Source organism: Hippopotamus amphibius, unplaced genomic scaffold (assembly GCF_030028045.1).
Source record: "Hippopotamus amphibius kiboko isolate mHipAmp2 unplaced genomic scaffold, mHipAmp2.hap2 H_1, whole genome shotgun sequence".
Taxonomy (NCBI): Eukaryota; Metazoa; Chordata; class Mammalia; order Artiodactyla; family Hippopotamidae; genus Hippopotamus; species Hippopotamus amphibius.
Window position 1 is genome coordinate 817,170 of NW_026648280.1, and position 54,800 is coordinate 871,969.

General features: G+C 50.1%; 2 protein-coding genes and 1 non-coding gene across 3 annotated transcripts; 1 reads left to right on the top strand and 2 right to left on the bottom strand.

Moving 5' to 3' along the window:
• Positions 1-535: 535 nt before the first annotated feature.
• LOC130842992 (uncharacterized) lies at positions 536-9,467 on the bottom strand. The gene is made up of 6 exons (XM_057719657.1): positions 9,398-9,467; positions 8,788-8,879; positions 6,302-6,411; positions 3,995-4,080; positions 1,954-2,045; positions 536-829 (listed from the first exon to the last, which is right to left on the bottom strand). The coding sequence occupies exons 1-6, from the start codon at positions 9,465-9,467 to the stop codon at positions 647-649; spliced, it is 633 nt and encodes a 210-aa protein (XP_057575640.1). The 3' UTR covers positions 536-646.
• Positions 9,468-17,029: 7,562 nt separating this feature from the next.
• Positions 17,030-27,635, bottom strand: LOC130842993 (uncharacterized). The gene is made up of 6 exons (XM_057719658.1): positions 27,566-27,635; positions 26,965-27,056; positions 23,896-24,001; positions 21,438-21,527; positions 19,379-19,470; positions 17,030-17,310 (listed from the first exon to the last, which is right to left on the bottom strand). Exons 1-6 carry the CDS (start codon positions 27,633-27,635, stop codon positions 17,128-17,130), a joined length of 633 nt encoding a protein of 210 aa, XP_057575641.1. The 3' UTR covers positions 17,030-17,127.
• Positions 27,636-52,467: 24,832 nt separating this feature from the next.
• On the top strand, positions 52,468-52,599 carry LOC130843073 (small nucleolar RNA SNORA11). Its single transcript, XR_009050700.1, has one exon. It is a non-coding gene; the product is annotated as a small nucleolar RNA SNORA11 (small nucleolar RNA).
• Positions 52,600-54,800: the final 2,201 nt, after the last annotated feature.

Here is a 54,800-nt window from a genome sequence, read left to right on the forward strand (position 1 = left end):
CGTTAGCTCCGTGCCTACCACATGGTCCATGCTCAAGAAATGTTCATCATTCTAAATATTGGTGTAAAAGTGCAGGGGATCCGAGTCAATGGGAGAGAGACAGGATTGAAGAGTAAATGCATTCACTCGTGTGTTCGTCACAGCCTGGTGCTGGGCATAAGTTAACAGAACAGACCAGGGCAGTGGGGGACACCAGAGGCATTTTCCTTTGCTATAATATTAGGAGCTCTTAGGTGACACAGGATTGCCCAGCCAAGGACCACACTTCCCAGCATCTCTTGCAGCTACATGTGGTCATGTGACTATGTTCTGGCCAACAAGGTTGGAGGAAAAGTGGTGTGGGCATCTTGTAGGATTCACCTTTTGTAGGACTAAAGTGTGTCTTCCCCTTCTCTCATCCCCCCTTCCCAGAATGTGGACGGGATGTGGGGGTGAGCCCTCTCCAGCCACGTGGCACAGGGCACCAAGGTCAAAGGACCCTGGCTGCCCAACTCCACAGGGTTGTACACACAGACCATAACCATGAGAGGGACATCAAGTTTGGTTTATTTCAGCAGCTGTATGTTGGGATTTTGCATCACAGTAGCCCAGCATGCATGATTCCGGGGTGCTGAGTCAAGAGCAGGACGCAGAGGGACCTCAGGTATTAGGAAGCAGTGACAAAGCTGAGACAGCACAGGGGACATTCGCACACCTTGATTTCACGAAACTCTAACACAGGCAGAGGAACAAAGGTGCAATTTGGGTCAGGTTTTGAAGGTTCAGGAGGAAACTGGGAATCCGCGTCAGAGTCATCCGGTTCCAAGTAATAGGTGAAGCAAACACTTGGCTGGAAGGGAAGAGAAGAGAGAAGAAAGAGGAGAAGGTTAGTGTCACACTGGTGACCTTCTGGGGTCGGGTCACTCTTTGCCGTTCGGGGAGCAGCATCCTAGACACTGCAGCATGTTGAGCACCATCAGCACCATATATTGTATACACTCACCTTAGAGAAAACAAGCAAAGAGAAAATGTTACCAATCGATGCATTTGGATGATCATTGTAATGTTTTTATAAAATCTTTGATTCTCACATTATTTCCTAATAAGAAAACTTCTTCAGAAGTCCTCCCAAGGACGGTTGCAGGCACTAATAGGAAAGGCGTTCTTACAAGCATCCTGACCCTGAGTCTCCCCTGACATCTCCCCACGGCGCCCCTGGTTCCCAGCAGGGCCACTCAGGGGCTCCCCTCCTGCCTGTTAAGAATCCCAGAGACAGAGCAGATGCCTCATTGGCCAAGGTTGAGTCACATGACCAGCCCAGAACCAATCACAGGGAACCTTGGCCTTGCCGGTTCTGATTGGTCAGGGGCTTACCTGGAGCTGGTCAGAGGATGGGATCAGATCCATCCAAAGTGCATGGAGACAGGTGGTCCCCCAAGAAAAATCAAGTGTTTTAGCAAAGGAAGGAGGAATGGTATTCAGGTGGACAAAGCCACAGCTGCCTGCCTCAAGCAGGGACTGGTCCCTAATTCATTCCTTCATTTAATCATCCTGTGTGTATACAGTGGCTACTGATCTTTACACCTCCTCTAGGCAGAGGGCATCTGTCACTGAACAATACAGGAGGTTCCTCCCCCACAGAATGAACAAACAAATACAAGGTATGCTCTCAGGAAGCAATAATTGTCTGACAAATATTCAGCAAGGGAAGGGGTTAGAGAGAAGCGGGGTGAAAGCAAGTAAGGGAGACTTCCTGAAGGAGGTGACATTGGAGCAGAGGTTGGAATGAGGAAAAAGAAGGAGGCAGGAAAGAGGGCAGCATCTTCAAGGAGAGCCATCCCCCACAGAATAGGACCACATCTTCCGGGTACAAGGGGCACCCAGCCACCCAAGGGTCTCTGCTGGGCATAGAGGGTGGTGGATGTACCTGACCTCTCAGAACTCTGGTCAAAGAGAGGAAACGAGCAGACATACCATGGGACAGAACGGCAGGACCTTGAATGACAGCCTTCCCTTCATTCCAGTGGGCTTCTTTCGCGGCTCATCAGGGTTCTCAGAAAGCAGGGCTGAGGGAGGAGGAAAGACTCATGAGGCCATCATGGCCTCTGAGGCCTGAAAAACTCAGTAATGATAAGATCTCCATCATGAAAGCATTGACAAGAACTAACATGTGTTAAGTACTTGCTTTGTGCCAGGCATGCATTTAGGTATTTTACACATCATAGCTTAATTCATTGTTCATAATATCTCTCTGAAATGGCTACTATCATCATCCCACTTTAGAGATGAGGAAACCAAGACACAGAGAGGTTAGGACACTTGCTGGAGGTTGCACAGCAGTGCCTGAAGACGTGTATTAAATTGCATTCCGAAGGCCCACAGGAAACAGACAGGGAAAGTCAGTGAGGGAAGGGGCTGGAGTAAGACAACACGGAGCCCTGGAGAAGGTGGCTCACTGGGGAGCCTGTGCCCAGGAGGAAGGGACAGCTGATATGCAGCTGCCTGTGGGGACGCCTCTCCAGAAAATTGTCTAGTTTCTCCACAGAAGACAGAAATGTCGATTCAGAGCTCCTGATATTTCAAAGCTGCCAAAGAATCCAGATATTTCCTTAGAAACGCCTACACTCCTGCTGGGAATGGAAACTGGCCTCTCAGGGAGGGCCATTCAGGCAAACTCTCCAAATTACAAGTGCACCCCCTCCTTTGATTCAGCCATTCCCCCTTAAACATGTTGTCCTGGATATCCTCCCCTGTGTGCTGTACGGCCCAACTATAATCCTATTTCTAGTTGCATTTATTGTCTCCCTCAAAGACTGGGAATAACCCAAACAGCCACCTGCAGGAACTGGTTAAATGAACTAGAACACAGGACAGACAGGCCACGGGATGCCAGGCGGCTGGCACACAAACTGGGCCTCTCGTGGGGAAGGGTCCCCAAGCTGGACAGGGGACTCGGTGCTTAAGGTCAAAGACCCCGAGGCCAGATGGTTCGAATCCCATTGTGAGCTAGGTATTCATTCCTGTCACCCCTCAGATCTCCCATCTGCAGCACGGGGTAATCACTGTCCCCACCTCACAGGGCTGTGCATCATGAGTGACTGGATGCTTGGGAAGCACTGGGACCACGACTGGAAGATACTACGTACAGATCAGGATTAAATGAAACAGGACAAAATAGGAACTGACAGTGGCACATGTGGCACACACAGCACATCAGAATTAATACATGGTAACAGACTCATATACATCTGTGAGTGAGCTTAGCACATTCTAAAAGACTGGACAAGAAGCTGGGAAGGAGTTACCTTTGGTAAGGGAGTAAGTAGCTAGAGAGGTGCCCTGTATCTTGTCTTGTCTGACAGTTACACACAGCTACAGATGTGATGAAATGTACGTAAAAACACACAAGGATTTAGCCAATATTCACGGGCTCGTTTTGATGCTACACTATCATCATATAAAATAAAAATACTGGGGGAAATGGGGAAAAGTATCCATGGAACTTCTATGTATTATTATGGCAACTTCTCGTGAATATAAAATTATTGCAAAGTAAGATGTTTCAAACAGGAAGCATCACAGCAAAACTAACAGCCCTCCCTCATGAGGCCAGGCCACCAACGAGCTTCACAGGAACCACCAACTCCTGCCCATCCTCTCTGCCAAGGAGGTCAGGCCTCCTTCATCTTCGACCTGAATGACCCTTAGCAACTGGATGCCGGGCCAGTCCAGGCAGGTACCTGGGCCACAAAAAGGAGTCCAGATTGATTCCAGCTCCCAGGAGACACCCCTGCAGTCTCTGAGCAGGGGAGAGACAGGACCCACTGACATGAGGTGCTGTCAGGGAGGTTCCATCCTGGGTGCCCCTCAGGGCCCTCCCTTCTCAAGAAGAGCCAGCGGGAGACACCTGGGGTTGTGGCCAGTCTTCAGGGTCAACCCTTCCACATCAGCCTTACCCTGGAGGCCCTCCCCACTCCCTCCTGCCCTCAGTTTTCCACCCCCATGTGTGCCTCACCTCCTCTCTCCGGCGGCTTGGTCTGCACATCCTCGGTTTCCTGCCCCTCGATGGTGCTGAGAGGCAGCATCATGACACGACAGGCCCTCCCTACGGGCAGGAGAGGAGAGCAGTTAGTGCCTGGGCTGAGGATACAGATGGCCCAGGTGAGAATCCCAGCACCTCTCTCAGATGTCGGGTGGACGCGGACAGCTCCATCCCCTCCCCAAGTCTCCAGGTCACCAACATCCATGGGGGCGTGTTGGCAGTGCCTCCCTGCTAGAGTTCTTCCAAGGTCCAGTGTGTGATTTGGGGCAAGCACATGGCATGGCACCTGGCAAGGCCAAGGGCAGGGGTTGTGGGTCCTTTGTTTATGCCCCTTTAAGAAAAAAAAAATGATGACACAAAAAGCTGGGCCCCTGTACGTGAATAACAGTTAACTGGGTATCAAAGGGGTCTGTGGTGTGTGGCATACAGCAGGCACTCAGTAAGTGCACTCATGGCCAGCATTCCTAGCGCTGTATTTCAGTCGGGTCCTGAAGCTACAGTGTAGAGTGAGCAAGTGTTGTGGTCCAGGACCTCGCTTCCCGGGCCTCAGGGGCCCCATTCTGGTACCAGAGGCTCCAGGGACAGCCTCTCAGGACTGCTGTGAAGGTGAGGGGACTGGTCCACAGACCCCGCACCACAGCCCCTGGGCAGGGGCAGGCTGCAGCAGGGGTGCTTGGCAGCAGGCTCCGCTGTGGGGTCCTGGGACCCTGCCTCCACCCCAGCTTCACACTGGGCAGGACGTGGGCCAGCGAGTCTGCAGGGTGCACCGGGCGGATTCCAGGCTGCCAGTCACCAGCTGAGAGATCTCAAGGACCAGGTTTGCCAGATTTAACGACAACATTGCAACAAATACACAGCAAGATGAGATTTGCATTTGAGATGGGCAAATCATATTTTAGCATAATAGGTCCCAAACACTGAATGGTAAATGTCTACATAAAAAATCATTTATTTAATATACTAAGCTATGTTTAAGTATGGGCAAGTCCCATGAAATATTTGGGACATACTTATACCCAAAAGTAATTCGTCATTTGACTGAAACTCAAATTGAAGTATGCATCCTGTATTTTACCTGCCAAGCCCCAATTCAGAGCTTATTTAACCTCTTGTGCAGTCAGCTTCCCCTCCAGAAAAATGAGTAAAATTAATTATTAAGCATGAGGATTAAATATGATTAAACACACACACATACACACTGAGAACACACTATCTGAAAACTTAGAGTCAACACCTCTTCATCTAAACCTTTTTGAAAGCAAAACCTTTTTAAGATTGAGTTTGCAATCACAGACTCACAAATAATCATGCAAATACAAGGTGCATCGATTTGTGGGAACATGTGGCCAGGTACACACACACACACACACACACAGACACACACGCGCGCGCGCGCGCACACACACGCACACCCTCCGGACACCCACAAAGGCAGACCCACAGACTGAAATTACACATCACCCTGTCCGACACGATTTCTCCCTGCCGACACCCAGGGCCCATTCGCCAGAGGCAGCCCCTCTAAGGTAAGCGGCCCCCCCCCGCCCCCCCCCCCCCCGCAGGCACGCAGGAGCACGGACTCACTGGGGGCTCAAGACTTGTTTTTCAAGCACCCTTTTCATCTGCAAACCTTCTTATGCGTCCTTAGTGAACCCCCAAACCCATCCGGAGGGACTCCCTGCCACTCCCACCCCCCAAACCACCCTCTGGACTTTCCTTCAAATGAGTTTCCTATGTTCCTTTAAGCGAATTCGCTACCTGACGGCCTGATACCCGACTGGCCTCCCAGCTGTGCAGAGCCACGCCCATACCTCCCACCTCCTCCATCACACTACAAAGTCCCCAGGTCCCTCCCTCCACCCCACAACACCTGGGGACCAGGACCCAGGCTCCTCCTCCCCTGCCCTGGAGGGAGTCCCCGCCATCCCCTACTCCGGACACCCCAGCCTCCTCCGTCCTCTCCAGTTTTCCCTCCTCCCAGTGGCGAGAGACCTTCTGGGACCTGGAGTCGCCCCGCGGCTCACATGGGTCTGAGGACGCCGACTGCCCTCAGGGGAGACGCGGGGGCCTCAAGGGGCCCCACCGAGCTCACCATCGGGTCTCACGGGCTCCCAGGCAGCGGCTCCTGCGCCCCTGTGCCCCCGGCGCATCCGCGCATCCTCCCTGGGGCCGCCTCCCTCCCCGCGGAGACCCCGCAGCGCGCTCCCCTCTCCTGGCCCCCGCCCCGCGCCTCGCCCCCGCCCGGATGGCGCAGACCCCTCGGGGCCGCAGCCGCGGCACTGACCTCCGGACCCGGGTTCTGCCTGGGCCGCTGGGCGCGAGCGGGCGGGCGTGCTCAGCGCTTGTCCTTGGCGCCCGGGCAAGGCCGGCTCCGCAGATGTCCAGGGAATCTGCGGACAGACTCGCAGGAGTGAACTGGGCTGAGGCTCTCAGCGACCCGCACAAACCCCCGCCCCCCGCCCCCAAACACAGGTCAGGCGCTGAGGACCGTCTCCGACACCAGCACGGGGTGCAGAGTGTCCCCTTCAGTTCCACCATCGGGGGAGGGGAGGGGGCCTCCTCCTCCTCTTTGGTTAGAGAAACCGATTAAAAGGTCGCCAAAGGCACGTTTCAGGTGGCAGAGAACCACTTGTGCAGGGAATAAGGGTAAGTAGTGTTTCTTAAACTTGTTACTGGGAGAGGAAGAAACGCACACAGGTAGAAACACGTGTATGTAGCATGTGTGCTGGACACAAACACGAAGTATCTTTTACAGTGTGCATCACAGTCACAACAGTTTAAGCGTTTCCCTCCTTTTTCCGATCATTCTCACACATTCACCCACACTGATTTCAGTTTGCATCTGTTCAGAGAAAGACCAGTCACCTTTGCTGTCACTGGCGGCCCTGCCAAGAGCTCACCCTTTCTGGACCATCCAGTCTGTGTCACAGCTCCTGGACTTGGCATGAAAGCAGCCCAGACTCTACCTAAGGATGGGTGTGGCTGTGCCCACAAGCCCATATTTGCACAACAGGCTGTGGGCTGGATGGCCGCAGTCTGCCCACCCCTGCCCTAGAGACTGTTCTGTGCAGGCTCCAGCAGTAGATAAAGCCAAGCTGCTCTGGCAAAGGGCAGTTGGGGCAGAAATGTGAACATATACACTTTGTTGTTTTTCTTTAACAATTAAATATTTTATAAAGATATGCATCAATGAGAATTGAAAGAGTGTAACATAAAAATAGCCATTGAGTCTTGATTGTGTACAAAATTTCAAATAACAACCTTAAAAAAAAAGCTCTCACCAAGTCCACATCCTCACTTTCTGGTGGCTACACTGTGTGATAATTCTGATAATATAAGAGATCTAAACCAGTCCTGAGACAGACCCTTCTGTGACCATGGAAATGTTCTGTTTTTGCAGTGTCCAGCACAGTAGCCACTGGCCACATTCGGCCACTGAAACCTGCCCTGAGCAGCTGAGAAACTGTTGTATTTAAGATTGATTCATTTACATTTAAGTAGCCACAGGCAGTTAGTGGTTACAGTGCTGGAGGCAAGAATATTATACTGGAATTCCTTCCCAGGTACAAGACATGGCATCAATTAGATGGTATTCCAGAGATCATAGCTACCATGAATCTCATTGGGGGAAAAGGTAAAAAACAACAAACAACAACAAAACATTAGTATGGGCCATGGTGTGACTCTGGTCTCCAAAACCACACTTACATAACAGAATATTCTATTTCTAAGGTGATGTATATATACACACACACATTTAAGGGAAAACATCCAAACAGAAAAACACTAAAATTGGTGAATTTGGATGATCTTTGCACTGTTTTTATAAAATCTTTGATTGTCACATTATTTTTTAACAGGAAGAGTTTTTTAAAGAGTCCTCCCTGGGACTCTTGCAGGCACTAAATAGGAAAGGTGTCCTTGCAGCATCCTGACCCTGTGTCTCACCTGACCTCGCCCCATGGCCGCCCAGTTCCCAGCAGGGCCACTCCAGGCTCCCCTCCTGCCTGTTAAGAACCCCAGAGACAGAGCAGACGCCTCCTTGGCCAGGGTTGAGTCACGTGTCCAGCCTGGAACCAATCACGGGGAACCTTGGCACTGCCGCCTCTGATTGGTCAGGGGCTTACCTGGAGCTGGTCTGAGGATGGGATCAGATCCATCCAAAGTGCATGGAGACAGGTGGTCCCCCAAGAAAAATCAAGGGTGTTAGTAGGAGAAGGGGGAATGGGATCCAGGTGGACAAAGCCACAGCTGCCTGCCTCAGCAGAGACCCGTCCCTAATTCATTCCGTCAATAATTAGCCGACGTGTGTATGGTGCCTGACTCTCCTTACATCTGTTCTGGGCACGAGGATATGTCACTGGACACCAGAGGAGACTCCTGGCCCCACAGACCTAGACTGGTAGGGAAGACAGGCGATGAACACACGGATAAAGGTATGCTCTCAGGTAGCAATAATGACTCTGAAGAAAATTCAGGAAGGCAAGGGGTTAGAGAGAAATGGGGCAAAAGGGAGCAAGGGAGGCTTCATGGAGGAGGTGACATTGGGGCTCAGGTTGGAATTAGGGAAGAGAAGGAGGCAGGAAAGCAGCAGCATCTTCGAGGAAAACCATCCCCCACGGGATGCGGTCCCATCTGGGATGAGGGATGGACAAAGCGGTGCCCAGCCACTCAAGGGTCTCTGCTGGGCAGAGCGGGTGGTGGGTGTGCCTGAGCTGTGAGAACTCAGGGGCCTCCGGTCAGAGGGAGGAAAGAAGCAGGCTTACCACGGGGCAGAGCGGCAGGGCTCTGAATAACATGGTTCCCTTCATTCTGATGGGCTTCTTTGGTGGATCATCAGGGTTCTCAGAAAGCAAGACTGAGGGAGGAGGAAAGACTCATGAGGCCATCTGGCCCTCTGAGGCTTGAGAAACTCCATAATAATAAAATCTTCACCATGAAACCACTGACAAGGGCTAATATGTGTGGAGCACTTGTTGTGTGCCAGGCACGCATTTAAGTATGTTACACAGCATAGCTCATTTGGTTGTTCGTAATCTCTCTCTGAAATGGCCACAATCACCATCCCACTTTAGAGATGAGGAAACCAAGGCACAGAGAGGTTAGGACACGAGCTGGAGGTTGCACAGCAGTGCCTGCAGACATGCATTAAATTGCAGGCTCTGAGCAGGGGAGAGACAGGACCCACTGACATGAGGTGATGTCCAGGGGTTCCATCCTAGGTGCCCCTCAGGGCCCTCCATCCCCAGGAGGAGCCAGTGGGAGAAATCTGGGGTTGGGGCCAGTCTTCAGGGACAATGCTTCCTGTTCAGCTGTGCCCTGGAGACCCTCCCCACTCCCACCTGCCCTCAGTTTTCCACCCCATGTGTGCCTCACCTCCTCTCTCCGGCGGCTTGGTCTGCACATCCTCAGTTTCCTTGCCCTCGATGGTGCTGAGAGGAAGCATCGTGACACCACAGGTTCTCCCTACGGGCAGGAGAGGAGAGCAGTGAGTGCCTGGGCTGGGGACCCAGATGGCCAGGTGTGAACCCCAGTACCTCCTTCAGATGTCAGGTAGACGCGGACGGCTCCATCCCCTCCCGAAGTCTCCAGGTCCCAAACTTCCACGGGGAAGTGTTGGCAACACCTCTCCCCTAGTGTTCTTCCAAGGCCCAGTGTGTGACTTGAAGAGAGCACTTGGCATGGCACCTGGCAAGGGCAAGGGCAGGGGTCTGGGGTTTATGACCATTTAAAACTGAAGAAGTATTATGACACAAAAAGCTGGGCCCCTGAAGGTGAATGTCAGTTAACTGGGTATCAAAGGGGTCTGTGGTGTGTGGCATACAGCAGGCACTCAGTAAGTGCACTCATGGTTCACATTCTTAGTGCTGTATTTCAGGGCTGTCCTAAGGCTACAGGCAGCTTGACCAAATGGTTCAGACCAGGACCTCGCTTCCCGGGCCTCAGGGGCCCCATTCTGGTACCGGAGGCTTCAGGGACAGCCTCTCAGGACTGCTGTGAAGGTGAGGGGACTGGTCCGCAGACCCCACACCACAGCCCCTGGGCAGGGACAGGCTGCAGCAGGGGTGCTTGGCAGCAGGCTCCGCTGTGGGGTCCTGGGACCCCGCCTCCACCCCAGCTTCACCCTGGGCAGGACCTGGGCCAGCGTGTCTGCAGGTGCACCGGAGGATTCCAGGCTGCCAGTCACCAGCTGAGAGATCTCAAGGACCAGGTTTGCCAGATTTAACAACGACAACATTACAACAAATACACGGCAAACTGAGATTTGAATTTCAGGTGCACAAATCATTTTTTAGTATAAGTAGATCCTAAACACTGCCTGGGTCATGTCTACTTGAAAATCATTTTTTGTTCATTTTGCTAAATTATGTTTAAGTGCAGGTAAGTCCCATGAAATATATGGGACGTACGTATACCCAAAGGTAATTCATTACTTGTCTGAAGTTCAAATTTAAGAAAGCATCCTGTATTTTACCTGGCAAGCCCTGATTCAGGGGTTATTTAACCTCTTGTGCTGTCAGTTTTCCCGTCCATGAAAATGAGGAAAATAAATGATTAAACATGAGGATTAAATATGATTAAATACACACACACACACACACACACACACTCAGAACACTGTCTGGTAACATAGAGCCAGCACCACTTCCACTAAGCCTTTGTAAGAAGCATAAGACCCATCCCAGAGCCTCACACGTAATTGTGCAAATACAAGCTGCGTCAAAGAGCGGAAACACCCCACCAGATTACACACACACACGCACAGTTGTTGGAAACATGTTTTCAGATGAACACTGTGGAAACCAGGCCATAAGGACACAAGCACACCTGCAGACACACTCCAGGGAAACTCAGAGACCCCTACCACTCAGGCGGGCAGGCCTGCTTGCTAGTACTGACCGCCCTCCTCACACCCGGTCCTGGACACACACACACACACACACACACACACACACACACACTCTCGGGACACACACAAACTGCAGACACAAGCTGAAAATACAAGTCGCCCCCTTCAACGCAGGTTCGCTCTCGCTGACGTCCACGGCCCACCCTCATTCTCACCCAGGGCCCATCCCCCAGGGGCTGCCCCTCAAAGATGCGCCCCCAAACATGCTCCCTGCCCCCACCCGCAGCCACGCAGGCGCACAGAATCTTCCCAGGCTCAAAAGCTGTTTGCAAGGGCCCTTCTCATCTGCGAACGTCTTCTGCGTCTCAGCGAACCCCCAAACACATCCAGAGTGGCCCCCTGCCCGTCCCCACCGCCTCAGACTGCCCTCTGGTCTCTCCCAAAATTATTTTCCTGTTTTCTATTTGGCCAGTTCGCTCTCTGACCGCCTGATACCCGACTGGCCTCCCAGCTGTGCAGACCAACCCCCATGCCTCCCGCCTCCTCCATCGCACTACAAAGTCCCCAGGTACCTCCCTCCACCCCCCAACACCTGGGGACCAGGACCCAGGCTCCTCCTCCCCTGCCCTGGAGGGAGTCCCCGCCATCCCCTACTCCGGACACCCCAGCCTCCTGTGTCCTCTCCAGTTTTCCCTCCTCCCCAGAGACATCCTGGGGCCGGAGTCCCCTCGCGGCTCACAGGGGTCTGAGGATGCCCACTGCCCTCAGGGGAGATGCGGGCGCCTCGAGGGGCCCCACCGAGCGCACCATCGGGTCTCAGGGGCTCCCAGGCAGCGGCTCCTGCGCCCCTGTGCCCCCGGCGCCCCCTCGCATCCTCCCCGGGCGCCCCCGCCCTCCCCGCGGAGACCCCGCAGCGCGCTCCCCTCTCCCGCCCCCCGCCCCGCGCCGCGCCGCGCCCCCGCCCGGATGGCGCAGACCCCTCGGGGCCGCAGCCGCGGCACTGACCTCCGGACCCGGGTTCTGCCTGGGCCGCCGGGCGCGAGCGGGCGGGCGTGCTCAGCGCTTGTCCTTGGCGCCCGCGCCGAGCTGGCTCCGCAGATGCCCGGGGACGCGCTGGACAAACTCGCGCGAATGCACAGGGCTGAGTCGCTCAGCGACACGCACAGCACCCGCCCCCCAGCCCCCGCCCCCAAACACAAGTCAGGTGGTTAAAACAGTCTCTGACACCAGCACAGGCGTCAGAGGGCTCGCTGCAATTTTAGGATGGGGGGAGGGTCGGGGGCCTCTTCGTCCTCATTCGTTAGAGAAACCAGTTTAGGAGGTCGCCAGGGGCAGGTTTTAAGTGGTCCAGGGTCACTTGTGCAGGTAAGAAGAGTCAGTAGTATTTCTAAACTTGCTTTTCGAATGTCAAGAAACCCACTGCCACGCACGTAGAAACACATGTACGTAGCAGGTGCGCCGGACTCACACACGAAACATCCTTTACACCGTGCATCACAGTCGCGATAGTTCAAGGTTTTCCCTCCTTTTTCTAGCCGTTCTCACACTTTCACCCCTATTGATTGCAGTTTGCATCTACTGAAGCAAGGTCAGTCACTTTTTGGTCAAGTCTGTCATGGCAAATACTTGCGAATTCTGGGCCATGGGGTTTGTGTAGCAGCTACTCCACTTTGCATGAAAGCAGCCCAAACTAAACCTAACGACCGGGTGTCGTTGTGTCAAGAAGCCCTTAGTAACACAAACAGGCTGTGGGCTGGATGGCCATAGTCTGCCTGCCCATCCCCGAGTTAGAGAATTTTCTGTGCCAGCTCCTGCAATAGATAAAGCCAAGAAGTTCCTGCAAAAAGTGCAGTTTGGGCAGAAATGTGAACATACATACTTAAAAAAAAAAAGAAATATTTTATGAAAATTTGAATCCTGTGAATTGAGAGTGTAAAATAAAAATAAGAATAGATTCTTGATATATGTGCAAAATTTAAATAACAACCTTTTAAAAAGCTCTCATGGCCCTCAGGTTTCTCTCCGGGGGATCACATTAGTTCCTATGTCACAGGACTCTGGGGAAGGTTACCCGAGATCTTCTATGGAAAGTGCTCAGCACCATACCTGACAGGTGGAAAGTGCCCACAAAATGGTGGCATTTATCTAACATTATCTGTAACCGGCTGGTTAATCTGCCCCAGGCAGAGGGGGTGTCCTGCGGGCAGGGCACTGGCCACCCTGAGACTCAAAGTGTCCAGAGGACCGTGCGTGGAGCCAAGAGAGTCTCCCAGCGCCATTGATAAGATGCTCCACTGGGCTGTGCTCCTTTGGTCTCTCCCAGCACGGAGCCCGCATCCTCACTTTCTGCGGGCTACGCTGTGTCATAACTCTGATAACCTAAGAGATCTAAACCAGTCCTGAGACAGACCCTTCTGTGACCTTGGAAATGTTCTGTATCTGCACTGTCCAGTGTGGTAGCCACTGGCCACACTTGGCCACTGAAACTTGCCCTGGGAGGCTGATAAACAGTGTTTTGAATCTTATTTAAGATTGATTCGTTTACACAGAAGTAGCCTATGCAGTTAGCAATGACTGTTTTGGAGAGCAAGAAAATTACCCCTGAGTTCCTTCCCACGTGCAATTCCACGTAATGATACTATTGACATTTGGGGCCGGCGTGTTCTTTGCCCAGGGGGTCTTCCTGGTGCATCGCACCATGTTTAGAGCATCCTTGGCCTCTATCCATTAGGGGCTAGTCTCAACACCAATTTTGGACAACCAGAAATATCCCCAACATTGCGGGAGAAACTCCAGGAGGGGGCACTGGAGCACAGCCCCCAATGACAACTTCTGGTCTACCAGAAAACTTTTGGGGAGAAAGGAAGGAAATCTCCACCCACATAGGTTGCCTCATTTTGCCTGCTCTGAGGATTCTGGTGTGCGTTCCAGCTAAAGGCCCTTTCACACCAGAGCGTTTGCTGTCTTTTCCAGCACGAATTTTCTGGCGGAGCGTCACGGAGGATACCTGCCTGAAGTCCACCCCACCTTTGTGCTTGGACACAGCTTCCCTGAGGTGTGGATTTTGCTGTGATGATTCAGGGATGAGCCTCCGGTGAAAGCTTTCCCACACTCAGGACGCCTGCAGGCGTCCTCTCTGGGAAGCATGCTCTGTGTCTCTGAGCACGTGCCCTACACAGGAAGTCCTTTCCTCGTCCCTCACACTTATATCCTCCCAGAGACTCTTCTGATGCTTGAGAAGGGCCACCTGGCAGGTGAAGGCTCTCCCACATTCGTGGCTTCCCTCCCAGGTGCCTGGCTGGTGAATCCTCTTGTGTTCTGACAGGTGGAAGCAGACGCACGTGGGGGAAATGATCCAGATTCCTCATTGTGGTAGGTTGCAAACATGGCCCCAGTTTTCCACCCTCCTCCATGTCCAACCCCTTTGGCCTCTAAGTATGCAGTGTCCTCCTATTCTGAATTTGCACTTGGCCATGGAATTGCTTTGGCCAAAGGGCTGCTGGCAAAATGTAATTCAAGCAGAAGCTTGAAAAGTGCTTGTGAAACTGGCATTTGTTTCTCTCGTGTGCCTTTACCAGTGCCATGAGGATGAACACACCAAGTGAAGACTGCTGGAGGATGAAAGATACTTGGAGCAGGGCCAGGTCTCCCCAGTCCTCCAAGAGAAGCCAGCCTAGGTGAGCTGAGGACCACCAGGCATCTGGAGGAGCCCAGCAACATCAGCAGAGCCACCTCCCTGACCCCTTGTGGCCATTGCTCCTGAAGTTTGCCAATTAAAGGATGTTGCCCACCATCCTGTACCACCTGAATTCCTTTCAGGGTGAAGATCTGGGTGAGGCATTGTATGATCTGGGAAAAGTGGCAGAAAGGTCCCTCTGAAAGCAGCACTTTTGCCCCTTTCCTGGTTACCCATTTCTTTTCCCCTTGAACCTTAAAAGAACCTAATTATAGGAATGAGGAAACGAACTCCTGACTTATGCTCTCCTGAACACACATCATGCCTGGCCTAACTCGTCCATTCCTTTCCTAGATAAAAAGAAGTATGACAACACCATAATTCAAAAAGACACATGCACTCCAATGTTCATTGCAGCACTATTTACAATAGCCAGACATGGAAGCAACCTAAATGTCCATCAACAGATGAATGGATAAAGAAGATGTGGCACATATGTACAATGGAATATTACTCAGCTGTAAAAAGAAACGAAATTGGGACATTTGTAGAGACATGGATGGACCTAGAGACTGTCATACAGAGTGAAGTGAGTCGGAAAAAGAAAAACAAATATCGTACATTAATACATATATGCGGAATATAGAAAAATGGTACACATCAACCGGTTTGCAAGGCAGAAATTGAGACACAGATGTAGAGAACAAACATATGGACACCAAGGGGGGAAAGCCGGGGGGGGGGCGGGGAATGAATTGGGAAATTGGGACTGTCATATATACGTTACTAATAAGAAAAAAATATCGAATTGTATACTTTAAATACATGCAGTTTATTGTGTGTCCATTGTATCTCAATAAAAGTTCTCTAAAAAAAAAAAAGAAGTATGACTGGCTTTCTACCCCCAATAGTGCCCCTAAACAATCCTGCAGGCAGATCATGTGGGCAAGATAACATCTGAAGAGAGACTCAGCCAGTTCTGCATGCAACGGAGAATGATACAAAACCCAACCTCCCGTCTCGATGACTCACTGAGATTCCTCCGTTTTTCCCTTTAAAACCTGTCAAGCCTGAGCAGAACCTTTGGAGCTGGTCCCCGGACATTAGTCCACCATCTCCCCAGATTGCCGGCTTTTCTGAGTAAAGCAGCTTTCTTTTCTACTGACACTTGTGTCTTGAATTGTTAGCTTGTGAACGCTGAGTGGCCAAACCTGGGTTCAGTTACACCTCAGACACTAGGTATGTTCAGGAGAAAATAATATAACACAGGACTCCTCAATCCTCCCACACTTAGAAACGCCCTAAACACATAAACTGACACGTCCTGTCGTCACCACTGATAGTAGACTTGTAATGAGGAGTGTACTTGGCTGCATGGACCCCTTTCCCAAAATCATATAGAAACTCACCCCCTACCTACCTGTTTGGAGCAGCTCCTCAGAGCTCTGTGAGAGGCTGTCTCCTGGGCTACGGTCCTCAGTAAGTTCCCAAATAAACTGAGACTCACGGCTCTCATGTTGTGCATTTTTACTTCAGTCAACAACTTCTGTGGAGTTTGTTGCTGTTGTAGTTAAGCGGCATTATTGTGTCTAGGATAAGTGCTACGTGCACATTACAGGTATTTGTGCAATATCTGAGGAGGTAAGTGAATGGATGCTGTGAGTGTTGGAAGAGGCTCTTCCACGCACAGTGGTGTGCCCACCTGGGAATCTCCCAGTGTCCACACCTGCGAGGTTATAACCATGGTGGTGAAGGGCACACACTCTGGAGCCAGACTGCCTGGGTTTGCATCTTGGCTTGGCTCCTTTATCGCCTGTGTGACCTCAAGCAAGTGACATGAACTCTTTGTGCCTCTGCGCTCTTATCTCGGAAAAAGGGATAATAACAGAACCAGCCATGTGGTTGTGAGAATTCAGTGGATCAAAATGTGTAAGGACGTTAGCTCCGTGCCTACCACATGGTCCATGCTCAAGAAATGTTCATCATTCTAAACATTGGTGTAAAAGTGCAGGGGATCCGAGTCAATGGGAGAGAGACAGGATTGAAGAGGAAATGCATTCACTCGTGTGTTCATCACAGCCTGGTGCTGGGCATAAGTTAACAGAACAGACCAGGGCAGTGGGGGACACCAGAGGCATTTTCCTTTGCTATAATATTAGGAGCTCTTAGGTGACACAGGATTGCCCAGCCAAGGACCACACGTCCCAGCATCTCTTGCAGCTACATGTGGTCATGTGACTATGTTCTGGCCAACAAGGTTGGAGGAAAAGTGGTGTGGGCATCTTGTAGGATTCACCTTTTGTAGGACTAAAGTGTGTCTTCCCCTTCTCTCATCCCCCCTTCCCAGAATGTGGACGGGAGGTGGGGGTGAGCCCTCTCCAGCCACGTGGCACAGGGCACCAAGGTCAAAGGTTGCCACACCCTGGCCCTGCGAGTTGGACACACAGACCATACCCATGAGAGGGACATCACGTTCGGTTTATTTCAGCAGCTGTATTTTGGGATTTTGCATCACAGTAGCCCAGCATGCATGATTCCGGGGTGCTGAGTCAAGAGCGGGACGCAGAGGGACCTCAGGTATTAGGAAGCAGTGACAAAGCTGAGACAGCACAGGGGACATTCGCACACCTTGATTTCACGAAACTCTAACACAGGCAGAGGAACAAAGGTGCAATTTGGGTCAGGTTTTGAAGGTTCAGGAGGAAACTGGGAATCCGCGTCAGAGTCATCCGGTTCCAAGTAATAGGTGAAGCAAACACTTGGCTGGAAGGAAAGCGAAGAGAGAAGAAAGAGGAGAAGGTTAGTGTCGCACTGGTGACCTTCTGGGGTCGGGTCACGCTTTGCCGTTCGGGGAGCAGCATCCTAGACACTGCAGGATGTCTGCAGCCTCTGCGGCCTCCACCCCCCAGGTGCCAGCAGCACCGTCCCGTTAGTTGTGGCAAAGAAAAGTTTCCCAGACACGGAAGGTGTCCCCTGGGGGAGAAACTGCCTGCAGTTGAGGATCGCTGCCTCATCCCATACGTCTGTTCTCGTGGTTGAGGAAAGGTCGGCAACGTCCACCCCACACACTCCCACGGCCATGCGGCCCAGGTTGAGAGATTTAGGCTTCTCCTCTCCTAAGCTGATGACTCGTCCAGTGGTCGGCAAAGGACCCGAAATGAACCAATCAGAAGGCTCTGTGTTTCTACATTACTTGGTTTATCGACAGTGTCTCCCCACTGATTTCTTATTAGTTAATTGCATGGAGAAAACAAAAATCAGAAAGTATTCAGTGGAGCGATGGGACACGCGTTTCTTCCAAGTGCATCACCCGTGATGGCAGACAGACCTCGTGTGCGTCTAGAGGTGATGTCTGGAAAAGGACAGGGCATCACTTAGGTGGTATTCCAGAGATCATAGCTTATCCTAAATGTCATTAGGGAGATAGCATAAAAAACAAAGAAGCAAAGAAACGAAACAAAGCAAAATAAAACAAAACAAAGCAATCAATATGGTGCAAGCTGTGACTCTGATCTTCAAAATTGTTAGTGTCATAAGAGGCAGAGAAAGACTGAGGAGATTTTCCAGCTTAAAGAGAACAAAAGATACAATACTAAGTACAATACCTGGCCCCACACAGGACCTTGTGTAAGAGGAAAAAGAACACCAAATAGACAGTATGCAGTAAATTGACAGACCTGGAATACGGACAGCAGATGAGAGGAAAGGCAAATCAGGGTTAAAATTCCAAACGTTACCACAGGCCAACAGTTAGAGAAGAGAATATTCTATTTCTAAGGCGATACACAGGGAGGAACAGGAATACACACACAATACATATCTGAGAAAATATGCATATACAAGAAATAATAATGACCAGTGAATTTGGATGATCTTTGCACTGTTTTGGTAAAATCTTTGATTGTCACATTATTTTTTAACAAGAAGATTTTTTAAAGAGTCCTCCCTGGGACTCTTGCAGGCACTAAATAGGAAAGGTGTCCTTGCAGCATCCTGACCCTCTGTCTCACCTGACCTCTCCCCATGGCCCCCTGGTTCCCAGCAGGGCGGCTCCAGCCTCCCCTCCTGTCTGTTAAGAATCCCAGAGACAGAGCAGACGCCTCCTTGGCCAAGGATGAGTCACGTGTCCAGCCCGGAACCAATCACGGGGAACCTTGGCACTGCCGCCTCTGGTTGCTCAGGGGGCTTACCTGGAGCTGGTCTGAGGATGGGATCAGATCCATCCAAAGTGCATGGAGACAGGTGGTCCCCCAAGAAAAATCAAGGGTGTTAGTAGGAGAAGGGGGAATGGGATCCAGGTGGACAAAGCCACAGCTGCCTGCCTCAGCAGGGACCCGTCCCTAATTCATTCCGTCAATAATTAGCCCATGTGTGTACGGTGCCTGACTCTCCTTACATCTGTTCTGGGCATGAGGATATGTCACTGAACACCAGAGGAGGTGCCTGCCCCCACAGACCTAGACTGGTTGGGAAGACAGGCGATGAACACACGGATAAAGGTATGCTCTCAGGTAGCAATAATGACTCTGAAGAAAATTCAGGAAGGCAAGGGGTTAGAGAGAAATGGGGCAAAAGGGAGCAAGGGAGGCTTCATGGAGGAGGTGACATTGGGGCTCAGGTTGGAATTAGGGAAGAGAAGGAGGCAGGAAAGCAGGCAGCATCTTCGAGGAAAACCATCCCCCACAGGATGGGGCCACATCCTCGGGGGACAAGGGGCACCCAGCCACCCAAGGGTCTCTGCTTTCTCTGCTGGGCAGAGAGGGTGGTGGATGTGCCTGACCTCTCAGAGCCCAGGAGCCTCTAGTCAAAGAGAGGAAACAAGCAGACGTACCATGGGACAGATCGGCAGGACTCTGAATGACAGCCTTCCCTTCATTCCAGTGGGCTTCTTTCGCGGCTCATCAGGGTTCTCAGAAAGCAGGGCTGAGGGAGGAGGAAAGACGCATGAGTCCATCTTGCCCTCTGAGGATTGAGAAACTCAATAATGATAAGATCTCCACCATGAAAGCATTGACAAGAACTAACATGTGTTAAGTGTTTGCTTTGTGCCAGGCATGCATTTAGGTATTTTACACACCATAGCTTAACTGACAATTCATAATAACTCTCTGAGAAGGCTGCTATCATCATCCCACTTTAGAGAAGAGGAAACCAAGACACAGAGAGGTTAGGACACTTGCTGGAGGTTGCACAGCAGTGCCTGCAGACGTGTATTAAATTGCATTCCGAAGGCCCACAGGGAACAGACAGGGAAAGTCAGTGAGGGAAGGGGCTGGAGTAAGACAACACGGAGCCCTGGAGAAGGTGGCTCACTGCGGAGCCTGTGCCCAGGAGGAAGGGACAGCTGATATGCAGCTGCCTGTGGGGATGCCTCTCCAGAAAATTGTCTAGTTTCTCCACAGAAGACAGAAATGTCGATTCAGAGCTCCTGATATTTCAAAGCTGCCAAAGAATCCAGATATTTTCTTAGAAACCCCTACACTCCTGCTGGGAATGGAAACTGGCCTCTCAGGGAGGACCATTCAGGCAAACTCTCCAAATTACAAGTGCACCCCCTCCTTTGATTCAGCCATTCCCCCTTAAACATGTTGTCCTGGATATCCTCCCCTGTGTGCTGTACGGCCCAACTATAATCCTATTTCTAGTTGCATTTATTGTCTCCCTCAAAGACTGGGAATAACCCAAACAGCCACCTGCAGGAACTGGTTAAATGAACTAGAACACAGGACAGACAGGCCACGGGATGCCAGGCGGCTGGCACACAAACTGGACCTCTCGTGGGGAAGGGTCCCCAAGCTGGACAGGGGACTCGGTGCTTAAGGTCAAAGACCCCGAGGCCAGACGGTTCGAATCCCATTGTGAGCTAGGTATTCATCCCTGTCACCCCTCAGATCTCCCATCTGCAGCACGGGGTAATCACCGTCCCCACCTCACAGGGCTGTACATCATGAGTGACTGGATGCTTGGGAAGCACTGGGACCACGACTGGAAGATACTACGTACAGATCAGGATTAAATGAAACAGGACAAAATAGGAACTGACAGTGGCACATGTGGCACACACAGCACATCAGAATTAATACATGGTAACAGACTCATACACATCTATGAGTGAGCTTAGAACATTCTGGAAGACTGGACAAGAAGCTGGGAAGGAGTTACCTCTGGTAAGAGATTAAGTAGCTAGAGAGGTGCCCTGTATCTTGTTTTGTCTGACAGTTACACACAGCTACAGACGTGATGAAATGTATGTAAAAACACACAAAGATTTTGCCAATATTCACGGGCTCGTTTTGATGCTACACTATCATCATATAAAATAAAAATACTGGGGGAAATGGGGAAAAGTATCCATGGAACGTCTATGTACTATTATGGCACCTTTTCTTGGATATAAAATTACTGCAAAGTAAGATGTTTCAAAAACGAAGCATCACAACAAAACCAAAAACCCTCCCTCATGAGGCCAGGCCACCAACAAGCTTCACAGGAATCACCCACTCCTGTCTATCTCCTTGGAGAAATCCTCAGGTGAGGCCTCCGTCCTGTCCCAAACAAAGGACCACGCAGCCCCTTGGCCTGGCAGCGTGATGCCGGGCCAGCCCCGACCGGTGACCAGACCACAAAGAGGAGTCCACATGGATTCCAGCTCCTAGGAGACACCCCGGCAGCCGCTGAGCAGGGGACAGACAGGACCCCCTCACGTGACGTGCTGTCAAGCAGGTTCCATCCTGGGTGCCCCTCAGGGTGGTCCCGCCATAGGAAGACCCACGGGGAGACACCTGGGGTTGGGGCCCGTCTCCAGGGTCGACCCTTCCACATCAGCCTTACCCTGGAGACCCTCCCCACTCCCTCCTGCCCTCAGTTTTCCACCCCCACGTGTGCCTCACCTCCTCTCTCCGGCGGCTTGGTCTGCACATCCTCGGATTCCTGGCCCTCGATGGTGCTGAGAGGTAGCATGGTGACACCACAGGAGCTCCCTACGGGCAGGAGAGGAGAGCACTCAGTGCCTGGGCTGGGGATACAGATGGCCCAGGTGAGAATCCCAGCACCTCTCTCAGATGTCGGGTGGACGCGGACAGCTCCATCCCCTCCCCAAGTCTCCAGGTCCCCTACATCCACGGGGGCGTGTTGGCAGTGCCTCCCTGCGAGAGTTCTTCCAAGGCCCAGTGTGTGATTTGGGGCGAGCACGTGGCATGGCACCTGGCAAGGCCAAGGGCAGGGGTCGTGGGTCTTTTGTTTATGCCCCTTTAAGAAAAAAAAAATGATGACACAAAGAGCTGGGCCCTTGAAGGTGAATAACAGTTAACTGGGTATCAGAGGGGTCTGTGGTGTCTGGCATACAGCAGGCACTCAATAAGTGCACTCATGGTTCACATTCTCAGGGCTGTCCTAAGGCTACAGGCAGCTTGACCAAATGGTTCAGACCAGGACCTCGCTTCCCGGGCCTCGGGGGCCCCATTCTGGTACCGGAGGCTCCAGGGACGGCCTCTCAGGACTGCTGTGAAGGTGAGGGGACTGGTCCGCAGACCCCGCACCACAGCCCCTGGGCAGGGACAGGCTGCAGCAGGGGTGCTTGGCAGCAGGCTCTGCTGTGGGGTCCTGGGACCCCGCCTCCACCCCAGCTTCACCCTGGGCAGGACGTGGGCCAGCGTGTCTGCAGGGTGCACCGGGGGATTCCAGCCTGCCAGTCACCAGCTGAGAGATCTCAAGGACCAGGTTTGCCAGATTTAACAACGACGGCATTACAACAAATACACGGCAAACTGAGATTTGAATTTCAGATACACAAATCATTTTTTAGTATAAGCATATCTGAACTCTGCCTGGGGCATGTCTACATAAAAAGTCATTTTTAAAATTTCATTTTCTAAATTATGTTTAAGTATAGGCAAGTCCCATGAAATATTTGGAACATACGTATACGAAAAGGTAATTCATTATTTGTCTTAAATTCAAATTGAAGTAAGCATCCTGTATTTTACCTGGCAAGCCCCGATTCAGGGGTTTTTTAACCTCTTGTGCTGTCAGCTTTCCCGTCCATGAAAATGAGGAAAATAAATGATTAAACATGAGGATTAAATATGATTAAATACACACACAGACGCACACACTCACACACTCTCAGAACACACTACCTGGTAACTTAGCGTCAAACCTCTTCTTCGAAGCCTTTTTAAGATGCTTGAGACCCATCACAGACTCTCCACATAATTGTACAAATGTAAGGTGCATCCTATCGTGGGACCAGCCGGCCAGGTACACACGCACACACACACACACACACGCACAATTGTTAGAAACACACCATTTCTGATGAACACTGAGGAGACCAGGGCCTCACAACACAAGCACACCTGCAGACACACTCCAGGAAAACTCTGAGACCCCCACGACTCAGGCGGGCAGGACCGCTTGTCCGTACTGCGCCCCCTTCACGGAGCCCTGCACGCGCGCCCCCGCCTCCCCCACACACGCAGGACACACACAGCTGCCGATGCACCAGCCGAAATCACACATCACCCTCCCCACACACTGTCCCTCTTGCTGACACCCAGGGCCCACCCCCCAGGGGCTGCCCCTCAAAGATGCGCCCCCAACATGCTCCCTGCCCCCACCCGCAGCCACGCCGGCGCAAAGAATCTTCCCAGGCTCCAAGGCTGTTTTCCAAGCGCCCTTCTCATCTGAAAACCTTCGTATTCGTTCTTAGTGAGCCCCAAACCCATCCGGGGGGAATCCCTGCTCCTCCTCACCCCTAAAACTGCCCTATGGACGCCCCCAAAGTCATGTTCCTATGTTCTTATTCGGCCACTTAGCTAACGGAACCCCTGACACACGACTGGCCTCTCAGGTGTGCCGAGCAACCAGCGCCCATACCTCCCGCCTCCTGCATCAAACTCCAAAGTCCCCAGAACTGCCCCTCCACCCCCAACACCTGGGGACCAGGACCCAGGCTCCTCCTCCACCTGTCCCGCGAGGGAGTCCTCGCCATCCCCTTCTGGTCACCCCAGCCTCCTCTGTCCCCTCCAGTATCCGCTCCTCCCCATGGCCAGAGAAATCTCAGGACCTGGCCCTCCCCCGGGGCTCACAAGTGTGTGAGGACTCGGGTTTCCAGCAGGGGAGACGCGGGTGCCTCAAGCGGCCCCACCGAGCGCACCATCCGGTCTCACGGGCTCCTAGGCAGCCGCGAGGAGCCCCAGTGCCCCGAACGCACCCGCGCATCCTCCCTGGGGCCGCCTCCCTCCCCGCGGAGACCCCGCAGCGCGCTCCGCTCTCCCGCCCCCCGCCCCGCGCCGCGCCCCCGCCGGGATGGCGCAGACCCCTCGGGGCCGCAGCCGCGGCACTGACCTCCGGACCCGGGTTCTGCCTGGGCCGCTGGGCGCGAGCGGGCGGGCGTGCTCAGCGCTTGTCCTTGGCGCCCGGGCAAGGCCGGCTCCGCAGATGTCCAGGGAATCTGCGGACAGACTCGCAGGAGTGAACAGGGCTGAGGCTCTCAGCGACCCGCACAAACCCCCGCCCCCCGCCCCCAAACACAGGTCACGTGCTGAAGACCTTCTCAGACAGCGCAGGTATGGAAGTGTTGGCTGCGATTTTATTATTGGGAGGAGAGTTGGGGGCCTCATTTCTTAGAGGAACCACTTTAGGAGGTCGCCAGGGCAGGGTCTATGTGGATGTGAATCCACTGTGCAGGTAATAAGGGTGAGGAGTGTTTCTAAACTTCTTTTTCAGATATGAGAAGATAAACGGCACACACGCCTAGAAAGACACGTATGTAGCATGTGCTCTGGACCCAAACACAAAATATCTTTTGCACACTGCATGACACTCACAGAAGTTCAAGAGTTTCCCTACTTTTCCTAAACATTCTCTCACCTTCACCCATATTGATTTCAGTTTGGCCTCCATTTAAATTAGGGTCAGTCACTTTTTGGTCAAGTCTGTCATGGCAAATACTTGCGAATTCTGGGCCATGGGGTTTGTGTAGCAGCTACTCCACTTTGCGTGAAAGCAGCCCAAACTAAACCTAAGGAATGGGTGTCGTTGTGTAAAGAAACCCTTAGTAACACAAACAGGCTGTGGGCTGGATGGCCAGTCTGCCTGCCCATCCCTGAGCTAGAGAATTTTCTGTGCCAGCTCCTGCAATAGATAAAGCCAAGAAGTTCCTGCAAAAAGTGCAGTTTGGGCAGAAATGTGAACATACATACTTAAAAAAAAAAAAGAAAGAAATATTTTATGAAAATTTGAATCCTGTGACTTGAAAGACTGTAATATAAAAATAGCCATTGAGTCTTGATTATGTACAAAATTTGAGATAACAACCTTAAAAAAAGCTCTCATGGCCCTCAGGTTTCTCTCCGGGGGATCACATTAGTTCCTATCTCACAGGACTCTGGGGAAGGTTACCCGAGATCTTCTATGGAAAGTGCTCAGCACCATACCTGACAGGTGGAAAGTGCCCACAGAATGGTAGCATTTATCTAACATTATCTGTAACCGGCTGGTTAATCTGCCCCAGGCAGAGGGGGTGTCCTGAGGGCAGGGCACTGGCCACCCTGAGACTCAAAGTGTCCAGAGGACCGTGCGTGGAGCCAAGAGAGTTTCCCAGCGCCATTGATAAGATGCTCCACTGGGCTGTGCTCCTTTGGTCTCTCCCAGCACGGAGCCCGCATCCTCACTTTCTGCGGGCTACGCTGTGTCATAACTCTGATAACCTAAGAGATCTAAACCAGTCCTGAGACAGACCCTTCTGTGACCTTGAATGTTCTGCATCTGCACTGTCCAGTGCGGTAGCCATTGGCCATACCTGGCCACTGAAACTTGCCCTGGGAGGCTGATAAACAGTGTTTTGAATCTTATTTAAGATTGATTCGTTTACACAGAAGTAGCCTATGCAGTTAGCAATGACTGTTTTGGAGAGCAAGAAAATTATACCTGGGTTCCTTCCCACATGCAAGACCTCATGTGCATCTAGATGTGATGTCCTGAGGAGAGGGCATCACTTAGACGGTACTGAAGAGATCATAGCTTACACTGAATCTGATTCAGGGGGAAATGGACAAAAATAAGCACAATACACCACGAACAGGGGGCAGGGTGTGTCTCTGGTCTTCAAAACTGTCAGTGTCATAAGAGGCAAAGAAAGGCTGAGGACATTTTCCAGATTAAAGAGAATAATCTAGATGGGACCTTGTGTAAGAGGGAAAAGAATGCAAAGAAGACAGTAGGCATTAAACTAACAAACCAGGAATTTGGAAATTAGATGAGATGAAAGTGCCTGTAAGGGTTCAAAGCCCAAAGGTTACAACGGTCCCACACTCATCTAAGAGAATATTCTACTTCTAAGGTGATACACAAGGAGGAATACCTATGTATACTATATGCATAATATATAATATGTGTATATTATGCCTATGAGAAAACATGCAAATCGAAAAAATGTTAACAATTGGTGAATTTGGATCATCTTTGCAGTTTCAGTAAAATCTTTGATTGTCACATTATTTTTTAACAGGAAGAGTTTTTTAAAGAGTCTCCCTGGGACTCTTGCAGGCACTAAATAGGAAAGGTGTCCTTGCAGCATCCTGACCCACTGTCTCACCTGACCTCTCCCCATGGCCCCCTGGTTCCCAGCAGGGCGGCTCCAGCCTCCCCTCCTGTCTGTTAAGAACCCCAGAGACAGAGCAGACGCCTCCTTGGCCAGGGTTGAGTCACGTGTCCAGCCTGGAACCAATCACGGGGAACCTTGGCACTGCCGCCTCTGATTGGTCAGGGGCTTACCTGGAGCTGGTCTGAGGATGGGATCAGATCCATCCAAAGTGCATGGAGACAGGTGGTCCCCCAAGAAAAATCAAGGGTGTTAGTAGGAGAAGGGGGAATGGGATCCAGGTGGACAAAGCCACAGCTGCCTGCCTCAGCAGGGACCCGTCCCTAATTCATTCCGTCAATAATTAGCCCATGTGTGTACGGTGCCTGACTCTCCTTACACCTGTTCTGGGCACGAGGATATGTCACTGGACACCAGAGGAGACTCCTGGCCCCACAGACCTAGACTGGTTGGGAAGACAGGCGATGAACACACGGATAAAGGTATGCTCTCAGGTAGCAATAATGACTCTGAAGAAAATTCAGGAAGGCAAGGGGTTAGAGAGAAATGGGGCAAAAGGGAGCAAGGGAGGCTTCATGGAGGAGGTGACATTGGGGCTCAGGTTGGAATTAGGGAAGAGAAGGAGGCAGGAAAGCAGCAGCATCTTCGAGGACAACCATCCCCCACGGGATGCGGTCCCATCTGGGATGAGGGATGGACAAAGTGGTGCCCAGCCACTCAAGGGTCTCTGCTGGGCAGAGCGGGTGGTGGGTGTGCCTGAGCTGTGAGAACTCAGGGGCCTCTGGTCAGAGGGAGGAAAGAAGCAGGCTTACCACGGGGCAGAGCGGCAGGGCTCTGAATAACATGGTTCCCTTCATTCTGATGGGCTTCTTTGGTGGATCATCAGGGTTCTCAGAAAGCAAGACTGAGGGAGGAGGAAAGACTCATGAGGCCATCTGGCCCTCTGAGGCTTGAGAAACTCCATAATAATAAAATCTTCACCATGAAACCACTGACAAGGGCTAATATGTGTGGAGCACTTGCTGTGTGCCAGGCACGCATTTAAGTATGTTACACAGCATAGCTCATTTGGTTGTTCGTAATCTCTCTCTGAAATGGCCACAATCACCATCCCACTTTAGAGATGAGGAAACCAAGGCACAGAGAGGTTAGGACACGAGCTGGAGGTTGCACAGCAGTGCCTGCAGACATGCATTAAATTGCAGGCTCTGAGCAGGGGAGAGACAGGACCCACTGACATGAGGTGATGTCCAGGGGTTCCATCCTAGGTGCCCCTCAGGGCCCTCCATCCCCAGGAGGGAGAAATCTGGGGTTGGGGCCAGTCTTCAGGGACAATCCTTCCCGTTCAGCTGTGCCCTGGAGACCCTCCCCACTCCCACCTGCCCTCAGTTTTCCACCCCACGTGTGCCTCACCTCCTCTCTCCGGCGGCTTGGTCTGCACATCCTCAGTTTCCTTGCCCTCGATGGTGCTGAGAGGAAGCATCGTGACACCACAGGTTCTCCCTACGGGCAGGAGAGGAGAGCAGTGAGTGCCTGGGCTGGGGACCCAGATGGCCAGGTGTGAACCCCAGTACCTCCTTCAGATGTCAGGTAGACGCCGACAGCTCCATCCCCTCCCGAAGTCTCCAGGTCCCAAACTTCCACGGGGAAGTGTTGGCAACACCTCCCCCCTAGTGTTCTTCCCAGGCCCAGTGTGTGACTTGAGGAGAGCACTTGGCATGGCACCTGGCAAGGGCAAGGGCAGAGGTCATGGTCTGGGGGTTATGACCACTTGAAAACTGAAGAAGTATTATGACATAAAAAGCTGGGCCCCTGAAGGTGAATGTCAGTTAACTGGGTATCAAAGGGGTCTGTGGTGTGTGGCATACAGCAGGCACTCAGTAAGTGCACTCATGGCTGGCATTCCTAGCGCTGTATTTCAGTCGGGTCCTGAAGCTACAGTGTAGAGTGAGCAAGTGTTGTGGTCCAGGACCTCGCTTCCCAGGCCTGGGGGGCCCCATTCTGGTACCGGAGGCTTCAGGGACAGCCTCTCAGGACTGCTGTGAAGGTGAGGGGACCGGTCCACAGACCCCGCACCACAGCCCCTGGGCAGGGACAGGCTGCAGCAGGGGTGCTTGGCAGCAGGCTCCGCTGTGGGGTCCTGGGACCCCGCCTCCACCCCAGCTTCACCCTGGGCAGGACCTGGGCCAGTGTGTCTGCAGGGTGCACCGGGGGATTCCAGCCTGCCAGTCACCAGCTGAGAGATCTCAAGATCCAGGTTTGCCAGATTTAACAACGACAACATTACAACAAATACACGGCAAACTGAGATTTGAATTTCAGGTGCACAAATCATTTTTTAGTATAAGTAGATCCTAAACACTGCCTGGGTCATGTCTACTTGAAAATCATTTTTTGTTCATTTTGCTAAATTATGTTTAAGTGGAGGTAAGTCCCATGAAATATATGGGACGTACGTATACCCAAAGGTAATTCATTACTTGTCTGAAGTTCAAATTTAAGAAAGCATCCTGTATTTTACCTGGCAAGCCCCGATTCAGGGGTTGTTTAACCTCCTGTGCTGTCAGTTTTCCCGTCCATGAAAATGAGGAAAATAAATGATTAAACATGAGGATTAAATATGATTAAATACACACACACACACACACACACAGTTGTTGGAAACATGTTTTCAGATGAACACTGTGGAAACCAGGCCATAAGGACACAAGCACACCTGCAGACACACTCCAGGGAAACTCAGAGACCCCTACCACTCAGGCGGGCAGGCCTGCTTGCTAGTACTGACCGCCCTCCTCACACCCGGTCCTGGACACACACACACACACACACACACACACACACACACACACACACACACTCTCGGGACACACACAAACTGCAGACACAAGCTGAAAATACAAGTCGCCCCCTTCAACGCAGGTTCGCTCTAGCTGACGTCCACGGCTCACCCTCATTCTCACCCAGCGCCCATCCCCCAGGGGCTGCCCCTCAAAGATGCGCCCCCAAACATGCTCCCTGCCCCCACCCGCAGCCACGCAGGCGCACAGAATCTTCCCAGGCTCAAAAGCTGTTTGCAAGGGCCCTTCTTCTGCGTCTCAGCGAACCCCCAAACACATCCAGAGTGGCCCCCTGCCCGTCCCCACCGCCTCAGACTGCCCTCTGGTCTCTCCCAAAATTATTTTCCTGTTTTCTATTTGGCCAGTTCGCTCTCTGACCGCCTGATACCCGACTGGCCTCCCAGCTGTGCAGACCAACCCCCATGCCTCCCGCCTCCTCCATCGCACTACAAAGTCCCCAGGTCCCTCCCTCCACCCCCCAACACCTGGGGACCAGGACCCAGGCTCCTCCTCCCCTGCCCTGGAGGGAGTCCTCGCCATCCCCTACTCCGGACACCCCAGCCTCCTCCGTCCTCTCCAGTTTTCCCTCCTCCCCAGAGACATCCTGGGGCCGGAGTCCCCTCGCGGTTCACAGGGGTCTGAGGATGCCCACTGCCCTCAGGGGAGATGCGGGCGCCTCGAGGGGCCCCACCGAGCGCACCATCGGGTCTCAGGGGCTCCCAGGCAGCGGCTCCTGCGCCCCTGTGCCCCCGGCGCCCCCTCGCATCCTCCCCGGGCGCCCCCGCCCTCCCCGCGGAGACCCCGCAGCGCGCTCCCCTCTCCCGCCCCCCGCCCCGCGCCGCGCCGCGCCCCCGCCCGGATGGCGCAGACCCCTCGGGGCCGCAGCCGCGGCACTGACCTCCGGACCCGGGTTCTGCCTGGGCCGCCGGGCGCGAGCGGGCGGGCGTGCTCAGCGCTTGTCCTTGGCGCCCGCGCCGAGCTGGCTCCGCAGATGCCCGGGGACGCGCTGGACAAACTCGTGCGAATGCACAGGGCTGAGTCGCTCAGCGACACGCACAGCACCCGCCCCCCAGCCCCCGCCCCCAAACACAAGTCAGGTGGTTAAAACAGTCTCTGACACCAGCACAGGCGTCAGAGGGCTCGCTGCAATTTTAGGATGGGGGGAGGGTCGGGGGCCTCTTCGTCCTCATTCGTTAGAGAAACCAGTTTAGGAGGTCGCCAGGGGCAGGTTTTAAGTGGTCCAGGGTCACTTGTGCAGGTAAGAAGAGTCAGTAGTATTTCTAAACTTGCTCTTCGAATGTCAAGAAACCCACTGCCACGCACGTAGAAAACACATGTACGTAGCAGGTGCGCCGGACTCACACACGAAACATCCTTTACACCGTGCATCACAGTCGCGATAGTTCAAGGTTTTCCCTCCTTTTTCTAGCCGTTCTCACACCTTCACCCCTATTGATTGCAGTTTGCATCTACTGAAGCAAGGTCAGTCACTTTTTGGTCAAGTCTGTCATGGCAAATACTTGCGAATTCTGGGCCATGGGGTTTGTGTAGCAGCTACTCCACTTTGCGTGAAAGCAGCCCAAACTAAACCTAACGACCGGGTGTCGTTGTGTCAAGAAGCCCTTAGTAACACAAACAGGCTGTGGGCTGGATGGCCACAGTCTGCCTGCCCATTCCTGAGTTAGAGAATTTTCTGTGCCAGCTCCTGCAGTAGATAAAGCCAAGCTGCTCTCTGGCAAAAGGGCAATTTTAGCAGAAAACTGAACGGATATACCTTAAAAAAAAAAAAAAGAAACATTTAATGACACTAATATTGAAAAAACGAATCCTATGAATTGAAAGAGTGTAGTATACAAATAAGCACATAATCTTGAATTTGGTAGAAAGTTTTAAATGATAGTTTTTTAAAAAGAGCTCTCATCAGCCTCGGGTTTCTCTCCTATAAAATGGGCATCATATTAGTTCCTATTTCACAGGACTCCGGTGAAGGTTACATGAGATCTTCTACGTAAAGTGATACCTGACAGGTGGAAAGTGCCCACGAAATGGTGGCATTTATCTAACACTATCTGTAACTGACGGGTTAATCTACCCCAAGCAGAGGGGGTGTCCTGCGGGCAGGGCACTGGCCACCCTGAGACTCAAAGTGCCCAGAGGACCGTGTGTGGGGCCAAGAGAGTCTCCCAGCGCCATTGATAAGATGCTCCACTGGGCTGTTCTCCTTTGGTCTCTCACAGCATGGAGCCCACATCCTCACTTTCTGGGGCTATGTTGTGTCATAACTCTGATAACCTAAGAGATCTAAACCAGTCCTGAGATAGACCCTTCTAGACCTTGGAAATATTCTGTATCTGCACTGTCCAGTGCGGTAGCCACTGGCCACATGCCTGGAGTGGCCGAAAAAATCTGTTTTGAATTTTATTTACCTTTGATTCCTTTACATTGAAGTAGCCATATGACGTTAGTGGTTACTGTGCTGGAGGCAACAAAAGTAAACTGAATTCCTTCTCAAATGAAGTTTCCCACAGTGTCAGCATTGACGTTTGGGACCCGAACGCTGCTTGTGCAGGGGGTATTCCTGGTGAAATTGGAGGAGGAGTAGAGGACCCTTGGCCCCTGCCCTTTAGAACCTAGCAGCACCTTCTTGTGGGACCAACCATGACATCCCCAACATTGCTGGGAAATTCCAGCAGGGGGCAGTGGAGCATGCCCCGAATGGGAACTTCTGGTCTACCACAAAACTTCTGGGGAGAAATGAAGGAAACTCAACCCATTTTACCTCCACTGGGAGTCTTGGTGTGCATTCCAGCCTAGGCCCCTTCACAACAGGAGAGTTTACAGACCTTTCCAGCATGAATTTTCTGGTGGCTTGTCAGCGAGGACAGCTGCCTGAAGGACCCCCAGCTTTGATGCATGCACACAACTTCCCTGCGGTTGGAATTTCCTGTGATTATTAAGAGTCCGGTCTTCAGGGAAAGCTTTCCCACACTCAGGACACCTGCAGGCATCCTCTCTGGGAAGCACGCTCTATGTCTCTGAACACTTGACTTACACAAGAAGTCCTTTCCTTATCCCTCACACTGATAACATATCCTCTCAGAGACTTTTCTGATGCTTGAGAAGGGCCACCTGGCAGGTGAAGGCTCTCCCACATTCGTGGCTTCCCTCCCAGGTGCCTGGCTGGTGAATCCTCTTGTGTTCTGACAGGTGGAAGCAGACGCACGTTGGGGAAATGATCCAGATTCCTCATTGTGGTAGGTTGCAAACATGGCCCCAGTTTTCCACCCTCCTCCATGTCCAACCCCTTTGGCCTCTAAGTATGCAGTGCCCTCCTATTCTGAATTTGCACTTGGCCATACAATTGCTTTGGCCAAAAGGCTGCTGGCAAAATGTAGTTCAAGCATAAGCTTGAAAAGTGCTTTTGAGGGCCTTCCCTGGTGACACAGTGGTTAAGAATCCGCCTGCCAATGCAGGGGGCACAGGTTCGATCCCTGGTCCTGGAAGATCACACATGTCACGGAGCAACTAAGCCTGTGCACCACAGCTACTGAGCCTGTGCTCTAGAGCTTGTGATCCACAACTATTGAGGCCACGTGCCACATCTATTGAAGCCCGCATTCCTAGAGCCCGTGCTCTGCAGCAAGGGAAGCCATGGCAATGAGAAGCCTGTGCACCGCAACAAAGAATAGCCCCTGCTTTCTGCAACTAGAGAAAGCCCGTGCAGCAGCAAAGACCCAACAGAGCCAATTAATTAATTAATTAATTTTTAAAAAATTAAAAGAAAAAAGAAAAGTGCTTGTGAAACTGGCATTTGTTTCTCTCTTGAGCCTTTACCAGTGCCATGAGGATGAACATACCCAGGGAAGCCTGCTGGAGGATCAAAGATACTTGGAGCAGGGCCAGGTCTCCCCACTCCCCCAAGAGAAGCCAGCCTAGGTGAGCTGAGGACCACCAGGCATCTGGAGGAGCCCAGCAACATTAGCAGAGCCACCTCCCTGACCCCTTGTGGCCGTTGCTCCTGAAGTTTGCCAATTAAAGGATGTTGCCCACCATCCTGTACCACCTGAATTCCTTTCAGGGTGAAGATCTGGGTGAGGCACTCTATGCTCTGGGAAAAGTGGCAGAAATGGCCCTCAGATAATTAGATATTTTCAGGAAAAAATACTATGAACCAAGATTCTTGCATCTTCCCATGCTTAGCAAAGCACTAAAATCATTGACTGAGATGTCTGTTCTTCATGACCAATGGGAACCGTGTGCTGAGATGTGTACTTGACTGCATGGAACCCTTCTCCAAAATCACACAGAAACTCACCTCCTACGTGCCTGTTTGGAGCAGCTCCTCAGAGCTCTCTGAGAGGCTATTTCCTGGGCTATAGCCCTCAGTAAGTTCCCAAATAAACTGAAACTCACAGCTCTCATGTTGTGCATTTATACTTCAGTCGACAACTTCTGTGGAGTTTGTTGCTGTTGTAGTTAAGTGGTCCGTGCTCAAGGAATGTTCATCATTCTAAATATTGGTGTAAAAGTGCAGGGGATCTGAGTCAATGGGAGAGAGACAGGATTGAAGAGTAAATGTATTCACTCGTGTGTTCCTCACAGCCTGGTGCTGGGCAAAAATTAACATAACAGACCAGGGCAATGGGGGACACCATAGCCATTCTCCTTTGCTATAATAATAGGAGGCATTAGGTGACACAGGATTGCCCAGCTAAGGACCACACTTCCCAGCATCTCTTGCAGCTACACGTGGTCATGTGACTATGTTCTGGCCAAAGAGCTTTGAGGAAAAGTGATCTGGGCATCCTGTAGGATTTGCTCTGTAAGGACTAAAGTGTGTCTACCCCTTCCCTCATCCCCCCTTCCCAGAATGTGGATGGGATGTGAGGGTGAGCCCTCTCCAGCCACGTGGCACAGGGCACCAAGGTCAAAGAACACTGGCTGCCCAAATCCACCCGTTTGTGGCACTCCCCCCAACCCCTGGAGGTTTACACACAATCAACATCAGAGAGAAATCAACTTCGGCATATTTAAGCAGCTGTATTTTGGGATTTTACGTCACAGTAGCCCAGCAAGCATGTTTTGGGAGCGGGTGGTCTGGAGTGGGAAGCGGAGGGGCCTCAGGTATTAGGAAAGGTAGAGGATGCTGAGGCAGCACAGGGGACATTCCCACGCCTGGATCTCCTGATATTTTGCACGAGGCTTCGCCGGGGAGGTGCACTTTGAGCCGGGTTTCGACGTTGCAGGAGAAGACTGCGATTCAAAGTCAGAGTCATTCGATTCCATGTAGAAGGTGAAGCAAACACTTGGCTGGAAAGAAAGAGAACAGAGATGAAGGAAGAGAAGGTTCGCGCCCTGGGTAGTCTCCATTCACCCTTAGTTTGGGGGCTGAGCACGTGCACTCAGGGGCAGCCCACCTGGGGTTGAATTCCTACTTGGTCACACACAGCTGGGGATCCTGGGGCCAGTGTCCTGACCTTCCCCAGCCCCAGTTTACACTTCCGCATAATGGAATATAAATAACTGCTCCCTCACAGGGGAGTGTGAGGGCTGAACAAGGTCATCCCAGAAAAAGATCTTTAAATTTAACAACATTTGCTGCTTAGTGAGAGCGAGAAACATGTCAGCTGTGACAACGTTTGCTTTGCTGCTTTCTTAAAACCATCTGCTTTCCGAAAAAATTAAACACTTGCTTCCAATAAAAAGCATCTCACACAGTGCCGGCAGTGTGTAGCTGCGGTAATTTCTGGGAGGACTATTATTCCTACCCAACAGTTATTAAGCATTTACTCTGCTGCATGAATGACATGTCGGGTCCCATTTAATCTTCACCAGGTGGCCTCTGTTCTTATTTCTCCATTCTACAGATGAAGAAACGGAGGTGGGAAGGCACCAGTAAACCTTCCCACTCATTATGACCAGACATAGAGGTGAGGAATATCAGCCACTCAGGATTAGAAGTCAGCACACAACCTCCTCAGGGGACAGAAATCTCCCATCATGTATGTAATGAATACTTAATTCCCAGGCCCTGCGGTAAGCACAGCACAAATGTGAACTCACTTAATCCTCCTAGTAACTCTATGAGGGGGGTGTTCCTACTGCCCTATTTCACAGATGAGGAAACCGAGGCTCAGAGGAGTTCAGGAACCGGTCCCGGGTCCCGCCGCTGGTAGTGGCTGAGGCTGGATTTGAACCCAGCACTGAGACTCTGGAGGTCAGGCCCTCAGCTGCACCAGGCTGGCATTCCCAGCCGGAAGGCTTAGGGTGGACAGAAGGGTTTTCCCTCCACTCAGTGTCCTGACCTCTGCAGAATCATCCTCACCCCTATTCCTGGGTTACCTACTCTCCACACTAGTGAGATTTTGGGTCTAGAGGCTTTTGCAGGGCTCGGGGGTGGGGGGTTGGTCCTGTGCATTGCCTCTCCCCTTAGATACCATCAGCATCACCCCTGCAGTTGTGACAAACAAAAATGTTTCCAGACGTTGAAGGTGTCCTCTGGGGGAACAAATCGCCTCTGGTTGAGAATTTTCGCCTCATTCCACACATCTGTTCTCGGGGGTGGCGAAAGGTAGGGACCTTCTACCCCACAGTCTCCAGTGGGCTTGGCACCCAGGCTGGGGCGATTGAGGTCCTGCATCCCCTCAGCTAATGACGGGTTCAGTGGTGGGCACAGGACCTGAAAGGACCGATCAGAATGGTCTCTGCGTCATCTGCAAGTGTCTCTCCAATGACTTCTTGTTAGTTCGTTACATGAAGAAATAAAAAATCAGAAAGTATTCAGTGGCAAAACGGGACAAGCATCTGGGCTGAATAGACCAAAGTTCACATCGCCAGTGATGGCAGACGGACCTCATGTGCATCTAGATGTGATGTCCAGAGAAGGACACGGCATCACTTAGGTGGTATTCCAGAGATCGTAGCTTACCCTGAATCTCGGGTAAGCTATGAAATGGTCAAAAATGAGCTCAATAAACCACGAATACAGGGTGCAGTATAACTCTGGACTTCAAGATCGTTGGCACCAGGAGAGGCAAAGAAAGGCTGAGGAGATTTTCTAGCTTAAAGGGACTAACGATACATTACGAAGCACATTATCTGGCCCTAGACCAGACCTCCTGTTGGAGGAAAAAGAACACCAAACAGACAGTATGTAGCAAATTATCAAAACCGGAATATGGACAGGCATAAGATGAAACGGTGTATCAGGGTTGAATGCAAGAAGATTACAAGAGTTTCACATTTATGTAAGGGAATATTCTATTTCTAAGGCCATACAGACTGAGGAATATATATATATGGTGAATTTGGATGATTTTTGTACTGTTTTTGTAAAATCTTTGATTATCACATTATTTTCTAATAAGAAGATTTTTTAAAGAGTCCTCCCTAGGACTGTTGCAGGCACTAATAGGAAAGGTAGTCCTGCCAGCACCCTGACCCTGTGTCTCCCGTGACCTCTCCCAATCCCGGCAGCTCCAGGTTCCGCTCCTGCCTGCTAAGAATCCCAGAGACAGAGCAGATGCCTCATTGGCCAAGGTTGAGTCACATGTCCAGCCTGAAACCAATCATGGAGAACCTTCACATTGCCAGCTCTGACTGGTCAGGGGCTTACCTGGAGCTGGTCAGAGGATGGGATCAAATCCATCTAAAGTGCATGGAGACAGGTGGTCCCCCAAGAAAATCAAGTGTTTTAGCAGAAGGAGGAATGGTATCCAGGTGGACAAAGCCACAGCTGCCGGCCTCAAGCAGGGACCCTTCCCTAATTCATTCCTTCATTTAATCATCCCATGTGTATACAGCGGCTACTGATCTTTACATCTCCTCTAGGCAGGGGGCACATGTCATTGAACAATACAGGAGGTTCCTCTCCCACAGAATGAACAAACAAATACAAGGTATGCTCTCGGGTAGCAATAAATATCTGACAAATATTCAGCAAGGGAGGGGATTAGAGAGAAACGGGGTGAAAGCAAGCAAGGGAGGCTTCCTGAAGGAGATGACATTGGAGCAGAGGTTGGAATGAGGAAAAAGAAGGAGGCAGGAAAGAGGGCAGCATCTTCAAGGAAAACCATCTCCCACAGGATGGGGCCACATCTTCAGGGGACAAGGGGCACCTGGCCACCCAAGGGTCTCTGCTGGGAAGAGAGAGTGGTGGGTGTGCCTGACCTCTCAGAGCCCAGGAGCCTCTGGTTAAAGGGAGGAAACAAGCAGGCTTACCAAGGGACACATCGGCACCCGTCTGGCTGACACGCTTGCATTCTTTCTGGAGGGCCTCCTTGGACCCTGACCAGGGTTCTCAGATGGCAGGGCTGAGGGAGAGGAAAAGAGTCATAAGACCATCTTGGCCTCTGAGGATTGAGAAACTCAGTAATGATAAGATCTCCACCATGAAAGCATTGACAAGAGCTACTATATGTGGAGTACTTGCTATATGTTAGGCATGCTTTTAAGTATTTTACATGTATTATCTTATCTGGTTCTTCATAATAACTGTCTGAGTTGGATACTATCTTCATCCAACTTTAGACAGGAAACCAAGGCACAGAGAGGTTAGGGCACTTGCTGGAGGTTGCACAGCAGTACCTGAAGACGTGTATTAAATTGCATTCCGAAGGCCCACAGGGAACAGACAGGGAAAGTCAGTGAGGGAAGGGGCTGGAGTAAGACAACAGGGGGCCCTGGAGAAGGTGGCTCACTGGGGAGCCTGTGCCCAGGAGGAAGGGACAGCTGATATGCAGCTACCTGTGGGGACACCTCTCCAGAAAATTGTCTAGTTTCTCCACAGAAGACAGAAATGTCGATTCAGAGCTCCTGATATTTCAAAGCTGCCAAAGAATCCAGATATTTTCTTAGAAACCTCTACACTCCTGCTGGGAATGGAAACTGGCCTCTCAGGGAGGACCATTCAGGCAAACTCTCCAAATTACAAGTGCACCCCCTCCTTTGATTCAGCCATTCCCCCTTAAACATGTTGTCCTGGATATCCTCCCCTGTGTGCTGTACGGCCCAACTATAATCCTATTTCTAGTTGCATTTATTGTCTCCCTCAAAGACTGGGAATAACCCAAACAGCCACCTGCAGGAACTGGTTAAATGAACTAGAACACAGGACAGACAGGCCACGGGATGCCAGGCGGCTGGCACACAAACTGGGCCTCTCGTGGGGAAGGGTCCCCAAGCTGGACAGGGGACTCAGTGCTTAAGGTCAAGGACCCCGAGGCCAGACGGTTCGAATCCCATTGTGAGCTAGGTATTCATCCCTGTCACCCCTCAGATCTCCCATCTGCAGAACGGGGTAATCACTGTCCCCACCTCACAGGGCTGTGCATCATGAGTGACTGGATGCTTGGGAAGCACTGGGACCACGACTGGAAGATACTACGTACAGATCAGGATTAAATGAAACAGGACAAAATAGGAACTGACAGTGGCACATGTGGCACACACAGCACATCAGAATTAATACATGGTAACAGACTCATACACATCTATGAGTGAGCTTAGAACATTCTGGAAGACTGGACAAGAAGCTGGGAAGGAGCTGTCTCTGGAGAGGGAACTATGAAGCTGAGGGATGGAGAGACGTGCCTCTTGATTTGTCTGATGGTTACACGCAGCTACAGATGTGACACAATACACGGAAAAACACGCATGGATTGTGCCAATATCCACGGGCTCGTTTTGATGTTGTGCTATCGTCATGTAAGATAGAACTCCCAGGTGTGCGTCAGGGCCCTCCCTCCCCAACAGGAGCCAGTGGGAGATCCCGGGGGTTGGGGCCCGTCTCCAGGGTCGACCCTTCCACATCAGCCTTACCCTGGAGGCCCTCCCCGCTCCCACCTGCCCGCAGTTTTCCACCCCCGTGTGTGCCTCACCTCCTCTCTCCGGCGGCTTGGTCTGCACATCCTCGGATTCCTGGCCCTCGATGGTGCTGAGAGGCAGCATCGTGACACGACAGGCCCTCCCTACGGGCAGGAGAGGAGAGCAGTGAGTGCCTGGGCTGGGGATACAGATGGCCCAGGTGAGAATCCCAGTATCTCTCTCAGATGTCGGGTGGACGCGGACAGCTCCATCCCCTCCCCAAGTCTCCAGGTCCCCAACATCCACGGGGGCGTGTTGGCAGTGCCTCCCTGCTAGAGTTCTTCCAAGGCCCAGTGTGTGCTCTGAGGAGCGCATGTGGCATGGCACCTGGCAAGAGCAAGGGCAGAGGTCATGGTCTGGGGGTTATGGCCATTTAAGAATAGAAAAATTATGACACGAAGTGCCAGGGCCATGAAGGTGCAGCTCGGTTAATGAAGTATGAAAAGGACCTCTGAACTAGAGAGAATGCGCACTCTAGAGCCTGGGCACCGCAACAAAGACCCCGTGCCGCCAAAATAAATCAACCAATAATAAAGACAAATAAATTTAAGAAAATAAAAGGCCTCTGGAGTCAGGCATACAGCAGGCACTCAGTAAGTGTTCTCAAGGCCGGCATTCCTCGTGCTGTATTTCAGCCGCGTTCTAAGGCTACAAGATCGGTTGAGCAAGTGTTCTGGTCCAGGACCTCGCTTCCTAGGCCTCGGGGGCCCCATTCTGGTACCGGAGGCTCCAGGGATGGCCTCTCAGGACTGCTGTGAGGGTGAGGGGACCGGTCCGCAGACCCCGCACCACAGCCCCTGGGCAGGGACAGGCTGCAGCAGGGGTGCTTGGCAGCAGGCTCCGCTGTGGGGTCCTGGGACCCCGCCTCCACCCCAGCTTCACCCTGGGCAGGACCTGGGCCAGCGTGTCTGCAGGGCACACCGGGCGGATTCCAGCCTGCCAGTCACCAGCTGAGAGATCTCAAGGACCAGGTTTGCCAGGTTTAACAACGACAACATTACAACAAATACACAGCAAACTGAGATTTGAATTTCAGGTGCACAAATCATTTTAAGTATGTCCAAACACTGCCTGGGTCATGTCTACCTAAAAAATCATTTTTTATTTATTTTGCTACATTATCTTTAAGTACAGGTAAGTCCCATGAAATATTTGGGACGTACTTACACGAAAAGGCGGTTCATTATTTGTCTTAAGCTCAAACTTAAGTATGGTCCTGTCCTGTATTTCGCCTGGCAAGCCCCGGTTCAGCAGGCATTTAACCCCTTGGGCTGTGAGCCTTCCCCTCCACAAAAACGAGCACAGTGAATGATTAGACATGAGGGTTAAATACGATTAAGTACATGTCAAGTGTTGAGAACAAAGTCTGACACAGAGCCAGGCGGTTTGTGTTGGATCCCGACTCCAGTGCTATTGGGGGGAGCGGGGGAGGCCTCTTCCTCCACCTCCTCTCCCACCCCACCTTCCCTGCATCACCGTCCCTGCTGCTGGGACCTTCCCACCTGGCCTCCCACCTCTGATCTCCCCCAGCGCCCCTCCTCCACCAGTCCAGGCCCTGCTCTGGGCCAGGTGTTCCAGGGAAGGCAAAGCCTTGTGGAAGAAGAGCCTCACAGAGCAGCTGAGGCACAAGGACCTGGGTGCCAGTTCAAGTGCGGCTGGGGAACTGGGGCTGGCCGTGCAGGACCCTCAGACGCGCGGTGACCTGCCAGCAACGTGGTGACCTCCCCATCAGGGCCTCACACACACTCCAGCTTGCCATGATGTCCTTTCGAAACCTCTGAGACACCTTTCGAGCCCACAGGTCTATTTTAAAAAATTGAGGCCCGCCAGTACAAACACAAACACAAGCACAAACACGTGCGGATACACAACCTGAAAATACAAGGCACCCTCGGGAACACAATTCCTCTGGCCGACACCCTGGGCCCACCCTAGTCCACTCAGGGTCACCCCACAGAGAGGCCCCTCTAAGCCACCACCACGCTCCCAGCCCCGACCTGCAGCCACACATGAGCCCCAGAATGCCTGGAGGCTCAAAAGCCCTTTTCCAATCTCCTTACTCATCAGTAAGTTATCACATCTGCCCTCAGTGGACCCCCAAACACCTCCAAAAGGCTCCCTGCCCCACTCTGTCTCCCAAACTCGCCTATGAACTCCTCCCCCCAAAATGTTCCTATATTCTCTTTGGCCAATTCTGGTCCTGGCCCCCTGATCCCCAACTGACCTCTCCAGTTTCCTACAGCCCCCTCCCCACAAACCTCCATTCTCCTCCATCAAACTACAAAGTCCACAGATCTGCCCGCCCCACCCCCTCACACCTGGGGACCAGGATTCAGGCTCCTCCTCCATGCCTCCTGGAGGGAGTCCCCGACATCCCCTACTCCGGACACCCCCCTCCTCTACCCCCTGCAGTATTTGCCCCCTCAGTGGTCCCAGAAATCCTCGGACTGGGAGTCGCGCCCTGCGGCTCACAAGGGAAGACCGTTCTCGGGGGAGACGGGAGTTCCTCAAGGGACCCCACTGGAGACACCACTGGCTCCCAGGGGCTCCTAGGCAGTGCCCCCAACGCACCCGCACATCCTGGTTGGGTGCCTCCACCCTCCCCTTGGAGACCTCGCAGCGCCTTCCCGCCGCCCACCAACCCCACTGCGTCCCGCGCCGCGCCCCCGCCCGGATGGCGCAGACCCCTCGGGGCTGCAGCCGCGGGACTGACCTCTGGACCCGGGTCTCTCCGCGCCCCTGAGCAGGAACGGGCGGGCATGCTCAGTGCTTGTCCTTGGCGCCCTCGCTGAGCTGCCTTCAGACATGCCCGGGGACTCTGTGGACAAACTCACGCGAATTAACAGGACTGAGTCGCTCAGCGACACGCACAAAGCCCCCCACCCCTGCCCCCAAACACAAGTCACGTGGTTAGAACAGTCTCTGACACCAGCACAGGCATCTGAGGGTTGGCTGCAATTGCATTATTAGGGGGAAGAGTCCGGGGCCTCTTCCTCCAGGAAGGCCCCCCGGCCTGCCAGCATCACCATCCCTGTTACCGAGGTTTTCCTCCTGGGCCTCAGAACCCATCCCCTCCCCCAGAGCCCCTTCCCCACGGCCCAGGCCAGGCCCTCCTGGGAAAGGCACAGGGGCCTGGGGACGCCTCGGGGGTGGCTGGGGGACAGGGTGGGTCCTGCAGGATCATCAGACACACAGTGACTCCCTCCCGTGAGGGGACCCCCCTGCCCAGGACTCACACTCCTGCTCACAGTGAGACACTTTCAGAAACTCAGAGACACCCCCTTGGCCTCAGTGTCCTCCTTGTACAGATGAAGACCCACTTGTAGATCCTCACACACACACAGTAACACACCCTGAGGTTCAGTAACACTCAGGCACACGCATGCACACGCACACACGCACACACACACATGTGCAGATACACACAGCTTCAAATACTGGGCTCACCCAGGCACACACACACTCAGGACACACACGTCTGCACACTTCACACTCAAAGGGCACCCTCTTGGACACTCAGGCCACCTCTGCCTGACACCCCAGGGTCCACCCTCAGTCTCACCTGGGGACCCAGCCCCCCACAGACCTCCCCCTTCAGATGCCCCTGTCACTCCCCTGTGGACACCCTCCCCACCCAGCTCCTCCTCACAATGGCTCACTGTAAGCCTCAGAATCACTCCTTCAGCCTTGCAGCCTTGAAAAAATTGAGACCTCCTAGCAGACCAGACAGACAAACATGCAGAAATCCATCCACACACATGCACACACGCAGACACGCACCCTGCAGACACGCACCCACACTGTAGCCACAGACATTCCTAGAAAATCAGAGACACCCCCTCAGCTTGCAGGCCTTTCAGGCATAGCACGCGACCCACTCACAGATCCACACACACGAATGGGCGGATTCAAATTCACGGAGCTCGAAACAGCAGACAACTCAGGCAGACAGACAGACAGACAGACAGGCAGACACGCGAACACACTAACTTGTAGAAACACCTATTTTCAAACAAATGCTTTGGACACCCGGCCTAAAGACGCAAACATGTCTGCAGACACGTCTCAAAACTCAAAACCACCCTCCCAACACACGACCCCCTCTGGCTGACACCCAGGCCGGGCCCGCGGTCTCACCCAGGGCCCATCCCCCAGAGGCTGCCCGGCGGAGCTGCGCGACCCGGCACGCTCCCTGCCCCCACACGCAGGCAGGCACGCGCGCAAAATCACGGGAGGCTGGAAACCCCTTTTCCAAAGCGCCCCTCTCATCAGCTTCCTGTGGCGTCCCCAAAAGCCTCCAGAGGGGCTTCACGACCCTCCCCATTCCCCAAACTGCCCTCCGGACTCCCCCCAGAATCATGTCCCTGTGTTCTATTCGGCCGATTCGGTAACTAGCCCCCGACCCCCCAGCTGATTTCTCCCGTGTCCGGCAGCACCCCCACCCGCATCCCTCCTACCCCCTCCATCAACCTACAAAGTGCCCAGATCTGTCCCTCCTACCTCCTAAAATCTCAGGACCAGGACCCTGTTCCTCTTCCACCTGGCCTGGAAGGAGACCCAGCCATCCCCTAACCCGGACAGCCCAGTCCTCCTCTGTCCCCTCCAGCCTGCTCTTCTTCAAGTGGCCCGAGGAATCCTCGGACCAGGAGTCTCCCCGTGGCTCAGAAGGGTCTGAGGACTCTGGCCGCCCTCAGGGGAGACGCGGGTTCCTCAAGGGGCCCCACCGCGCGCACCATCGAGTCTCAGGGGCTCCTAGGCAGCGGCTCCTGCGCCCCATTGCCCAGAACGCACCCGCGCATCCTGGCTGGACGCCTCCGCCCTCCCCGCGGCGACCCCGCAGCGCCCTCCCGCCGCCCCCCGCCCAGCACTGCGCACTCGCTCTGATGGCGCAGACCCTTCCGAGCTGCAGCGGCGGGACCGCCCTCCCCACCCGGGTTCTGACTTGGCGCGGGCTTCCCCGCGGGTGGTCGAGGCGGGGAGGGCTAGCTCAGAGCTGGTCCCTGGCGTCCTGCAGGGGGTCCGGAACCCATGCCCGGGGACCGCGAAGGACAAAAGCGCGAAAGGAGCCGCCCAAGACCACTGCCCTTCCCTGTCCACGTAGATGCTCAGGTCGAGTGATTCAAACAGTGCCTGAAACACAGTATAACGTTGTTAGGGTCTGAGGATTGGAACTCCTGGTCCTGCACCTCCTCTCTGACCCCAGCATCCCTGCACCACTGTCTCTGTTGCTGGGTGTTCCAATTGGGCCTCAGATAGCCGTCCTCCCCCAGCGCCTCTCCCCCTCACCCCAGCTGGTCCCTGCCCTGGACCAGGTCCTCCAGGAGAAGGGAAGTGCAAGTGGACAGGGAAGAGCCGCAGGTCATGCTTCAGAGCAGCAGAGACACAAGGGCCTGGACGCCTGGGATCTGGGCGAGGCTGGGGGCCGGGGGATGCCCTGCAGAGTCATCAGTGACCGCCAGGCACGCTGCGACCCCTCTGCCAGATGCCCACACACTCACTGCTACTCACAATGGCCTACTTTCAACACCACCCCCCCCACCAAATATTCCCTCAGCCTCCCAGGGCTGCTGGTAACAATTGAGACCCTTTTGTGGATGGGCACACACGGGCATAAACACACCTCCACCTGGGCTGTCTGGTAAGGAGGGTCCTTACTTTACCCCTCACGGGCCAGACTTTAATCAAATGGACTCCCAGCATGAGAGGTGAGAAATGCTGTCCTTCACTCAGGTAGCAAGATCCCAGCTGAGATTCAGGGTTCTCATGTCCTGGAAGAAAGGGGAAATGGGTGTAGGGGACCTTTGGTTTCTGCAAGAGTGGTGAAAACTTCCAACAGGATAAAACATCGTATAGAAGAGCACGTCTCCGTCCCCTCCAGCTCTCCCCACCCAGCTCCCTCCTCAGACGAATCCCTACTCGCGTTAACCAATTTCTTATCTTTGCTTTCAGAGATAAATATTTATTTATTTATTTGTATGTGTAATTATGTTAATTTATACATTTAATTATACACATATGTGCTTGTGTATATAAATAAATGTATTGCATCTGCACTATCCACCTGTTTCTTTTTTTCAGAAACACCATCCTAAGATACACACTCTTGCTTCTGTTTCCTTTTTTTAGCTAACAAAGGAATATGTTTTGGAAATCTTGCCAAATCAGTCCGAACAGAATGGCCTCATTCTTTTTAATAGTGGTAGACTACTCCCCTGAATGTCTTTACTGTGATTTGTTGGACATTTAGGTGGCTTCTGGTCTTTCCTTACTACAAACACTACTGGACTGACCTTCGCTGAAAGTGTGTCATTGCACACAATTGGAAGCTTCTCAGGACAGGTTTTAGCACGGAAAGGATTGCATCAGAGTATATGTGCGTTTCAAATTTGGGGACAGTTATTGCCAAACTGCCCTATACAAAGAGTACCAGATTAGAAGCCAACCCACAATGTATTTGGAGACGCCAAGTCAGTAAATGAACAGTAAATGGATTAAATGGTCCAACCAAAAGACACAGGCTGGCTGAACACATTTTAAAATCTTTACTGACTGCGGGGTGAAAATGTGGTTAGAGACAGTTTCATTTCTTTACTATGTCTTATCTTTTCATGTCTCTCACCGATTTTTCATTGGGTCATCGGTCTTTTTCTTATCTATTTGTAAGAGTTCTTTACATATTAAGGCTATTGATCTGTACTCTGTAATGTGTACCAAATGTACTTCTGATCCGTTTCTTAATCATATTGTGACTTTACAGTGTCAGCAAAAGATTCTGGAATAAATGAACGAATAACTTAATTGACCATCAACTTCCAAGCTTGACCTGCAGATCAGAACTCACTGGGCAGGGCCAGATTCCTGGACACGAGGATATACGTGAATATTAAAGCAGTTTGAAGAAGCAGACAGACAGGGAGGTCAATTAAATATTTGTAGATTTAAGGCACACTTCCTGCACTTGCTAAGGTTTATTTGGCTATAATTCAACTTAACGCATCCAAAATGAAATGAACCCTTATCATCCTACTTCTGTGCCTCCCAAGTCATCCTCACCTTGGAACGCAGCACTTCCAGAGGCTCAAGCCAGAATCCATAAAAGTCATTCAAAATGTCCACTTCAGACAGTTCCCTGGCGGTCCAGAGATTAAGACTTCACATTTCCACTGCCGAGGCATGGGTTTAATCCCTAGTAGGGGAACTAAGATCCTGCATGTCACGCAGAGATGGCAAAAAAAAAAAAAGGCCATCTCTCTTTGGTCTTCCACATCCAATCCCTAGCACACCCCTTGACTCAATCTTATGCATGTATCCTGAAGCTATTAGATACCTTTTCCTGTCATGGGCCTCATACCAAATGTTTTAGCCTTTCTGAACAAAAAAGTCTCCTCACAGCTAAAGGACTTTGCATGAAAGCAGCCCAGAATGTAAATAAGGAACGGGTGTGGCCATGCCAACAAGCCCTTATTTTCACAACAGGCTGTGGGCTGGATGGCCAAGTCTGCCAACCCCTGCCCTAGAGTATTTTCTGTGCCGGCTCCTGCAGTAGATAAAGCCAAACTAGTCCTGGAAAAAGGGCAGTTTGGGCAGAAATGCAAACAGCTAGACTTCATTTTTCAAACTTAAATTTTGTGAAAATTTGAATCCTGTGAATTGAGAGTGTAAAATAAAAATAAGAATAGATTCTTGATATATGTGCAAAATTTGAAATAACAACCTTTAAAAAAGCTCTCATGACCCTCGGGTTTCTCTCCTGGGGATCATATTAGTTCCTATTTCACAGGACTCTGGGGAAGGTTACATGAGATTGTCTATGTAAAGTGCTCAGCACCATACCTGACAGGTGGAAAGTGCCCACAAAATGGTAGCATTTATCTAACACTATCTGTAACCGGCTGGTTAATCTGCCCCAGGCAGAGGGGGTGTCCTGCGGGCAGGGCACTGGCCACCCTGAGACTCAAAGTGCCCAGAGGACCGTGCGTGGAGCCAAGAGAGTCTCCCAGCGCCATTGATAAGATGCTCCACTGAGCTGTGCTCCTTTGGTCTCTCCCAGCACGGAGCCCGCATCCTCACTTTCTGGGGGTTATGCTGTGTCATAACTCTGATAACCTAAGAGATCTAAACCAGTCCTGATTCAGACCCTTCTGTGACCTTGGAAATGTTCTGTATCTGCACTGTCCAGTGCGGTAGCCACTGGCCATGTTTGGCCACTGAAATGTGCCTGGTGGGGCTGAGAAGCTGTTTTGAACTTTAATCTGTTTACATTGAAATGTCTTTTCGACAAATACAGATTTCTGATAACTTTCACATCATACCACTGAACTGGGTAAGAAATTAAAGAATTCTAATGGAAAACCTGATTGCTTCATAATCTCTTAATGGAAGATTAAGATCAACAAGGATTAATTCCACAGGACTCAGTGAAGGAATGAATTTTTTATTTTTTAATGTTTTTAATTTTTACAGCTTTTTGTCTGAAACATTACTTGCTTTTAATCTTTGTTTTCTAGACATCAGGAAGCATTTTGCTCTCAGCTAAACAGCAATTTGGTAAATTATACCTTTGTGAGCACAATTGAAACATTTATATTTTCTCTCTACCTGATCCTTCCAGAATTTGGAAACTCTTAGTATTCTTATTTTTATGTCAATATAGTTATTTGCATAAGTTTAATAAGAATCTATTCTCCTTAGAGACTGTCATACAGAGTGAATTGAGTCAGAAAGAGAAAAACAAATATCATATATTAACACATATATGCAGACTATAGAAAAATGGAACAAATCAACCCATTTGCAAGGCAGAAATAGAGACACAGACATATGGACACCAAGTGGGGAAAGCGGAGAGGGTTGGGGGGGAATGAATTGGGAGATTGGGATACCAAATTGTACACTCTAAATATATGCAGTTTATTGTCTATTAACTGTATCTCAATAAAAGTTCTTAAAAAAAAAAGAATCTATTCTCCTTAGAACAGGACATAAATGGAAACACTTGTTTTATCACCATTGCTTTGACCAGCATATCATATTTGAGAATATGCACAGAATCGGATACAGCCAGACAGTCTTATAGAGCCCAGGAGAACTTTATGGAGCTATTAAGTCCCTTGGAAAAATAACCTGGTACCTTGCTTCAGAATTCCCAGCAACACTACCAGGGAAATAAGGAAGGACACCTCTTGGCAAGTGGAAGAATCTCAAGACACGTTGGAGACCTTGAGAAGAGAGGAAACCACCCAAATCTGTAGATATTGCAGGTGGAATCTGACTGGTCTATGGAGAACACTGCTGACCTCGAACTCACCTCACAATGAAGCTCAAGCGCGGGAAAAATTATACTCAGACCAGGACAAAAAAAGGTGGCATCAGAAATAGACAGCTTTCCCAAGATGCCAGACCTGACCTGTATGATGACTTATACTGTTTTTTTTTTTTTATTGTGAGGACTTTTGCATGTGAATGAAAATGCTTTTCTATCATGAACACAATCCTACGCAGGGTTTAAAAATTATTCCAGTTGTTGGGTTTATGGTCAGTTACCTACATCCAGTACTACTGGGTTACCTTGGTGGATTTCTCCTCTGCAAGCCTCTAATAGGATGGCCCTTAAGAAATTAATTCTAGAAGAAAGAAGTTATACTTCTGTTGGGGCCATTATTTTTATCGAACAATAGTTGATTTATAGTATTATATTAGTTTTGGGTGAACAACATAGTGAACCAATATTTTTATAGATTATTCTCCATTTAAAGTTATTACAGGGGACTTCCCTGGTGGTCCAGTGGTTAAGACTTTGCCTTCCAATGCAGGGGGTGCAGGTCCGATCTCTGGTCCAGGAGCTAAGATCCCATATGCCTCCCGGCCCAAAAAACAAAAACATAAAACAAAAGCGTATTGTAACAAATTCAAGAAAGACTTTAAAAATGGTCCACATCAAAAATAATCTTTAAAAAATACATTTAAAAATTAAGTTATTAAAAAAACAGTGGCTGTATTTCCCAGGGCTGTACAATATATCCTTGTTGCTTATTTATTTTATACATAGTAGTTTGTGTCTCTTAATCCCCTACCCCTTTGTTGTCCCTCCTGCCTCCCCAGTGGTAACCATAGTTTATTCTCTACATCTGTGAGTCTGTTTCTGTTTTGTTATATTCATTTGCTTGTTTCATTGTTTAGATGCCACATATAAGTAAGAGTATACAGTATTTGTCTTTCTCTGTATAATTTATTTCACTAAGCCTAATACCTTCCAGGTCCATCTACTTTGTTGCAAATGGCAGAATTTCATTCTTTTTTTATGATTGAGTAGTATTTCTGTGTGTGTGTGTGTGTGTGTGTGTGTGTGTGTGTGTGTGTGTGTGTGGTGTGTAAGATGTTATATGTGTATAACATCTTTCTCCATTCACCTGGGGATGAACACTTAGGTCGCTTCCATATCTTGGCAATTGTAAATAATTCTGCAATGAACACTGGGGTACGTGTATCTTTTCAAATTCATGTTTTCTTTTTCTTTGTATATATACCCATGAGTGGGATTGCTGGATCATATGGTAACTCTATTTTTAGTTTTTTAAGGAACCTCTGTACTGCTTTCCATAGTGGCTGCATCAATTTACATTTCCACCAACAGTGTAGGAGGGTTCCTTTTGCTCCAGCCCTCACCAGCATTTATTATTTATGGAGTTTTTGACAATGGTCATTCTGACTGGTGTGAGGTAGTACCTCATTGTAGTTTTGATTTGCATTCTCTATGATGTTGAGCAGCTTTTCATGTGCCTGTTGGCCTTCTGTATGTCTTTGGGGAAATGTCTATTTAGGTCTTTTGCCCTTTTTTTGATTGGGTTGTTTGTTTGGTTGGTTTTGATATTGAGTTGTATGAGCTGTTTGTATATTTTAGAAATTAAGCCGTTGTCCATCACATCATTTGCAAGTATTTTCTCCCATTCAGTAGGTTGTGTCCTTATTTTGCTGATGGTTTCCTTTGCTGTGCAAAAGCTTTTAAGTTTAATTTGGTCCCATTTGTTTATTTTTGCTTTTATTTCTTCTGCTTTGAGAGACTGATCCAAAAAAAATATTGCTCTGATTTATGTCAAAGAGTGTTCTGCCTTGTCCTCTTTTAGAAGTTTATGTTTTCAGGTCTTACACTTAGGTCCTTAATCCATTTTGAATTTATTTTTGTATATGGTGTGAGAAAATGTTCTAATTTTGCTCTTTCACATGTTGTATCTAAATTTCCTACTACCACTTATTGATGAGACTTTCTGTTCCCCAGTGTATATTCTTGCCTTTTTTTGTCATAGATTAATCAACCATACCTGTGTGGGTTTATTTGTGAGCTTTCTAGTCTGTCCATTGATCTGTGTGTATGCTTTTGTGCCAGTATTTTATGCTTTTTTGATTAGTGTAGCTTTATAGTATAATCTAATGTTAGCAAGCATGATTACACCAGCTGTATTCTTTTCCCTGAATATTGCTTTGGCAATTCAGGTCTTTTGTGATTTCATGTGAATTTCAGGATTATTTGTTTCAGTTCTGTGAAAAAAAATGTCCTTGGTATTTTGATAGGGATTGCTTTAATCTATAGATTGCTTTAGTTAGTATGAACATTTAACAACAGCAATACTTCCAATGGGGTGTCTTTCCATTTCTTTTTATCATCTTCAATTCCTTTATCAATGTTTTATAGTTTTCAGACTATAGGTCTTTAAGCTCCTTAGTTAAGTTTATTCCAAGGTATTTTATCCTCTTCAATGTCATTTTAAACAGGGTTGCTTTTTTTGTTTCTCTTTGTGATAGTTCATTTTACTGTTGGATAAAAATCAACAAATTTCTGTGTATTAATCTTGTAACCTTCAACTTCACTGAATTCATTTACTAGTTCTAATAGCTTTATAAAATTTATTTTTTATTGAAATATAGTTGATTTACAATGTTGGGTTAATTTCTGATGTACAGCAAAATGACTCAGTTATACACATATATACGATCTTTTCTATATTATATTCTGTTATGGTTTATCCCAGAATATTGAGTATAGTTTTCCATGCTATGCAGTAGGACTTTGTTGTAGTTCTAATAGCTTTTTGGTGGAGACTTTAGGGTTTTCTGTATATAGTATCATGTCTTCTGCAAATGGTGACAGTTTTACTTATTCCCTTCCAATTTGGATGCCTTTTATTTCCTTCCCTTCTCTGACGGCTGTGATTAGGACTTCCAATACTATATAAAATAGCAGTGGGCATCCTTGTTTTCTTCCTGATTTTAAAGGAAATGCTTGCAGCTTTCACCATTGAGTATGATGTTACCTATGGGTTTGTCATAAATGTCTTTTATTCAGTTGAGGTATGTTCCCTCTATACCCACTTTCATCAGAATTTTCATCATGAATGGAGGTTGAACTTTGTCAAATGTTTTTTTCTGTGTCTATTAGATGATCATGTGACTTTTAGACTTCCTTTTGTTAATGTGGTATATCACATTGATTAATTGCAGATATTGAACTATCCTTGAATCCCTGAAATAAAACCACTTGACCCTGGTGTATGATACTTTTTATATACTATCATATTCAATTTGCTAATATTTTGTTGAAGATTGTTACATCTATATTCATTGGCCTGTAATTTTCTTTTTTTGTAGTGTCTTTGCTTTATTTGGGCCACTACTCATATTATTAGATGGGATCCCCTCACTCAGCCAATCAAACTACTTGATCTGACCATAGCCATAAAAATGAATTGTCTTTCATACAGATGGCCAACAGGTACATGAAAAGATGCTCAACATCACTAATTATTAGAGAAATGCAAATCAAAACTACAATGAGGTATCAGATCTCAACAATCAGAATGGCCATCATCAAAAAGTCTACAAATAACAAATGCTGGAGAGGCTGTGGAGAAAAGGAAACCCTCCTACACTGTTGGTAGGAATGTAAATTGGTGCAGCCACTATGGAAAACAATACGGAGATTCCTCAAAAAACTAAAAATAGAGTTGCCATATGATCCTGCAATCCCACTCCCAGCCATATATCCAGATGAAACCATAATTCAAAAAGATACATGCACCCCTATGTTCTTAGCAGCACTATTCACAATAACCAAGACAGGGAAACAACATAAATGTCCATCAATAGATGAATGGATAAAGAAGATGTGGTACATATATACAATGGAATATTACTCAGTTGTAAAAAAGAATCAAATAATGCCATTTGTAGAAACATGGATGGACTAGAGATGATCATACTAAGTGAAGTAAGTCAGAAAGAGAAATACAAATACCATGTGATATCACTTATATGTGGAGTCTAAAATATGACACACATGAAGTTATCTATGAAACAGACTCACAGACATAGAGAACAGACTTGTGGTTGCTGAGGGTGAGGGGGGTGGGGGAGAGAAGGACTGGGAGTTTGGGAATTAGCAGATGCAAACTATTATCTAGAGGATGGATAAACAACAAGGTCCTACTGTACAGCACAGGGAAGTGTATTCAATACCCTGAGATAAACCATAATGGAAAATAATATGAAAAGGAATATATGTATACGTGTAACTGAATCACTTTGCTGTACAGCAGAAATTAACACAACATTGTAAATCAATTATACTTGAATAAGATAAATTTTAAAAATGAATCGTCTCTGTTTACAACACACCCGACAGGAATCTGTGTTCATCATGACAAGAGGCACAAAGCTTGTGGCTTTCCTATGAACAAATACCCAACACGTATCCCCCTGCACTTCCATGCAGCTGCTGGACAGGACCAGTGAGAGAGGGATCAGTATTGGAAGAAAAGCTACAAAATTTAGTGGGGGAGTTTGCCATCTAGAGCCAGTCCAGTCCACTCGTTGGTGGGCCACGAGTGGTCTTACAGACATGAACTGGGGACTTTGGTGATGATGACGTGTCAGTGCAGTTCTTCCTTGGTTAAAAAAAATAGTCTTAAAAAAAAAGAACACTCAGGGTAGATGTTTCTGGCAAACCTTTTGTTTCACTTTTATATATGTATACATATTATATATGTGTTTGTTGGATTGTGATGTAAAATGTACTTTTTTAGACTGAAAAAGTTTGCAGGCCACTGTAGTTATACTGGCAAATAAAATCACAAATTAATCTCAAGGTAAATAAACAAGTAAATAAATAAAAATGAATTGTCTTTAAAGGTTACTCAAGCTCAGTTAGAGCAGTGAGGTCAATTTCAGTCAAAGACCATAACTTCCTGATTTTTAGGAGGGACTGTCCCTCAGTTACGGGATGAATTTATATCGCAAATATCAGGGTATGGTCATTGAAATTTAAGGGTTTCCCTGATGTTGAGAAAAATTAAATCATACTAAGGATAATCAGCCTAATGCCTACAGGCAATTGGGCTGGGTGCTTTATGAATTATGCTAAAATATCATTTCTCTTAAAGCTAGTGGTTGCTTTGTAATGGACAGGAACAAATGACCCAGGATACACTGGACTGCACTCTCTGGAATTTGTCTTAAACATTTACTCATGACCCTACCAATGCTATTCGCTATGTTGCTTGCATTCTGCCTTCTTACAATATTGTTGTTTCTTGCATTAAGAATCGTGTGACTAAGCCTCTGATGAATGTAATGATGCCTAGGCAACGTGAAACAACTGATCAAATATACAGTTTGTTCTATGTGGGACCAATGATCATAACAGTGCAACTCGACGCATGGGAAGAAGCAACAGGAGGCAATCATCTCCTGGCCCGTAACAGACTAGTAAGGAAGGTGGTCCAGAGGCGTGTATGGCTACCATTAACAGGGCAAAGTCCAGCAATAACACGTTGGATGGACCATCCGTTAAATACTCACCTGACCTAGCAACAAACCTTACTAGCGCGGAGGGAGAAATTGGCTATAAAATGCCTCCCAACCTTGGTTGAATTTATGACCAAGGGGAGGGCACTACTGCCAACCAAAGAATGTTCCCCACCACCCACTTCTACAAAAATCAAGCCATTGGCCGCTGCAGTTGATACTAACAAGATATCTGGAAAGGAGTTAAGGGTGAGGATTAGGGTGAGGTACTCTGTGCTCTGGGAAAACCAGCAGAACAGGCTTTCAGATAGTCAGCTATTTCCAGGAGAAAGTTTTATGTACCAATATTCTTGTATCTTCTCATACGTAGAAAACCGCTAAAAATCATTAAATGACATATCACTCATGTGTTTCTCGTGACTAGAAGTAACCCTCCACCAAGATGTGTGCTTCACTGCACATATACATTCTCCAAAATCACATAGAAAATGACCTCCTACCTGCCTGTTTGGAGCAGCTCCTCAGAGCTGAGAGGCTATTTCCTGGGCTATAGCCCTCAGTAAGTTCTCAAATAACAGTGGGAAGTCACAGCTCTCACATTGTGCATTTTTACTTCAGTCGACAACTTCTGTGGAGTTTGCTGCTGTTGTAGTTAAGTGGCGTTATTGTGTCTAGGATAAGGGCTACATGAAGAGGTAAGTGAATGGATGCTGTGAGTGTTGGAAGAGGCTCTTCCACTCACAATGGTGTGCCCACCTGGGAACCTCCCAGTGTCCACACCTGCGAGGTTATAACCATGGTGGTGAAGGGCACACACTCTGGAGCCAGCTTGCCTGGGTTTGCATCTTGGCTTGGCTCCTTTATCGCCTGCGTGACCTGAAGGAAGTGACATGAACTTTCTGTGCCTCTGTGCCCTTATCTCAGAAAGAGGGATAACAACAGAACCAGCCATGTGGTTGTGAGAATTCAGTGGATCAAAATGTGTAAGGATGTTAGCTCCATGCCTACCACATGGTCCATGCTCAAGAAATGTTCATCATTCTAAACATTGGTGTAAAAGTGCAGGGGATCCGAGTCAATGGGAGAGAGACAGGATTGAAGAGTAAATGCATTCACTCGTGTGTTCATCACAGCCTGGTGCTGGGCAT

Excerpts from the sequence above, each read along its gene's own strand:
- LOC130842992 (XM_057719657.1), bottom strand. The coding sequence starts at position 9,467 with ATGCTTCCTCTCAGCACCATCGAGGGCAAGGAAACTGAGGATGTGCAG. Across the intron at positions 8,880-9,397 it reads CAAGCCGCCGGAGAGAGGAG|TCTTGCTTTCTGAGAACCCT; the intron begins GTGAGGCACACA and ends CTCCTCCCTCAG. Across the intron at positions 830-1,953 it reads TCCTGCCGTTCTGTCCCATG|CCAAGTGTTTGCTTCACCTA; the intron begins GTATGTCTGCTC and ends CTTCCCTTCCAG.
- LOC130842993 (XM_057719658.1), bottom strand. The coding sequence starts at position 27,635 with ATGCTTCCTCTCAGCACCATCGAGGGCAAGGAAACTGAGGATGTGCAG. Across the intron at positions 27,057-27,565 it reads CAAGCCGCCGGAGAGAGGAG|TCTTGCTTTCTGAGAACCCT; the intron begins GTGAGGCACACG and ends CTCCTCCCTCAG. Across the intron at positions 24,002-26,964 it reads CCCTGCCGCTCTGCCCCGTG|ATTCCCTGGACATCTGCGGA; the intron begins GTAAGCCTGCTT and ends GTCTGTCCGCAG.